This window comes from Erythranthe guttata, chromosome 4, assembly GCF_056151865.1.
Source record: "Erythranthe guttata isolate IM_541 chromosome 4, IM_541, whole genome shotgun sequence".
Classification (NCBI taxonomy): Eukaryota; Viridiplantae; Streptophyta; class Magnoliopsida; order Lamiales; family Phrymaceae; genus Erythranthe; species Erythranthe guttata.
This window is the reverse complement of record NC_142536.1, coordinates 15,306,649-15,377,952: the sequence shown is the minus strand read 5'-3', so window position 1 is coordinate 15,377,952 and position 71,304 is coordinate 15,306,649. Positions and strand designations below refer to the sequence as shown.

Genomic DNA, 71,304 nt, shown 5'->3' with positions numbered 1-71,304 from the left:
TAAACGTAAGTAGGTTAGAAAAGGAAGTAATATTATCAAATTGTTATAGTTAATAAATGTTTAATAAACATCTGTAAATGTTTTTTGCCGGGCACCAAATTCTCGAATCCGTATTGTGGGTAACGGGTTGACTTCGTAGAGTATTTTGAAGGTGGGTTGCTTGGTGCAGAAGACTGTCATTGATTTTATTCCATTTTTTTAATTGTGAAATTTTAAAAAGTTTGAATTTAAAAATATTAATTCTAGTAAGGATTTTATTTCGGCTTTATCCCACTTTGTTCCTTTGAAATGGAGTATTTTGGCACTTTGCACCCTTAAAAAAACAATAATAGCACTTTGCACTCTCAAAACACAATACCTCGTTCACAATGCACTCTTAATTGAATTTTAAAGGATAATTCATTTTTTATTGAGTTTTTTTTTTCTTCCGGGGTGTGGTGCAAAATAAAAAATTAAATTGTTATGTTCTTCAACCTCCAATCTAATTACGAGCGGACAAAGTGCAAAAAAATATAAATAACACCGAATAATTGAAAAAAAATATTTTCTTACAAAATAAAATCAAATAAACTTTCATCACTAAATTATCTGATTGATAGATCTTTTATTCTAATTGGTTGAAATATTAGGTAGAAATATTTGGAAGAAAATATGATTTTCAGATAACTTGACAACGAAATAGCTGAAGGATTTTTGTTTTCATAAAATATTTTTTGTGATAAAAAATATAACTTGTAAATACTACTAAAAATATTAAATTCCTTTTATTTGCTTTAAAAACTCATATGGAGTGCATTATGCATGATATATTGTGTTTCGAGGGTGCAAAATGCTATTAATTTGTTTCGAGGGTGCAAAGTGCCAAAATGGTACATTTAAGGGTGAAAAGTGGAATTAAGCCTTTCATTTCCTTGTGATTGATTTCTTGAGGTTTAAGCTAGGTTTATGAGACTTGTTTCCCTGCCTATATAAGTCAGAAGAATCAAACATGTGTTGCAACCCTGTTTGTACGTTGCAAGTATTGCAACAATTTGAGTTTCTTCTACGAGGCCACATCGGGAGAGGTCAATCCGGGAGTTCATCATTGGATGGAGTCCAAGCGTACGGATGGATGAACTGTTGTGAGAATAACACGTTCGAGTTATGTGCAAGAATGGAATATAATATAAGGAGGGGATCATTAATGTTTTTATGTAGTCCAATTATTGTACATTTAATTCTCAACTAGTGAAATCTTGTCAGCAGGTTCTCGTTGACGCATTATGCCACAATTATGTCCGAACCATATTTGATTCTTGTGTAATTTATTCTGTTTTTAGTAGTTAAATTTTGTAGTCACATACGAATTAACGTTGCAACATCATTAACATCTTAACATTAATATGTCTCAACACGGAAACGAGTAGATTTCTATAGGCATATATATATAAATCGAACAATTTTAAAGCTCATTGATAAAAACTTAAGGGTGTAACCAGAAAAATGAGCATGTAAATTCCATTTAGTCAGATTTTTTGATGCATCATAAAAGCATTGTCAGATTTAATTGCTTTGCAATAATACATTGACAGCAAGCACCCATAGAGCATAGACAACTCATTAATAAAACACACAGCTAAAATTGGGGTAATTTAAATGGCATGTGCCTAATATTTTCTTTTGTACTCTGACTATTCAACTTGAGAAAACTAATTTCTAACGAAAAATATATATTTATTGTTCCCTCTCGCCGTCGTCTGGCCCACTTTCGGTCACTTTTAGAAGCGACTGATACGTTTATCGGGGTAATCCACGCGTTTGATCGATCTAACTGGCTTCAAATTGCTCTTTACTCGTGTCTCATGTAATTCGTATGCGTGGTCGATGTTGAGAGATGTATAGAATCATGTAACGATTCAAAAATAAATGGTACAATAAATTTCATCTTATTGTAAAATATCTTTTTGTTTGTTATATCGAATTGCTAAAAACTCCTTATATTATAAATATTAGCAAGCATTCCCTTGTAAAACATTTTTTTAATCGCACAACTCCCTAAATGGTGATTTTTCAGGGTTTGTTAAAAAAATTTGATTCAGTTCCACTTTTTCGGTCGAAGTATTTTGTGACAATTCGAGTAAACATAGAGATGTTGAATGCAATAAACCCTTGATTGAAAGGACCATAAGAAATTAGTTGCAAATTACATAAATACTGTAGAAATGGTAGGTAGGAACATTGAGTTTTATCAGACAGGCTAAATTTATACATATTACATTGAATATTCTTTTGAGTGTTTAATTTCGTACATAACCACATGCATGTAGAGTGGGTTGGGTAAGAAAAAATTACGCGTATTATTCATACGGTTTGTTCTACGCAGCACCAGGTAAAATTCATTCAGTAAAAAAAAACATTCATACGTATGTGTTGATAACTATCTATTTTGCATATTCGAATGTTTGTACATGTGTGTGATTGTGTGCAATTTTACAATATGTATTTCACCTGCTATAGCGTCTGCAAAGTCATGTTAGTACATATTTAAATTTTATCGAATAAGAAAGGCCGAAACTACAATTCTATTTTGTTTTCCGAATTTTGCTGATTTCAATTCGAAGTTTTTTTTGATTTTGGAACATGATTTTTCATTAGGATTTATGATTCTCTTTTTTTTTTTTTTTTTTTATTGAATTGGAAATTATTTTTTAATACCATTTCTTTTCGAAAGTGCTAATTACGATCCGATAAGACGAATTTCCACGCCTAGACAAAAACATAAATGATGTCTCATATGATAAGTTGTTTGTCTAATCAAGTAACCAACCAACCAAAGGATTTGGCAAAAGAAAATCAGTTATGGTGTTCCCATGTGAGTGGCCTATGTGGACCTGATGTGCATTGCTACTTCTTTTGAGACCACACCCTTTGCTTCTCTGCCGGTCAGGATGACAGCTCTAATTACATTAACCCTATTATATTTCTTTTCATTACAAGTTTTTACTTCTTTTTTTTTAGTTTTTTTTTTTTTTTTTTTTTTACTCACACACGTTTGCTTTATTTTGATACGAATTTTTATTGATAGATTTAATATTTTTAAAAATTATTATCTATTGTTTTGCTAGCATAAGAGAATATGTAACGATATTATATTACATTGCGTAAATCGCGGCCACCTCCTGAGTAAAGTTTAAACTACGAAAAAATCCCTTATATTTGGGTAGTTACAACCACCCTCCTCAACTATGAATCTTCTTACATGTCCACTCTTATGATGTCAAATTCAACAGAATTTTTTAGTTTTCGTGGATTTTTTTCTAATTTGTACTCGTTTTGTAGCAAAATGGAGTTTCGGGTGCACCACAATCTGATATTTACAAGACAAGAAACACATCTTATGGTCATCTTATTTCAAAATGATGAGCTCGAATGGGGTAAAATGGGCAAACTGGAGAATATTTCACATAGTTTAAAAAATTTCACTAAATTTGACACAACAAAAATGGACGTGTAACAATATTCATAGTTGAAGAAACTATTGTAATTACCCAAATATGATCAATTTATTCGTAATCAAATATTACCTTAGGGGTGGCCGTTATTTACCAATTACATTTTAGGACGGAAATAACTTCTGAGATATTACAAGCCTACAGCAAATACATGAACGATTTCAGGATTCAAGAGGCTTTGGACAATATAATAAGAAAACAATGAGATATTTTATATTTTTTTATATAGAGCCAATTGTACAGAATCCCCTGTGTAATTTTAAATTGCTAAAAAGAACCCTGTGTTAAAGAAATTAGCACAAGCCCCCCTATGTTGTTTTATACGAAGCACACTGCCTCTTTCGTTAAATTAGTTGTTGACTTATATACAATGACTAATTTGCCCTTACAAAAAAACATGAAACTGTAAAAGAAAAAAGGAAAAGAAGAAACAAAATAAATTTTGAAAATTATAATTCGATCCAAAAGTTTGTATCATTTGCATTTAAACCCAATTGGATTTATGTTTATGTATAAAAGAGTTTAAGAGGGTATTTTTGACTTTTCACGTCAAAAAAAATACACCCTCAGTTGTACAAGTCGCGCGTACAACACACGACATGTTGTCAGGAGCTTTCTTGCCTTTGAGTAATTTTCATCAAGCTGTTCCTACTAATTGTTTTAACACAAGGGTTTTTCCGCAATTCAAAATCACAGAGAGGTGGTCCTTGCAAAAAAAACCTTTGTATACAATATATAGAACGGGCGGACTTAAGAAGGGGCAAGAAGAGATTGTCAGGCCCCAAGATTAAAAAACAAAAATCTTGAGTAATTTTAGAGATATTTCATATTTAGTAAATTTGATTTTGCCTCCACTTTTTTGTTCTTCCCCGTACCATTTTTTCTAAAATCTACATATTTTTCATAATTATTGTTATAATATAAATAATATGATTAAAATTTATAGTGTTTAAATAAAAAAATTACAATATTTTAATTTTGGGCTTATTTTTTATATTCTCTAGTTGTCTAATAAATTAGGTATAAACCCAAACGGTACTGTCCTTATATATAATTTTCGTCCAAACTACATTCACTATTTATGATCCTCCATTTCGTAATTCTGGTCCTACATTTAGCACTTTCGCTGATTTATTTATTTTTTTTATAAAAAAAACTTGTTTGTTTATGTTATTATTTCTTATATTTTTTTATATATTTTTTTATAGAGTTTTTTAATAGTTTTTTTTTTAAATCGATATGTTTACTGTTATGAAAATGGCTATATGTAACTGTAGTAAACTATAGTCATTCGTAGTCATGTTCTTTCTTTTTACCCATATTTTTAGTCGATCAATTATGTATACACACGAATACTGGCTTATACAAAAGAAATTCATAAACCCCAACAATAAAATTTTACAAATTTCAATATTTATATTATAAAGCACCTCATAACCAACAAATTCAAATCGAAAATACACAAATATATGCATATGTTATTACATGTTACTTATGTAACTAGTAATGTATAATAAGGTATTGTTATGTACGAACTGTAGAACACGATAACTTGAAGGAGATGTAACTTCAACCAAATTTTTTGATACCTTCAAGGAGAGGATCAATGGCTTTCATTAAACTGCAATTGCAAAATCAAAACAAAATATATTACTTTTGTGCAAATTAACAAGAATTCAAGAAACATCAAAACATCCAAAAATCAACAAACACAGAGAGAGAGAGAGAGAGAGAGAGAGAGAGAGAGAGAGAGAGAGAGAGAGAGAGAGAGAGAGAGAGAGAGAGAGAGAGAGAGAGCTGCGAGATGCTACGATTTTTTTAGATCAAACCGCCAACTCTTCATCCCAAGCATCTCCTACAAAAATTCTACCCGTTGTCAACCACCCAAGGTTCCACCCTCGCAATAAAAAAAAATTATAGAAAGAAATCTAACAAGAAAAAATTGAACGAAATTACCATCAAAAAATAGATTTCGACGAGAAGACTCAAACTGTGGATAGCCCGTCAAATTCCGACTGCCGGAAGACAAATTACTTCTCCGGTAAGACCCACCGTCGTTGAAATGTGTGGACTGCAAAATGATTGCAGAAACATATTCAAAGCTCTAAACTTGATGAAATTACCACTAAAAGAAAGAGTTCGAATCCAACGATAATTAATCCAATTATTATACAACAAAAAAAAAGTAGTATATTTAGGATTATTTAGGTTTTAATTGGCTGGATATACAAATTTGAACCAACAATAAAATAAAATTATAACATTTAAAGGCCCTTTAATGACACAATATCTTACATTATTTAGAGAAAAAATGAAAAATAGACTTCAATTTTATGTTGGATTCGCAACAATAAATAAGGGTATCTATTATAGAAAAATACTCAATGAAAGGTGGAAAAAAAATAAAAAACATGAGAGCTTTACAAATTTGAAGACCCCTAAAAATTAAATATTTTTTTAGGCCGAAGGCACAAGTGTCATTAGACTGCTTTGGCCGGTCCAGAACAAATAATATCTAGCGTGACAACATAGATTAACATTATAAATAAATAATTATCACAAAGCTATCATCATACATACATCTAGAATATGATGACAATAAAAAGTACATGTTTTAAATTATCTATCACACTCATGCCTCAGTTTGGTTGGGAAGATCAGTCATGATTAAAAAGATAATTGGATTTTCTTTGGTGATTGGTAAACCCAATAATTTTACGAGTCAACCCATAAATATTATGTTATCATGTTCTATCTTACGTCATCTTTCTATTTAAGGAGCTTTTCTGCTGGACGTCCCGAGATCTGAATTGAGTTTTCATTAGATTATTTAATTTTATTTTATCTAATTATATCTAGCAACCAAACGAAACTTGAAGAATTTGTTATGTTCCAGCTATCTGCCTACTTTAAAATATCAATATTACATTACTGGAAAAGTGTATCAAATAGGGGTGGGCATTCGGGTCGGGTTATTCGGGTATAACCCGACCCGGTCGGGTATTACCCGACCGGATCGGGTAATTTTTTATGAAACCGGGTTTTTTCCGGGTTCGGGTACCCGGTGCTCCCAAACCGGGTCGGGTCCGGGTATTAGAAATCCTACCGGGTTACCCGATCGGGTACCCGGTTGAATATTTTTTTATATATATATATATATATATATATATATATATATATATATATATATATATATATATATATATATATATATATATATATATATCAGTATATGTATGTGTAATGCAGTATATGTATGTATATGTCTATATATATGTATAGTCTGTATCTCTGTATATATATATATATGTATGTCTGTATATATATATATACGTATGTCTGTATATATATACATATATGTCTGTATGTCTGTATGTCTATATATATATATATATATATATATATATATATATATATATATATATATATATATCTTAAGTAAATTTTACTATTTATTTTTCAAAAATGAAAAAAAAAAAAAAAAAAAAAAAAAAAAGGAAAACCCGAACCCGACCCGAACCCGACCCGAAATAACCGGGTACCCGGTTGCCGGGTACCCGGTTATCTCGGGTCGGGTTCGGGTAATATTTTTTTTGAAAAAAACCCGAATAACCCGACCCGAATAACCCGAATAACCCGACCCGACCCGAATGCCCACCCCTAGTATCAAACATCAATACAGTATATATTTATTATCTTAAGGGTAAATTACGGCCACCCCTAGAGGTAAGGCCAAGTTATGAAAAATCCCCTTATGTTTGGGTAATTACAATCATCCCCTCAATTATGAATTTTCTTACACGTCTACCCTAACTTGTGTTATCAAATTTAGTGGAATTTTCTAGATTATATGGAATATTCTCAATCTTGTACCTGTTTTATCTTATTTGAGCTCCACGTTTTGAAGCGAGATGATCATAAGATGTGTTTTTTTGGATTGTATATATCATATTGTAGTGCATCAGAAACTGCATTTTTATACAAAACTAGTAGAAACTAGAGAACATTCAACGAAATTTAGAAGATTATGTTGAATTTGACACTATAAGGATGGACGTGTAAGATGATTCATAATTGAGGGTAGTTATAATTACCCAAACATGAGGGGGTTTTTCGTAATTTGACCTTACCTAAGGGGTGGTTGTAATTTACCCATTATCTTAATGTTTATATATGTCTACTTTTTTTGGTTGTTAATTGTAAAGCACAATATATTGTCACCTGATAGAGGCACTTAATATATTTTTGCTGTTAAAAAAAGGGTATATTTTTGCGTTTATCACCATAGTTATGTCACATTTTTTCAATGAAATACTTGAGCCCGGCCCGGTTAAGGATTAGTCAAAATTAGTGACTTAAGGGACCACATTTGATTAATAAGTGGGATTACTAACGAAAAATGCTTTATTTTCCGGATTAATCCATTATCTGTAGCTCCTTCATTTGGTAATATCATACACAAATTCCGTGGGGCATACTAATATTTAGGCAATGTTTGGATACATTTTGGGGTTATTTTCATTTTATGTTGGAAAAAAATGTTCGAGAGAATAATTGGAGAATGAAAGTAATATATATTTATAATTTGAGATGACACAAAATACATCGTAGCGGTCAAATCATGATTAAAGGTGTTAGGTAAATGTATTGTAGTAGAAGAATTTGAAAAATAAAGTGATGTTTTTTTGTTTTTTGAGTTAAGATAATTTTTATTGTAGCGGTCAAAATTTTTACTGCAATCACATCATATTTGAATGAGATTTTAGAAGTTGTTTTGAATTTTTTTTCTGGAAATTAACGAGAAACATGCATTCGTTCTGCGAAAAGAATTAAGGTGAGATGAAAATGTACCAAACATTGCTAAAATCTAAATTATATATATATATATATATATATATATATATATATATATATATATATATATATATATATATATATATAAAGGGTAAAATAACACCACCACATGAGGTAATGTTATTTACAAAAAAATCTATTATTTTCCATAAATACATCCACCTCTGTAACTTGTACATTTCTTACATTAACACCCTTTTGTTGGATGGTGGATGTAAGAAACTCACAAACTGCAAGGGGCTATATGTATTTATTTTTTTGACAATATTATTTTTTGTAATTACGCTTTACCTTAAAGAGGGGGTGCAATTTACCCAAAAATGTGTAATACAAATTTAGTGGAATCTTCGAGATTATATGGAATATTATCACTTTTGTACCCGTTTTATCCCATTCAAACTCTACATTATGAAGCAAGATGATCATAATATGTGATTTTTAGCTTGTATATATCAGTTTGTTGTGCATCGGAAACTGTATTTTTTACACAAAAAGAGTACAAACTAGAGCACATTTCACGGAATCTAGATGACTATGTTGAATTTGGCACCATAAAGGTGGAGGTCTAAGAAAAAATCATAGTTGAGGGGGTAGATGTAATTATCCAAACAAGAGGGGGGTTTTTGTAATTTGACCATACCTCAGGGGGTGTTTGTAATTTACCCTACAAATATATGTTTTTTATCTTCTTTCTAGGTATTTCTCACAATTTCTGTTACGTTTTATCTGCAAAGAGAAGAAGTATTATTTCACTATCAAGTTATATAAATAATATGGGTAAAAGGCAAATAAGCTATAACAAGAGCACTAAAAAAAAAAAAAAAAAAAAAAAAAAAAAAAAAAAAAAAAAAAGAACATTCAATTTTTTTTGTTTTGCGAATAAATTCATCTCATTCAAACTTATTTGGTAGGGAAAATCATTTTATATAATACCAAAATAATCCCTAACTCCTTGAAACCCTAATTCAACTTCAATTTTATGATTTCCACCCAAATTTAGCCCAATTTCACCAATAATCAATATGGACCCTTATTTCAATTTTGACCCCAATTTTCACAACCACCGCCGAGACCGCCGGAATCTGGCCGGAAAAAAAAAATCATCAAAATATTATATTCTAAAAAATGAAATATTTTTTCAAAAAAATATGAAAATGGGGGTTAATGAGATATATTTGTTCAAATCCTGGATCAATGTGCAATATTGATGAAGTTGGAGCATAATGGATAGAATTGATGAAAATTATATTATGAGGGGTATTTTAGGCAAATAACATAGAATTAATTTATTTGCAAAACTATTTTTTATCAGGATCTATGTGCATTTAAGTCCATTGTCATAGAATTTGTCATTTGCCCAATAATGTATGCCACTGAAATGAGTAAAAGAAAGAAAATAAAAGGATAAAATCATTGGTAATTGAAATACGGCCAAAGTTATTCAAATGACATTTATATAAATAAGGGTAAATTACAACCACCTCCTGCGGTATGGTCAAATTACGAAAATCCTCCTTTTATTTAGCTAATTACAACCGCTCATCAACTATAAATCTTCTTACACGTTAATTCTTGCGGTTTCAAATTTAGTAGAATCTTCGAGATTATATGGAATATTATTATCACTTTGGTACTTGGTTTATCCCATTCGAACTCCACATTATATTTTGAAGTAAGATGATCATAATATGTGTTTTTTGGCTTGTATATATTAGATTGTGGTGTATCAGAAAATGTATTTTTACACAAAACGAGTACAAATTAGAGCACATCCCACGAAGTCGAGATGATTATGTTGAATTTAACACCATAAAAGTGAAAGTGCAAGAAAAAATCATAGTTAAGGGGGAGATATAAATAATAGTGGAGTCGAATTTAAGTCGAAAGGGCCAAATGCAAGAAAAAAAAATCAAGTGAGGTACCAATACCATTATATACGATTTTTCTTTTATATATGAAATAATAAAATGGATTAGAGAAATGTAGGGGGCCATGGCCCCTCGGGTCCTATGTCGGCTCCCTTACTCAATTTAAATATGTAAACAGACAAATAAATACATTTCATACTCTACAATCCATAACCCGCAAGGGTGGCCTAGCGGTTGGAGCAAGAGAGCTTGGGTCAATTGACCCAAGTTCGAATCCCCTTGCCAACGGTCGCTAGGTCGAGCTTGTCACACATGGTTAGCCTAGTGTGGTTTACATCTCTCGTATGGTTTGCAAGCTATTATACGAGAGCTCGACAATGTAAATGTATTTATATATTCATATTTTAATATATATTTATAAGAGAGAGAGAGAGAGAGAGAGAGAAGAAAGAAACATGGATAGTGGAGAAATAATAGATGATGTTGGATGAAGAGTTGAAAAGGGAGACAGTTGGAATCTTTGGGGTTGAGTGGAAGAGAAAGAAGCTGACGTCATGTCAACTACACAACTGTACGTAGCATCAATTATTTGGAGTCACATCAAACAAACCCTCTAATTTCATTTCTCATTTTTTAACAGTTTCAGATTTTACCATAATTATTATATATCCACTTCTAATCCATATATCAAATCCCTATCTTTTGGAACTCCCACCACATCTCTTAGAGCATCTCCCACCCTTAACACCATTTTTTCACCAAATCCTATTTTTGGTGGTGAAAAAATGGTGTTATCTCCCACCCGTAACACGCCATTCTATATTTTTTCTATTTTTAGTGACAAAATAGTGTATTTGGTCTCCCACCAATTCCATCAAATTTTACACCAAATAATAAAATATTAATATCTCTCCATTTTACCATTTATAGAGAATAGGATTTGGTTTGGTCTCCCATAGCATTTCACCAAATATATTACAAAAATTATAATTTTAATGTTAATTGTAAATTTAGTCTATTTTATTACCAAAATATTGATTATGAATTTGATCTTAAACAATGATTTTATTAAGTATATAATTTAAAAATTATGATAAATATCAAAAATTTATTGAAACGTGAATGAAAATCGACTTAGATTATTATACATATAATTAAACCACGAATAAACAATAATTTCATTAATTATTTCCTGAAAACCTTACAACATAAATTAATCACAAAAACATTACAACATAAGTTAATCACAAAGTTAATTAATCACAAAAACATTACAACATAATTTTATAAGTATTTCATTTATTGTATTAGTCTTGTAATTTATAATGTTATGTTCTAATGTTAATTTTTTGTTGTTTTATGATAATAAATGTATTTATTGTTTAAAAATATTATTTATTTTGGCCAAACATTTTTATATTTATTTAAAAGATAAATAATAATAATAATAATAATAATAATAATAATAATAATAATAATAATAATAATAATAATAATAAATATATTTTAAATTTTGAAAACTAATTCACTAATTAACACTAATATATTTACTATAAATATATTTATAAGTTGGTAATCACATGAAATTAGTTAATATAATAATTGTATATGCTAATTATAAAATGGTGTTAATTACACCAAATCCTATTATTACTTCTATATTTGATTGAAAAAATAGGATTTGGTGGAAAAAATGGTAAAATGGTGGACGGGTGGGAGATGAAAATTTCTTCACCAAAAAATTTGCTGAAAATATAGGATTTAGGGATATAGTGATTTAGAGTTTGACCAGGGTGGGAGACTAAACTAAATCACTATAATTTTAGGTGTAATGGTGATTTAGAAATTTAGGTTGGGAGACTAAAAACACCAAAATTAGGTGATAATTATAGGATTTGGTGATGGGTGGGAGATGCTCTTACACACGTTTTACTCTATTATTTTTTTTACTATTACTGCCAGCACGGAATATGGTTTCAAAAGTAAAAAAAAAAAAAAACAAGAAATTATTAATTTAATATATACTCGATGATAAAAATTGTAATAAGAAATATATTACACTATGATATAAATTCAATGGCAGAAAAATTAGTGATAAAAATAATTAAAAAAAATGGTAATTAAAATAAATTGTAAAAATAGGAGATCATGGCCGAAAAATTGGAGCTAGATTTGCGAGAGGAGTCGAATTCATTTGTTGGTTTAGTATTGGATTATGATTGAATAACAATGTGGTTGAATTGCTATGAAAAAATAGGCTGAAAAATATGAGGAAAAAATGGATATAAAAGCAAATTAAAAAATATATTTAAAAAAATGCAAAATAATTACAAAAATGTCATTACTCATTTCAATAGATTCCTTGTGGGCACCAGGTCCGGGTCTGCTACCTTAACGGGCCGTTGAGTTACCATAATTTACATTCCTCCATCAAATACTTATCGGGCCAAGAGATGGGGACCCTGGGGGCGAGGGATTTCGCCTTTTTTTGTGCAAAGGAGATAGAACAGAGATAAAACGTAAATAACTACCTCCATGTAAAATAACCTATTAATTGAGGGTACTCATGTCTACTTATTAATAGTTTTATTTAATTTATATTAATTTTATTGGTCAAATGATATATACTTATATTCATCCATCGCAATAAGGGTGCCCAGCCAATTATCCAATATTTTTGTATGTTTGTGCAATATATCGTATTTTAAATATAAAAAAAATAAAAACTCTCTTGTTTACGATTTAACGATGGCTTAATTTCAATTTGCACCCTTGAAACGTACCATTTTGGCACTTTACACCTTCAAAAATAATTTATGGCACTTTGCACCCTCGGAACAAGTTTAATTGTTCAAATTGCACCCTAGTTTATTTTCCGCCCGAATTTCCATTGTTGACCTATTTTCTGATTGTCAACCGAGTCATTTTGTGCTCGAAAATACATTAGCACTTTGCACCCTGAAGAAAAAAATCAATTGAATAGACAAAAATGACCATCTTGACGATGAAAAAATAAATTAACAACGAAAAATTAGGGCCAAAAAGTATACTAGAATGCACTTTGAACGATTAAACATGTTTTGATGATACAAAATATCATTTATTATTTTGGCGGTACAAAGTGCCAAAATGATGCATTTCAAGGATTGCAAAGTGAAATTAAGCCTTCAACAATTGTTGTCGCATCACATTAAAGAAAGCAAACCGTAGTTGTTACATAATTGATTTTATGTTTGCAGCTTTTGCATCAAATATAATGACTCAATTTAGAATGCCTTTAGTAGTGGGAAAGAAAGACAAGGACAGTTGTGACTTGTGTATGTGTGTTTTTGTCCGAAAATGCTCTACTTTACAAAATTTTAAATATAATTTAATAATAATTTCATTAATTGGCCGTGTATATACAAATGCATTTAGTTGATCCTAGAACGATATTTCTTTAAAGTTAATCTAGTTCTAAATAATGGACTAACTCGATTTTGATCAACAAATTTTCCCCCTTTTTTTGTTTTTTGAGCTTAATTTAGTTACACATAAAAATAAATACCAAAAATTAAATATCAAAAAAACATAATAAATTCAAAAATAAACTTGGAACACATAATTACCAATCTTGATTAAGAGAGTTGGTACTGGAAATTAGATGTTACACATGCTTATTTACACTTTGTGGATTTGAACTGTAGATCTACACATAATCACACACACACCCATGTGTATGTTTGTTTAATGGGTGGATTTAATCAAATCTATACTATAAATCCACCCAGTGTAAGTAACCAGGTATAGCATCTAATTCCACAAATTTACCATTAGGATAGACGTCTAGGGTTCAAATCGTACCCCTCCCCTATTTCCTCAAATTTTGTGACAGAGTTTAAAAAAAAAAAAAAGACTTGAACACATAATTAAAAATTAATATAAAAGAATTCCAAGAATAAACTTGTAGTAATAACATGCATCCCAAAAATGTAAGCAAGAGGCAATTTTCATTCTCATTGCCCATTGGACTAATATAAAATGCTGCCAAAAAAGAGCAATCTGCATCTTATCCTTACAAATTCATACAAGTCCAATCAATATGCAGCACATTATAACAAAGTTAAATGGCCTTGTGACATTATTACAACTACGTATACGAGCGTAAAACAAAATTTTCCAGATTTCTGTCGTTTTCGGTAATTTTCAAAACTTCAATTTTTGATATTTTCTTTAAGAAAACAACCGATTCGATTTCATTTCCAAAATATTTTCAAAAAATTTGATATAATATTAATATTATGTATAGTTTCTATACAAGTACCCTCATTTAACATTTATGCATTAATATCATATAATACGAAAACTGCAAAGCTGAAACACAAAAAAATAGCCTCGATCTTTTTGGCCTTGACTATTTGTTGTTGTTTTTTTCTCTGACAATCTACTGATATTATATTTACTTTATCTTCTGTTGTAAACCCTAAACCCTGTTACGAAACACGATATTTAGCCGCCTCTGATTTTTTTGCAAAAGGGCATAGGAGTAAATAAAAGAACCGAACCTCTTGACAAGATTGTGATCCGTCTTCGCATGAAGATAACATCAGGCAGCGGCATTGTGCATCTGATCTGTATCAGCACTCGCACACATTTTCCACATTCTCGAGAACTTGGATGTCGACAAGGTGTTTGAAGATTCTGAAAGCAGAAACCATACGAAAAGTGTGAGTCAAGTATAGACAAGATCTATTAAACTATGAAATAGACATCAAATATATATATATATATATATATATATATATATATATATATATATATATATATATATATATATATATATATATATATATAATCTTTACCTTGAGAATCTTCTGGAACCGAAGAACAACTTCGGAGATATAACCTATCACCTTGGTATAATGTCAACCCTTCGATCTTGGCAAACTCATCGAGTGCATGACCCACAAATCGATAAGCTACCATAGTTGTGACATCACAAGCTTCTTGCACATCAAGGTATAGATTATCGTAGTTGCTTTGCTGACCGACAGTAATCGTCTCTTCTCGATCACCGACAGTAACCGTCTCTTCTCGTTTAATAACGACGATATTTTTCTCTTCTTGTTTGCCGACAATGTTCGTCTCCACCATGGGGAAATCAGACAGTTCGAATTTCGAGGTAGTTGGACTAATAAGAGAAGTACAGCCGTCGTTTCTTTCACTTGTTGAAACAGGGGAATCCAATTCTACTGGATTACTCGTCTCGCCAAAGCTCTCCTTTTCGTCTCCGTACGAACCATTATAACGAAATTCACAATGCTGAGATAAATCCCATACTTGTACTTGTTCTTCGTCGTCGTCGTCAGAAATACAAGGAGTGCAGTAACCATCGAAATCCTCCATGTACGCTCGAGCAAAGTCTTGGTCGAATTCGTGTCGTATACGCAAGCCCAGTGCAACAACTTCTTTTGCTTGAGCACTGATTGTCAACACATACTCCAACTCCTTTTGCATCGCCTCCTTCGCTAATTCTTGAGGAGACGAAGAATCAACTTTCGAGGAGGATTTTTTCCTTCCCGACCGGAGTTGAGATCTTCTATTGATAATGTCGAGGGTTTCCACTATAAAGTCAGGGATCTTGTCCATATCGCCGCACTCGAAGAGATACTCGGTCAATAAATACCGTACTGCGTAGCGCAGTTTTCTCACAGACAGCTGAGAATTAGGATCGAGCAAATGCTCGACTTTCCTCAGTTCTACTAAGCTCACCCTCTTGTCGTCATTTAGAAAGTGAATAGCTTTTGCGATATCGTTTTGTAATGCTTTGATTTCTGGTGAAAAAACCCTCAAGTCCATTACAGCAGGAATGTTCATTATCGACTTCAGCGTTAAGCTCGCAACTCCCAATGCCTTAGCCAATTTTTCCGAAGGCGCGCCCGTTTCAGTAGGGTTAGCAAGCATCTCCATGCATTTTCTCCTCATCGTATTAATTATTTTACCACGTACCCATCCAGATTTCGACGGTTTAATAGACGGAATATACCCCTTAACACCTTTCAGCTTTCTGTGCATTGCTTTAAGTGCGTCAGAAGGGAAGTCCTCAAGTCCATCGAGTACCTTCACTGCAGCTGCATTATAGGCTTCGTAAGAATTCGAATCCACCATTCGGTTATTCCCGCAACAAGTTTTCGAGTTTTCTACCACTTGCAGAAGCCGTTCCAGTTTTGCTCTGGAAATATCACTCTTGTCGGAAATAACTTTTGGAAGCAACTCTTTGATAGTCCTCTTCATACTCGAACGTGTTTTCTCGAATTTAGTAAACCCCCCCGTGAGTATCTCGACAATGGAACATAAGTCTTTATTGGTCATATTCTCCAGCTGGGAGAATATATGTCGAAAACCATCGGGCGGATTAGATACTCGCACATCCTTTTGAATAAAATGGGCTTCGTTTCCGTTGTTATGAGCTCCAAATCCCTTTTCGATGCATGTTTTCATGTCCTCATAGCTCAACTGTTATCAATGAAGAGTGTATAAATATAAAGTTACAATTTCTCAATATACGATAAAGCAATACAGTTTAGCAATAGTGTGAGTACTCACATCATCTTCCCGAAGTAACGACTCGGGCAATATCCTGCAAATACAAAAGGAGAAGTAAGCAAAACATTGCATCTATTTTTCACTAAGGGGAAAATGTATCAAGAGATATCGAATAATTCATTAGGCACACCAAGTGTAAAGCACATCAAACAAACTCGAAAAACATTTCTTTCATTTAAGTGCTAGAGCTAGAACAAAGCATATACTAGAGCACATCACCACAGGCGAACGTTATTTGGAGCACGAAATCTTGACTTGTAGACAGCAGTTCAATGAAGTTCACTAAAAAACTGCACAATTAACTAATTTTCATGAAATATTATAAACGTATGGATATGTTTCTTTAAGACAATACATATATACTTTGCTATGTAGCTTTGAACTTAAGCAGCAAAAGATCTATCTCAGTATTCGGACTACAAAAAATCGTTCCAAAATCGGAAATCTTCCGATCGGAACCGGCGGAAATCGGAAATTCACTCTCATTGGATTCTTGATTTTTGAAAATTTACGAAGATGTTTTGAAAATCTTTTCTTTGAATCTTTGTTTGTTTTGCAATTTTGGCTTACAATTTTTTTTTTCCGTATCCCCAAATTCTGGAATTTCCACAAAAAAGAAAAATCTGGAAACCTCCCAAAAATTGCCCGGAATTATTTTCGGAAACGGAATGAGTTTTTAGATTCCGAAACTTTCTGACTCGGAATCGGAAGGCATTTTAAAGTTCCGAAAAAAAAAAATCGGAACTTTTCCGAAACACCCAAATCCGATCAGTCCGATTTACACCCCTAGGCACTACCCATACAAATCAAATAATTCACCTGCATTTTAGTGAAATTGTCATTTTGGGAAGAGAGAACAAAAAAAAAAAACATGTACGTACTTATCATTGGCAGGAAGTATATCCTCTAGCCGCTTCTGTTCAACTGGGGACAAGGCTAAATCCATCAACCACCTGCAAAATTATTTTTTAATATTTCTGTACCGAAATTAACAATATAACAATCAAGGAAGAGTAAAAAGAAGAGTTTGAAAAAGGCGAATTTACCTGCGTTTGAGATTGAGGGTAGACTCGTGCGCCTTAATTTGAGAAGTTAGGGCTTTTAAATCTTTCATGTTCCATTCCTTCTTTACTACTTCTTCAAAATTATCCATTAGAGAGAGAGACAGAGAGGGATAAAGAGAGAAAGAAGAAAACAAAAAATCGATGATGGCAGCCGAGGGAGAGCGAGCAAGGAGATGATGACAGTGGCGCGGCTTCTAAGGAGGAAAAGTGGTCCTCGGCGCGGCGGAGAGGAAAAAAATTGGCGGCGCGTCGCAGCTGAGGTAATGGGAGAGGGTGGTGGGCCGGCGGTAGTTGAAGCGCGAACGGTGAAGGGAAGAAAGTGGCGGCGGGCGGCGGAGGGAGGAGGCTGACGGAAAAGAAAAATAAGGAAAGAGAAAATATTAAAGGGCGTCTTTTTTCAAATACCCCTTGTTTTGTTTTAATTTGTAGATGTATATTAATTATTAATTAAACTAAAAACACTATTAAATAATTTTGATTAAAATATTTAACAAATTACCTTTTCTATCATTATTTTTATCCGTTTTTTTTCTTAGTACATTAATCTCTTATTAACATGTTCATTTTCTCAGTTCTGCTAAACAGTTTCATATATTATATTATCATGTTATGTAAAATACATTATAATAAATCATTTAGAAACAATTATCTTAAGCTCATATAGTACTCGTAAAAAAATTTAAAATAATATTAGAAATATTTTTTTTTTTTGAGAGAGAAAACAAAAATTTATTAGGCATGAGCAGCCAGCCAAGCATGGAGGAAGGGGTGGAACCCTTCGGTCAGGGGCGAGTCCACCCAAGAGCTAGGGTGGACTCAAGCCCCCCCTCACTTCAAAATTTTTCTCTACTATATATATATATATATATATATATATATATATTCCTTTTTTTTGTTTTTTTTTGCCTACCCAATTATATTATTTTATCCACTTAGGGCTCGTTCGGTTTCCTATATTGGATTAGATTGGATTACATGAGATTAGATTAACTCTCTATTGACTAATTAATTAATTAGTTAGTAGCATGTTCGATTTCTTAGATTAGATTTTCTATTAAATTGTTAAAATCGGTTATTATATATGAATTGTCTATAAAACCACTTAGTTTACAATAATAAAATATGATTTTAAGGATAAAACTGTCTTTTTCCTTTTTAGTCACCCCCTATTAAATTAATCTCAGGGGGAGGGGTGCTACTAATTTAATGAAATAGTAGCATCTAATAGCGGGCTTTGATTTTAGTAGCGGTTTCGAATAAGTGTGAATCTTGCCAACCGGACATGCTATTAGCCCCTACTATTTAGTCAGTAGAACCTTATAGCGGTAACCGAACGAGCCCTTACTTTTACTCTAGTTAAGTTCACTTATTCAAAGTCGTCTCCCGAACCCCCGATATGTTTAAGCCCCCCCTCACAATTTTTTCTGGCCTCGCCACTACCTTCGGTACAAGAAAAATCGTGAAACTTAGCAATAGCGTTAGCTAGACTGTTGCCACAGCGTTTAATAAAGGCAAAAGAGATAATCAAAAGAACGAGCAATGTCCAGGCAATCTTCAATAAGAGCGCCGTAAGATGCGGAAGTAAATTCTCCTCCATTCAAAGTCTCGATAATTCGTAGATTGTCTCCCTCTATCACAGTGGAATTCCAACCCACTTCTCTAGCCTTCCGAATAGCTTGTAGAGCAGTTTTTGCTTCCCCGTCGGTTGGTTTCAGCCAATCTAAAAATCTTTCAACACACCACCATATATGCATTGCTCTCGCCAATCTCTTGCGACCATAGATGCAATGAAGAAGTCTCTGTCAACTTGGAAAGATGTGTCGAAATTGGTCTTAATTATACCTTGAGTTGGGGGTAACCATGTAGAGAGGTGTTTAGAATTATGTCCAATGCGCAGCTGCATCTTTGCCGCCCGGTGGAAGTGAGAAAGATAATCTACACTCCAATGAATAAAAGTAATTGTTCAAATTTGTTAGGGTAAACTACGGCTAACACCCAAGTTAAGGTTAAAATACGAAAAAAACGGCTTTTGTTTGGTTAATTACAAAAATACAGTTTTTAGTACACCACAATTTGATATTTAAAGGTGAGACACATTTTTTTTCTTTTTTTAAGAAAATCAAGAGATACATCTTATGATTATCTTATTTTTTTAAGAAAATCAAAAGATACATTTTATGATTATCTTATTTCAAAATGTGAAGCTCAAATGAAATAAAACCGATACAAACTAGACATTTCATATTCTCTTAAAGAGTCCACTAAATTTAACACCATAAGAATACACGTGTGAGAAAATTCATAATTAAAGGGTGACTAATTTACCCAATTTGTTGACAATTCGCTAGCAAGATGTTCGTATTTTGCCAAATAAATTGTGAAAATCTTTTAACAATAATCATCGCCAAACAAAAACGGTTCCAAATTTTGGTAGGGCATTGGTAATAAATTCGTCACACCGAAAATACAGTAAATATAATATTACCGAACCAAACCCATCCCTAACTAGTATGTAAGTTAACCTATATTTCCAAAGTCTCACAGCAGAATCAGAAGAAAAAAAAAAAGAGAAAAAAGAAAAAAAAAACATGAAAAATAAAAGAAATTAAATATTGGGCTTAAGGAAGAGAAATTAAGTGCAGAGAGATGGGGAATTAGGGGTTTTAAACTAAAGTCAACAATTTCCAAACTCTCTCTTTCTCCTCTTAGGAAACTATGATATGGAACTTTCTAGAAGGAAAAAACGTCGGAGTAATTAATCTTCGACTTCTTCATCTTCTTCATCTTCTTGATCCTCGTCATCGTCAGAGCCATCCTGCACAAAAGATATCGAAATAAATCAAACATGGCCAATGGAAAATAAATATATAAACCGTCCAAAATATTAACTTCAAAAGCAAAAGTGATGAGTCAGTAAATATTAAGGTCAGTGATCTTATGTACCTCGTCATCATCATCATCCATTTCAAATTCCTCTTCATCGGCATCCTAAACAAAGGTAATAATTCACGACAGTTTAGATATATACATACATTTATATATATATTGTTGCATAGAAATCTACAATCAAACTACAAGGTTATATGATTAATATGCTAATATTTAAAATTTAATAGTAAATGGACTATACAAAAATTTAACGCAATAAAAACAAAAATTTAACACAATAAAAACAAAAAGTTTAATATCAAAAGAATTTCATTTAATTTGTAATATTTGTCAATGCATGGCAATTGACGTGTGTCCGAGTAAATCAAATATAACATTGAAAAAAAAAAGAATAAAACTCTCTTAATATACCTGCTACTTTAAAATGTTATTAGAGTTGTAAAGTACAATAAAAATATTATTAATTTATAAAAAAAATACAATTGCAGATGAACAATATTAAAAGAAGAAAAAATAGTGATTATAAGATGTAAAAGTGTTGGTATTACGAGTAATTATCATATATTATTGTATTTGTACTTAAAATCTAATATTTTAGCACAATTTTTAATTTTATTCTGAAAATATATTTTTTTGCTGAAAATCGTACAAATCGTAAAAATCGTAAAAATCGGATCGTAAATCGTACAAATCGAATTTAAATCGTACGATTTTTTAAGATTTACGATTTATTCAACGATTTGAATCGAGAAGGATTCAAATCGAATCGTACGATTCAAATCGTAAATCGTACGATTTTGATAACAATGTATATATATATAATTAGAGAGAGAGAGAGAGAGAGAGAGAGAGAGAGAGAGACTTACATTGTTAAAATATGTGAGGGGATTAGGCCACAAATCATCCTTGATTATTTCAGCTACCTGCTACAGAAAATAACGGTGGAAAATACATAACAGTGTGTTAATAGTAAGAAAAAAGGATCAATCTCAATTACGGGGTGTTTGCAAAAGCTTTTGAATAAGTAGAAGTTGATGATTGTGAGTAAATTTAAAAAATAAACGCTTATTTCTAAAAGTTAGTGGTGTTTGCAAATCCTTTAAAAAAAACTTTATTTGTTGAGGTGCTTTTAAATTAAAAAAGCTACCTCATACATGCTTTCTCGAAATTACAGCTTAAAACAACTTATTATAAGAGAAGCAAAAGCAGAAATTGGTTTTGCAAAGACTTGCAAACTAATTATGAGCCGGAAAAAAAAATTCATAATCAGTTTGCGAAAGCTTTTGCAAACACCCCTTAGTAATTTGATTAAGTGAGAGAATGTGTACCTCATCTTGAATCTCATCCAAATCACCATTGTGCAGAGAGTCATTAAACCACGAAAAGAAGCTGCATTACAATGTCAGAGTCAAAATCGGGAGACGATATTTTATGAAGTCAAAGCTCAAAGGAAATGTACGCACATTCGCAATGCCTTATTGACGTGAAGCACTAAAGTAGACACATATTTCAGCTAAATAAGATTTTGCATTACATTCTACTCGAAATATCTGTGTGTATATATTAGCTGGTTAAAATATACAGCCCAATTACTAGACTAATAGTTTCTGACAAGAAACAAAGCATATGAAGATGCTTATCGCCATAGACGATCGATAATACAAGAAAAACAACTTGAAGAATAATTCAAATCTATTATGTAAGAAAATAACCCGAGATAAAGGGAGATGGAACCAACCTTTCTTCAGCATGAGTTCTTTTGTTTCCTTTCTTCTCTTCAACGACCCCATTAGGAATTCCCTTCAAATCCCAAACAAGCACAATAAATTAGACGAACAGGAAACTGAAATGCTTATATATTCAATACTTATTATTTATATTTAAGTTCTTCCAAATTAAACTCGGAATTAGGAAGCTTACCATGCCTTCTTTCCACTTAATCGACGTTGCTGTGATTTTTGTTGTTCCCTCCTCGAGAAAGGCAAATGTCTTTGTGAGCTTAGCATCTTCAAAGAAAGGATTCGGCTTGAAGTGCTGAACCAAACACAAAAATAAAAAATTAAATAAAAATCATAACAACTTAAACTAAGTGATGGAAAAAAAACGAAGACTCACAAATGTGATGGAGTAACCAGATTTCACATCTTTGCAATCCTCCACCTCGAGGTTACTCAAATACTTGAAGATCTAACACATGAGAGAAAGGAAAAACCCCTTTAACATTGTAACTACAACATCTCAAATGTTCAAAATAAGCGAATGATAAATTTTCATCGTTTTTTTATATTCGAAAGGAAACTTAAGGGAGAAAAGAGAACAACCTTTTGGTCTTCTTCAGTCAAAAGTTCGCTGAGAGCAGGATGACTCATAAACTGCAAGAACAGAGTATACATTTTAAGGTGGAAGGACATAAATTACTAGGCATACATTTTTCTTAAGAAAAAAAAAATTGATAAAGAGAAATTACTAACCGCAGTTAACCAGAAATCGGGAATGGATTTGATGACTTCATTTCGCCTATCATAAGCTGGCTTGCGTACCTCATTGTATTTTTGTTCCACTTCCAAGACTTTTTCACTTGCTTCTTCATTGATCTGAAAACACATAGGGAAAAGAAAAAAAATCAACTTGTTGTTCTGGTGCTAATTACTTCATCGCTTAACATTTAATCCACTCGGGAATAGACAAATGAACTAATTCACTACAATTTCGATTTTACATAGAACAGGGAAGTCAAAACACCTAAATGACAACAATATATTCAAAGCCATACATAAATAATAAGACAGATTCTTTCAACCAAATAATTCAATTTCTGAAAAACAAACAGAGATCGATAAAGATACGATTTTTTTCTTCTCCAAGTGACTTACTCCACCCAGCCAATTTGATATTGATCATGACAAAAAGGTGTTTCTTCACAAAAGTTTCGATTCTAATTGCTAAAATCACTCTGTAACACAAGGTCAACGAGAATTGTCCTGCATTTATAATCATTTTTTCGACAAAAAGATTACGAAAAATTCGTGGGCCATTGGGCAACAATACACATAAACCAGAAAATCGTAATTCTCTTACAAAATTAACAACATAACGCATCTCCTACCCAAGCTAATCAAATAAAGATCACTTCTAAATGTTCTCACATAAATCAGAAAAAACAATTTTCTGGGTTAAAAATCCCGGAAAAATCATAAAACAAAGACAAATAGCGGATCTTTCCCCAAAATTTCCTATTTTTTTGCAAAAATAATCAACAGAAGAAGGTGGATTTACCTTTTCAAGTTCATCCTGAATTTCCTGAAGCTTCTCGATCGAGAGAACGAGGTCGCCGTCGACGTGGTCGGCGCCGTTTCTCTCCTCCTCGGCCTCTCCAGTTTTCTGCTTCTTCCCTTTGTCTGCCACCATTTTCTCTCTCCGAAAACCCTAGGATTTGCAGAAAAGCGAAAAAAGAAGAGAGGCTTTTTGTGGGGTTCGTCTGATTTGAGAGAGAGAGAGAGAGAGAGCCTTTGCTTAAACCCTAAATAAACCCTCGGGAGAGAGAGTGGTGCGTATTCTTTAAATAAAGGGCTGAGATTGCAGAAATCGTGGTACAAATAGAAAGTCATGGGGGTAGTATGTAATAATGAGGAACAATATGGGCAATTTCGACATTTCAATGGTTGTGAAGAAGAATGTTCAATTACATATAACCCCCATTTGTTTCTGGTATAGTGGCAATGTTTGGATTCGTTTCAGGAGTTATTTTTAATTTATTTTGAGAAAATATGTTCTAAGGAGAATAATTTGTGAATAAATGTAATGTTTATTTATATTTTGAGATGAAAAAATGTATTTTAGAAGAAATTTTTGAGGATTAAAGTGATGCTAGCTTATTTTTTTGTGAAAGCATATTTTATTGTAGCAGTTCGATTTTTTTGTTTGAATAGTTAAATCACGTTTAAAAGAAAAAAAAAATTTTGAAATTATTTTGGAATTTTTTTTAATGTAACAAACACCAATTTGTTACATGGACAAAATAAAAATGAAATGCAAATGTAATAAAATTATATAAATACTAACTCCTCTAGTTTTTCTTTTTTATATAACAAATGAGACCCCAATCAGTTGGTTCACTGGTTAATTTTTTTATAAACTAGAATAACTTGTAAATCATCCGAGAAATGTAAAACATACTAGTCATAAGATATGCGTGACAAACTTAGTTTAGGAAATGTCGACAATGGAATTAGAACTCGAAACATTTGACTTCACGAACTAGGTCATACGGCCCAACTCATCTAATATTTTGTTTGGGAATTTTGTTTTTACAATGCTATTTAATTCAATAATCCACTTTTAATAAGAGAAATTTAGGTGGTATAAATTATTGTTGTAATAAAAAGTTATGGTTGGATTTACGATTTCAATAAGAATCTGTTAAATTCGGTATATTTTTCAATGCACACATCATGTTTAATTTTTTTATTTATTTTTTCTGTCCTAAGATATAAGTTCCGGTGACAAACTTTATTAGAACTAAATGACAAGCTTAACTAAAATTTGCTTCACATCCTTATCAAAATTCATTTCAAAAATGCCCCTCCACTCACATATTCAAAATTACATCAGATTGTAAATATTCTATGATGTACTATGGTATTATTAAACATTTTTAATTTGCATCTATCATTTTTGTTATTTTATTGTTTACGCGGAATACGTTTCTCTTTTGTTTTTTTTTAATTACTATAACAATATTTTTTTTTTCTTTTTTTTCTAGATAATATTGAAAATTATGATTTTTATTTTTATTTTTTTTCGGTCGTAGTCATCTGCTGTCACCCGTAGTTTCGTTTTTATCAAATAATACAGCAAATTTTAAAAATACTATGGTATGATATGGTACACTATGGTATACTACGGCATACTGTGGTGTACTATTTATTCCGAACTATTTCATTCACCAACTCCCCGCCGTCGCCAAACCCTAACTTCCAACATCTTCCAGACACCGTTAAATCATAGCAGCCAATAAATTTCAGCCACCGCCAAACCCTACCTGCAAAAACCTAGTCGTCCACCAACCCTAGCCACCGACCAAATTAAACCCTAGCCTTCGACCAAATTAAAACCTAGCCACAATGCACCGTAAATCTGACCAAATTAAACCTTAGCCATCGACCAAATTAAACCCCAGCCGTCGACCAAATTAAAACCTAGCCACCATCCACCGTAGATCTGACCAAATTAAACCTTAGTCATCGACCAAATTAAACCCTAGCCGCCATAGCCGTCGACCAAATTAAAACCTAGCCGCCATAGCCGCCACCATCCGTCGTAGATCTGACCTCCACCACCATAGTCGTCGTAACCTCGTGCCTCCATAACCATCCCCTTATTAACCCCACCTCCACTACCATAGTTGTGTCATAGTCATCGCCCCCTCAGCAATGGTGAGAAGTGATGGAGAGGGAGAACGAGAGAGACAGACAGAGAACGAGAGAGGAAGATCGAGAGAGAGAGAAGAGAGAAGAGTAAAGAAAATAAGAAAAATAAATTTAGGAGAAACGTGTAGAGTTTATGGATTTAGGTTGAGAGCAAATTTGGGATAAAAAAATAAAAAATATGGGTCATATTTATTTTTGTAAAAAGAATTTAGTTCAGAAAAAAATATTAGAAATGTATCTCATATCTAATTATATTTCAAATTAGGGACCTCTAGCATATGATTTTTTTTTTTTTTTTTTTTGAGATACCCATTCATCTAATTTGGTGGTGATAAATAGTAGTGTCTTGTCCAACGATAGTTAGCCATCTATCTTTTTGGCACATAACAAAAGAACCCTAACTAATTTCCAAAAGTAAAAGTTAGTAAATCAAATTTAATATTCGAATTTCAACAACACTACATGTAATAAGTCTAAGTATAAGAGTTCAATGACATGATTTTTTGTTCAAAATGGAGTAATTAGTTAGAGAGATATTAAATGAGTGGGTGGAGAAGTTAAACAATTATATTGAAAAAGAAATGTCTTGTGTTTATTAAAAGTCGATATGTATTTATTATTTTAAATAATAATACATTTTATTTTTATAATAGTGTAAATGAGGAAATGTTATTAAGACCTATTTCCATTTTCTTTTATGAGAAAATAATTTGATAATGAATAACATTTGTTTATATTTTCGTGAAAACATTTTTTATCGTAGATGTCAAATCATGCAAGTCACGTATTTTAAGTAGTAGGAGCGAAAATTTTCAAAATTGAAGAAGATGAAATGATCATTTGTCTGATATTTGAGGGTTTCTTTTTTTTTTTGAGAGAGAACTTGCAAATCATTTGAAGTACTCTGCGTAAACTGCATCGTACAATAGCTCGTTGATCGATAAGATAAAACAACATTACACTAATCATATGTAACGAGCTCAGCCTAGAAAGTATAGATAATGACTAGACCACTCTTGCAGGGCTTCATTACCAGTGTTATTTGTTATTTGGATGTGTATTTTAAATAAAAAAAATGGACATAATAATAGTTATAGAGGCAAGAATTCAATTTTTCCTCCATAAGACAAATTGGTTCTTACGAGTGCTCTCAATTTATGGTAATTGTCTCAAAGATACAACAAATATTTCAGTTCCAGAGCAATATACAGTGAAAATGCTTGAATGAGAATGAGTGAATTTGCTAGAAGGGCTCATTTTATAGATACGTAGGAGTTGTGTGCAACATACACAACTCTTGGTAAGATGAGTCGATCAAATTGAAAAAAAATTAATAACTTAATTTAATCAAAAAAAAAAATATATTCAATTTATTCAAAACTAAGCCCAATTCCAAATGAAATCAAATCTTCCCCAAAAGCCCACATATCTTTGGGCTTTGAGCATACTTCAGCCCTTCTTAAATGTATTTATTGGTGTAACAAAATTCTCATTTAATCAGTCGGTTAATCTAATTAAAAAAAAAAACCCTATAGTAATTATCAATTTATCATTTCTTCAATTGTTGCTAAATTAATAAATTATATTTTTATTAATTTCTAGAAATTTAAATGCAAAGATTTAATTTCTTGCACATGATCGATGAAGACATGATTCGGATGAGCTGGAATAAAGATTGATTAATTAATTCAAAGTGGACCACAAAAATTTTGTAATACCTTGAAAACCTACACACTTGACTTTGATACTGATATCCAACCTATATAAATTGGTCCCCTTGAGAAACATTCCCATTCAGGGACCTCTTTATTTAATTTTATTACAACAACTATTAATTATCATTATTTAGTTTTTATCTACTTATAATATATATATCCATGAGTACAAGAAGAATAATATTAAAATACAATACCTATCAATTATCTCTTCAATGAAAGACATTCCATTTTTTGAATATTTGTCATGTTCATGCCTTAATTGCCTTGCCTAGAGAAAAATAGTTAATTTTTTTGATGATAAACTATATCCATATATAGAATATATAAATTGATAAATGTCGTTTCTGTTTTAATGATATCGTTTTGACTTCAAGTATGATTTTGAAAGTATTTGAGGCTGAATTTAATAAAATTTGGAACTTTTGTAGTTCTATGAGTTAGCTTTCTGATCCAAAGTAGTATTTGGATGTTGGATTACAAAGATATGAATGGATGAATCAATGAACCATGCCAACAACTCTAATATTTCGAGTTATCTAAAATTCAAAACTTAACTCATCCGTGCATATTTTTGCCATTCGACACCCAGTCCAGCCGATTCAAGTTGGGTTTTTTTCTTTTCTTTTTTGAAATTGGCCTTATAATATAGCCTATAACGCGCGCGCACACACACAAAGGGATTCGAACCCCCGACCTCTCATCAAAGACCACTATAGAAGAAGTTTCTGGTACAACCAAAATGAAAGGTTAGTTAGTATTAGAAAGCTAACTCAAAGAACTATAGTTTCTAGGTTCTGAATATTGCAAAAATCAGACTATAAATCAGTCGAAATCACATTCGAAGTCAAACCGATATTAGTAAAATTGAAACGACATTTAACATTTTGTATTCAGTAATTATATTTGGACATTATATATCTACTTGTAAATTTGTGTTATTTTTTTATGAATAGTTAAGAAAAAGAATGGGGGGAGTTGTCTCATAATTTCTGCAAATTTTTAGTCCACTTTCATATCAAATCATGGTCCCACCATTGAATAATATCTTTAGCTATAGAAAAGATGTTTTATTTATGAGCTTTTGCAAATTAAATATAACGAACTTAGATCTCACTTGAGAATGGCCACAAAAATTGTCCCATTTTTTGTAATTAAATTTTGATGAGTGATTATGCTTTTCATTTCCTTGTCAATATAGTTGGGGAATTCAATGGTGCAAACCAACTCTTTATATATATAATACATATATTAGTCTATATAATATATTAATGTTATAATAGAACATTCATATGTATCGATAACATTCAATAAAAAATTTAAATTGATCAATCCACCTATATTTTATAGAGAAGCACAACCAAATTGTTGGAACTATGTAGACCCTAAAGCTAGATACTCAAGCCTGACTTATGAGCTAGATGAGACGACCTGACCGACAAGCTTTTTTTTTTATTTAAAAATAAAAATAAAAATAAAGAGCCTCGAGCTCGAGCTCACCAAATTTGGCAAACTCGGGCTTGTCTACCTAAAGCTTACAAGCATAATGTACATAAAATATATTCAACTTTCTCAGACATAGATACAAGGCAACATGGGAAAAAAACACAATTGTTGGTTCTTACTTGAACAATATATAATGTTGTCTTTGCCCCCAAAAAAAAAAAAAGCAACATTATTTGCAAATAGTTGTTCTAGTGACCCCAACTAAAGGAATCTTCTGCCTAATGAAAACTACTATTACCACAACAAGATGGTCACCCTCAAACAAATTCATTAATGCATACAAAATATCAAACATAAATTCTATGCTACATCCTGTTATTAACACTGGGTGATTGTCAGCAGTAGATAAGCTGTTAAATAACCATCCAATAAGCATACGTGCACATGGGTAGATTTACACATAATCACACGCCTTAGCGGCAAATAACTTCCCAATATCAAACATGTAAATATTTTTTTTTTTTCAGACAAGAATGGCCGGTACTACTTCATATGGAGATCAACTAACATATTCTTGTTAGGGTTTTGATTGACATTTGAGATAGATATATACTATTTATGCATTCATCTTGTTGTGCCTTTTGATGACATATATAAAAGATCATGCATACATGTAAGAAAAGCCTTATATTATTACATAGTAGTAGGATAAGCATGCATCAAACCTCAACAATTAAGTACAATCAAAACATCATTAACAACACACTAAAAAAACAACAACAACAAATTGCATCACCATATCGAACCGCGCACGCTAAATGACCATCGGTAAAGATCTCGGCGACTTTAGGGCATGATCCATATCTTTAACCCTACCCGACTTTCCAAACGACACGTTCGAATCCGGGCCCACATTCTTCATGACCTTCTCATTCACCTTATGGCATAATACATTCTCCGCAACATCCACCGATTTATCGCTCTTGCAACCCAAAAGCCCGCCAGCTGGCCGGCTCTTCTGCCCCTCCGATTTCCCCCCTTGACCGCCGCCTTTCGTCTTGACCGCCCTTGTCACCAAATCGCCCGCAACACTCACACTCATTTCATCATTATTAATATTATTATTATAATCGGAAAGAATCGAGTAATCGGCTGCGCTAGCTGTGACTACGCTCCACTGAATACTCGCCTCACTAGGGGCATAATGGGAAATTCTCGGACTCATTTGATCCTCTCTCGGCAATAACTCCGACGAGGAGGAAGTCAAGACGAGCGGAAAAACGGACGATCCGGATATGTTCTCGATCTCGAATAAATCTGAGCTGGCATCGCTCGCCATGTCAGCGTTATCGCATATAATAGTGCTGCTGCCAAGAGTGGTAGTACTTTTAGCTGGAGGTGGTGTTAATAGTTGTCCTTTGTTGTTAATGGGGAATGCATCCCACGTCAGCATGGACAGTTTTCTCTCCATGTTTGTAGCTACCTCTCCCTTCGTGCTCTGCGTGCTCGATCCGAACACTTCGATCGAGTTTCTCGATAACTCATCCAAATCATCTTGAACAACTTTGATGGTACTATTATTCTTATTAACGTTGGCTGTCGGATTTTTATCGACCGTTTTTATGGCGGGAATCGTTATCCTTTCCGACCCGTTTCGAGCGGGTTTCGGCCCGTATAACGACGACGGCCCGTCCGGAACAGCTTCGTTGATGATGTGGATGGATTTCTTGTCGAAACACGGGCCTTTGCATCCGAACCCATTGAAAATCCTCCTCCCAATTGCCCTCTTATTGTTGTGCTTCGCCGCCTGATCAGAAGATCCGTACCTATGGAGATCACGACCGCCGACGCCAGCTGGCAAAAGGGCTGTTTGGTAATTATACGCACTACTCGCTTCGGAAGACAGGCTCGGAGTTCTTGGCCCAATCACGGGAACGCTGGATCCAACACGGGCCGGGTTTTCGGGCCCACGGGTATTATTATTCTTCTTAACGGGCTCGGTTTTGTACTCCAGCTTCATGTTGAAGTACCTGTCGGCGCCGAAAACGCCGATCTCGCCGTCTTTATTGTTCGGCTGCGAGAATGCGAACGATGACGTGGGATCTTTCACCGGGCCCGGATTTTCGAACACGAAGTTCTTGTTGTCCGCTGACGTGTTCCGATAGGAAAACGAGTCGGTGCGGAGATTGTTACTTGCGGTGTGATCCAACTGGCTAATTTCTTTCGGTTTCGAAAACTTGATGGTAAAAGGTGGTTTGATCATAGTAGGGTTTGATGATGAGGTCATTAATATTGGATTAGTAGTAGTTTCTTGAGAAGAAACTGATCTGTGTAGTAAGCTGTGATCTTTCGCCGTATCGAGGTAGTACGAAAATGAAGCAACTCGAAGGCTCAAGTTGTCTGCTGTTTCCATTGGTAAAATGCAGATGCAATTACAGAAAGAAAGAAATTTACTACAAGTAGTGTATGTGTGTGTGTGTGTGTATATATATTTATGTAAGAATGTTTGAAGATGTATGTAGGAATTAAGGAGATATTTTTGAGACAAAAGTGTTTGTAGTAAAGGAAAAGAAGTGTGGAAGTGGAAGTATATGTATTGGTTTGGACAAGAGGTTTTTGTTTTGATTTGGGTGTTCATCAAAATTTAAAAGCTGCTGCCCCCTTAAGTAGGCATATGGAAAAGAAGTTACATACATATAAATTTTATAATAATATAATGAATGTGGGTCCTACTTGCTTATGGGCCTTGGCTTCCACATTAATATGGTTTTCATTTTTTCATATAAATTTTTTAATGAATCAGTAATTGATATGTTTAATTGACCGACCTAATGGGCCTATAATTTATTTACCTACTAGGTTACGACTCTGATTTAAAAGACCACAACTATGAAAGTCTAAAAACACTTTCAAATAAGGCTTGAGCCCAATAAAATAATTTCAATTCAATTAACGAAGTATAAATTAATGTTTTAATTCATTTGTTAATGTACGTTCTAGAATTCAAACAATTCAACTGCTCATATTCTCTCCACAATTTTACTATCCGCATGTTTGACTTGGGCGTCGGGAGGGGTATACGTTGGATCAACCCCTAGCCTAGTTTACGTGTTCTCTGTTCGCATGTATCTCAGGATCATCTAGCTCGTGAGCGAGTGATTCACTTTGCTCTCCAACTCATCCTAACTTAATTACTTAAGGTGGTCTAATTATAGCATCATCAAGAATGAAATTTCTGAATTCACAGATCGAAATCGAGTTTTATTAAATTTCAAACTATTTTTTTTTTTCATTTTCAATTATTATTTTTTGATTTTTTTTTTTTTTGGATTGAACATTTTTTCTTATCTCGACAATTTGCATTGTTAACGAGAAACTCAGATTGACAATAATCTTTCACCGCGCAATGCATATCAACTTGTGACAAAATGGTGCTAGGGGTCGTCATTCGATATATTATCTAAAAAAATGAAGTTCTTTCTCAATTTAATCTCATATTTTAGAGTATTTAGTTCTTCATTTTTTTTATCATAATCAATTCCTAACGAATCAATGATCAAATAGGATTGAATTTTGACTCAAAATAAATTTGAAGGGATGTTTGTGTAATTCTTTAAACTTGATAGGGTTTAAATGTCACTTAATATATGGAAGTCAATGTAATTTTTCCTATAACATAAATGTTTTAGTAAGGGTAGATTTTTTTATTTATTGAGCTTGGATTGATTTTATTTTATATAAATTGAACCTTAAGGGAGGTTTGTGGAATTCGTCAATTCGTCTAGGATAGGCGTAATGTATCCTATACTTCATCCGTTTCATAAAATCTGGCGTTTAAGGTTTGTTCTCACACACGTATTAAGAAATTTATTAAATATGGTTGAATTTTAAGAAGAGAAAAAAAAATATATAGCATTTGATCATTTGATCTATTTTGATTGCCATTTGAGACACATGAATTATTTATGCATTGAGCTTGTTCCTTTTGATGACATAAAAAATCATTCATACCCTCATGTAAAAAGCCTTGCATTATTACATAGTAGTAGGATAAGCATCAAACCTCAACAAGTACAATAAAAACATCATTAACAACACACGAAAAAGATAGATTATTAGTAAGAGCATCTTCCAACTTTAACACCATTTTTTCACCAAATCCTATTTTTTGTGGTGAAAAAATGGTGTTATCTCCCACCCGCAGTACACCATTCTATAATTTCTCTATTTTTTGTGACAAAATAGTGTATTTGGTCTCCCACCAATTCCATCAAATTTTACACAAAATAATAAAATATTAATATTTCACCATTTTACCATTTATAGAGAATATGATTTGGTTTGGTCTCCCATGGCATTTCACCAAATATATTACAAAATTATAATTTTAATGTGAATTGTAAATTTAGTCTATTTTATTACTAAAATATTGATTATGAATAATGATTAATTTTATTAAGTATATAATTTAGAAATTATGATAAATATCAAAAATTTATTGAAACATGAATGAAAATCGACTTAGATTATTATACATATAATAAAACCACGAATAAACAATAATTTCATTAATTATTTCCTAATAACCTTACAACATACATTAATCATAAAAACATTACAACATTTTTTTTGCCCAAAAATATTATTTCATTGATAACAGGGGCCTCGTTAAAACCTTGTTTCGCCTAACAATGAAAGAGTACCCCTTATTAGGAGATGAGTCTCATTCACCATTATTATCGTCATCATCTTCAACATAAGAGTACCCATTTTTGTTGTTTTATGATAATAAATGTATTTATTGTTTAAAAATATTATTTATTTTGGCCATACATTTTTATATTTATTTAAAAGTTAAATAATAATAATAATAATAATAATAATAATAATAATAATAATAATAATAATAATAATAATAATAATAATAATAATAATAATAATAATAATAATAATATATTTTAAATTTTGAAAACTAATTCACTAATTAACACTAATATATTTATTATAAATATATTTATAAGTTGGTAATCACATGAAATTAGTTAATATAATAATTGTATATGTTAATTATAAAATGATGTTAATTACACCAAATCCTATTTTCACTTCTACATATGATAGAAAAAATAGGATTTGGTGGAAAAATGGTAAAATGGTGGGACGGGTGGGAGATGAAAATTTCTTCACCAAAAAATTTGGTGAAAATATAGGATTTAGAGATATAGTGATATAGAGTTTGACCAGGGTGGAAGACTAAACTAAATCACTATAATTTTAGGTGTAATGGTGATTTGGAGATTTAGGTTGGGAGACTAAAAACACCTAAATTATGTGATAATTATAGGATTTGGTGATGGGTGGGAGATGCTCTAACACACCATACAAAAATAACAAAAGTAAAATTCATCACCATCGAAAACCGCACTAATTGACCATTGGCAAAGATCTTCGAGACTTCCGAGCATGAACGGTATATTTTACTCTACCGCGCTAAGTGTTTAAAGCATTATTGGAATTCTAAAGTAACATATAATATATGTATAACAAAAAAAATCTTCTGAATTGACAAAAAAACTTGAAGCGCGAAGAGAATCATATTCAAAAATTTCGGATATCGTTGATTTGTATCGTAATAAGTTTGACTTTTGAATATATTTTTTAGTTCTAGCTTCTCATTTTTGGAAGTTTTTTGAGAAAAGAATCATAATTAGTTTGTTATATGTATATATAACAAAGCTATAGTATTCAAGAAAACGCAATAGGCGGCTAAGATAGTAATTAATATTGTAGTCGCTAAAGAATAATGGTGATAATGTACGTTTGTTACATTTAATGGGGAGAAGATGAATTGGTGGCTGAAAAACAAGGTTAATTGGCCTCCATTCATTCATTTTTCATTGGTGGGGGCCCACAAGAGTTGTCCACGTCATAATAAATTTGCTGATGTGGATCTCAAAAATACATTATTATATTATATGATCTGAGTATTACTTCACATAGCTTTGGTTGTCGGTTTGGTAACAGTGATTGGAGAAAAAAATGACCATTCAGCTCTGGAAATGGATAAAATTGTGGATGTACAACTCTATCACAATCTTAGCAATTTAATTATTAGAATATTTTTTTTAACATAATTTGGGATATGTCAAAAGTTATTGAACTATTTAATGTGCTGATAAATTTTTTTTTTTTTTTCTAAATATTTTGTGAATATGAGTATGTATTTCGAAATGAAAATCTGGACAAAATTTCAATTGAGATTTGAGACCGAAAAAAAGTAAGAGATGCAAGAACTCGGTTATTTCTCCTCAAGGCAAATTTGCCCTTAAAAGTGCTCTCGATTATGACAAGTGTTTCTAAGATGCAACGACTAACAAATCCTAAACAGTAGCGCACTAAATCTAAGGGATTACGACTAACAATACAAATAGAAAAAAAAAAAAAAATGGTACACTACTATTTTGTGTTGATTGAACGAGTTACACCAAGTATATTCGTGCCACTTAAAACGAAACATAAGATTTCCAAAAAAAATTCGTGTTGATCTACACTAAACACCTAAATTTTTTTCAAAAAAGTTTACAAATAAGATTTTTACCTCAAAACCGGAGTACAATTAGGCCACTCGGATGAATGTTATTGTCCGTCGAATATTATTGAATCAAACTTCACGATTTACAAAATGTACAAATTTAAGGGTAAATTACAACCCATTCCACGAGGTATGGTTATATTACGAAAACCCCCATAATGTTTGAATAATTACAACTTCCCCTCAATTAGGAATCTTCTTACACGTCCGTCCATATGGTATCAAATTCAACATAATATTCTAAATTGTGTGAAATGTTCTCTAGTTTGTACTCGTTTTGTGCAAAGATGCAGTTTCTGATGCACCGTAGTTTGATACATACAAGTCTAGAGACACATCTTATGATCATCTTGTTTCAAAATGTGGAGCTCGAATGGGATAAAACGGGTAGAAAATTGAGAATAGTTCATATAATCTAGAAGATTCCACCAAATTTGACACCGTAAGGGTGGACGTGTAAAAAGATTTATAGTTGTGGGGTGGTTCAAATTACGCAAACAAGAGGGGTTTTTTCATAATTTGATCATAATTCAGGGGTTTGGTTGTAATTTACCCCAAATTTAATGACAACGTCCACAGGGCCGTTCCTGAGAATTCGGGGGCCCTAGGCGAGGTTTAAAGAACAACTGAAAACGGGGGCCCCTATTTGATAAATTATTTTTTTTATTAAAAGGTGTTAGAAATTGAATGTGCTAAAAAAATATAAATAATATTTTCTAAAAATGATGAAATAAAAGATTATGGGGGTTCGGGGGCAGTGCCCCCGAAATATTTTTTGAAATGTATGAATATAAAATAACTAAAAATATGGAAAAAAAAATTCAAAATAAACAATATGATTTGCTGGTTCACTTCCTCCCGTGACATATAATCTTCATATCAAATAGACTTCATAAATATTTATAAATTTGAATACACTAATGAATATTGATTCTTATTTTAGAATAAAAATAAGTAATTAAGACATTATAAATTTAATATTTAGGGGCCCCCAAGGTTATGAAAATTGCAAAAATATCTATTGATCATTTAGTTTAAATTTATCTTAGAATTGATGTTCCAAAATATTATATATAATAAATTTATAAAAATAAATACTAATATATAAAGTGTATATAAAATAATTTGGGGGCCCTAAATTTTCGTAAAAAATCGGGGGCCCTAGGCGACCGCCTACTTTGCCTCCCCTGAGAACCGGCCCCGAACGTCCACCAAATGCTTCTAGATGACTAGATGCTCCTATTTTGTTTTTTTTTTTAATTTCAATTTTGGAGGGAAAATAACTGTTTCTGCTGCAAACACAAAAACCCCGTTATATAATTGCACTACTTCACAAATCCATTTTTTTTCCCAATTCATTTCTTCCAACAATCGCAAATCTCCATTTCTTAAATCGCAAAATCTCTGTTCACGAGTGCGCAGTTTTCGTTCTGCTTGATCGGAAACCCAGAAGAATTGGGAAATTCTGGAATTATCAGCCGTTGAAGATCTAAATACACAGCTCACAGGTCGGAAATTGATTTCTAGTTTATTGTGTTTCAATTTATACATGATTTTGATTTTGATTTTCTTGAATCGTAATTGAGTAGCATGGGCAGTGTGTTGACGATTTGAAAGAGTTAATTGCATAGACCCCCCTGTGTTATTTCTCGGAAGCAAAAAACCCCCCCGGAAAAAAAAATTAGCTTATAACCCCCTCTGTTGTGTTTTAGTCAGCCCACCGCCCCTTTGTGTGCATTGACTCGTTGACTTAAGTGAAATGACAGAATTACCCTTAATAAAAAATAAAGCGAAAAATAAAAAATAATGTCCCAACAATTTTTAATAAATTTTCAATTTTAAACAAACAAATATAAATAAAATATGTGTTAAATATAATAACAATTAAAAAAGGAAAAGAAAAAAGAAAATAGTGTTCTTCTTCATCCCGTCTGCCACCACACCCCACACCCACCACCACAACTTCATCCACCATTTTCCCCAAGCCCCAGCCCTCCGCACCGCCGCCGTCCCAAGGAATATTGGGGAACCAGCTCAGCAAAACCCTAACCATCAAAACCCCACTGTAAAGGTCTCGGCAAGAATCGCATCAGGGCTTCGGGTTTCAAGAATCCGGGTTGCCGCCGCCGCTGGAGCAGCAGCCGCCGCCTTGTACGAGCGGAAGAGATGTAGCATTGGGTGGGGCGAAGATGGTGCCATAACACCGAAAATAGACTGCCGATTTGGGTAGATTGGAAAGGAAAAAGAATTTCACCTCTTCCTTCCCCAGGTTACTGGACTGGGATTTATCATAGCGGTGCTGTAGACCTTGCTATGGGGGTTCGTAGTTATGGCTTCCAAAAGAAAAGAGCCATAGCCACGGACTTGTAAAGGTGAAGCTTTCTGAGTTCTATTTCCAGTCTGTAATAACAACAGACTGAACACAAAGCAGCCAATCGAAACCAACCTTCGAAGAGACACGAATCACATACCTTTCTGACAAACCGGATTAATTAGGAAGGGTTAGATCAACATCTCCGCTGGGGCAGGGCATTCATGGATGGGCCGACAAAACAGCTTTTCCATGGGGGGGGGGGGGTCAAGAAGAGCGGAGGAGACATGTTGTAGAAGGAAAGGGGTGGGTCCGGCGGGAAGAGGTGGTGATGTGCCGGTGGTGGTGGTGGTGGTGGTGGGAATTTGGTGGTGGTGATTTCAATGGCGAAGAAGAAATTTGGATTTTGGGGAAGACGATATTTTTTCCAAAGTAGTGATTTCAGCCCACAATTTTGATAATTACAATTTAGTCCTATAACTTTAGATTATTTATAATTGAATCAGTCTGGGTTTTTTTCCTCTTACAAAGGGTTTTTATGTCTTTTCCTGTCCTAAAATATCCTAAAACGCACGCCCAGCTGCATGAACCGCGAGTGTATCCCACGATTCGCTCGTAGGGTCCTTATTGTCATTGACTTCCTTTCATAGGGGGGTATTTGCTAATTTATTTATCCGAGGGGTTTTTTTGCCAATTAGAGATTTCACAGGGGAGCCGAGTGCAAATACCCCCGATTTGAAATTACGAGCTCCAGAATGTTTCTCATTTTAGGTATTTCAGATTTGGGGACGAATTGTTTTAATTGGATTTGTAACTTGTTATCTTATTCCGTTCTCTCTCGTGCTTATTACGAGTTCCGAAATGTTAGTGATTTTAGGTATTTTGGATTTTGGGGAGGAATTGTTTTCTTGGATTTTGGGGACGAATTATTGATTGCCCTAACAAATCAGCTTATGCATTTTGGTTCATTTATTCTGTACGGGATTGTATCGTAATTCCTCGAAGATAAGATTCAGCCCGTTAATCGAAGGCTACTTTTCGTGGGCAGGTGTTTGTGGATTGTACAAGATTCAGTTCATCCATGGATTTGCCCTCTACATCATCTCAAGGGGGTGATGATGAAATTGTTCGTTCGACGGGGGGTCTTAAAAAAAATAAACTCATTCGAGATATAACCGTGTTTTCCTCGCTCGGCTATGACAGGTCAGAGAAGAGTCTAGAGAAATCAACTGAAATAAATGATGGTGATGATAGTAGTAACTCTGTTGACGATACATCCTTGCTTATATTGGAGCACAAATTTTACGAACTATTATCTCGAGGGAAATTCGTAGAAGCTTCGAAGACTCTCAGGCACGAGATCGCTCCACTTGGTATCAGCGAAGAAATAGTTCGTAAGCTCTCTACATTGGTTGTATCTCCACCGCAGAATTTATGCGGTCAAGAATTGGGAATCAGGTCTCGTAAGAGATTATTAGAGGATCTGCAAAATTTGCTTCCCCCAAAAAAATCGTTGAAGCCAAATCATCAACATGGAAAAGACGAGCCTCGTTTTAAACCCATAAAGGTGATTTTATATACATGTATTATGTCCTTTTCCGTATAAAGCTATAATTATCTCATCACTCATGTATTGATCTCTCTCTCTCTCTCTCTCTCTCTCTCTCTCTCTCTCTCTCTCTCTCTCTCTCTCTCTCCTTCTTTTTTTCGTAAAGTACTATTACAGAAATTAAAGTGTCCCGACGATGAAGTGTGGTTTATGCAATTTTCTCACAATGGGAAGTATTTGGCCGCCGCGGGGGGTACTGTGGTGGGTATATGGAAGGTAATGCTGCTTCTCGTCTCAAACTTATCTGTTATATATATGTTATTTAAGATTGAGTAAAAAAAGGTAACCCTTTTTTTTTTTACGGTAGTTTCTGGATTCTGGTGAGTGTTTACTCCATTGTAAATTAGTGGGTCACACGCAACCCGTCTCGTATATTACATGGAAACGCAACTATCTTCAACTTCTGAGCTGCGGTGTAGAGGAGAGCGTAAAGCGATGGAACATAGCTCCCTTCGTCGAGATAGAGTATGTTCTTCTCCGCACATACGGAAAACAGAATCTAGGTACAGTCTCGTGCGTGTGGGCCCCAGACGGGAAGCATATATTCACCGGTTTTAACGACGGCAGTATTAGCATGTGGAATCTCCAAGGAGAAGAGGTCCTTTCTTGGCAAGGGGGGTACACCACGAGGATTGCTGACCTGGCGATCAGTCCTGATGGAGAGGAGCTCATATCCACTTACAGATACAATAGGATACTCTTGTTCAAATGGAGAACTGAGGCCCGCAGATACATCGACGAGTTCGAACATATAATTTCGTTCACACTGTCGAAAGACGGTAGGTTTTTGCTGGTTAGCATGTCGTACGAACAAATTGATCTGTGGAACATAAAAGACCAAGTTCCGTATATGGTGATGACTTACGAGTGGCATATACGTAAAAGTTACGTTTTGAGGGCTTGTTTTGTTGGACGGGATGAAGATTTTATTGCCAGTGGAAGCGAGGACTCTAAGGTACATTATTACCACTCATTAAAAATACAAAATAAAATCGTTTGATTTATAGTGATAAAGGGTTTGTATTTTTATACACAAAATTGAGTAACGGGTTCTCTGGTGTATATATATATATATATATATATATATATATATATATATATATATATATATATATAGGTATACTTATGGCATACGGAGACGGGGGAGCTGATGTGTACTTTTGATGATCATTCGGCTGTTGTGAACTGTGTGTGCTCGAATCCTGCTCGTCCTGATGTGATAGCTTCTGGAAGTGATGATCGTTCAATAATTGTGCAGCTAATTGTGCGGCGTTAAATGTATTATACGTATTCGTTCTACATATGCTTGTTACTACTAGTTGAGATAGTTTTTCACTTTCGACTGCATTTGCAATATATGAATATATGACTGTGTTTGGCATGAGCAAATGGCTCACTCAGTTTTGCCAAAGTCTAATAACTACACCAGCACGAAATTTGCTTGTTAGTCTTCTGTATCTTTGTCATTATATATATATATATATATATATATATATATATATATACACATATATACACTATATGTATATAAAATGAAGAATGTTACTGAAGTTTCATGTAGAAACAATAAAGTAATTTAATTATTGTTTAACTTAAGATAAATTGTATAAGTAACTTTTTCATTTAGGTGGTGTTTGCAAAAACTTTTCAAATGTGTTTTTTTCACATAATCTGTTTTTATGTTTTTGTAAAATCAGCTTTTGCTTTTTAATTCTCTTAAGATAAGCTACTTTAAGATTTTTTTTTAACAACAGCCCTAGACCTGCTTATTTAAAAAAATGAAGGGTTCAAAACCTATATTTACAAAACAATGGGGGTCAAAACTCCAAATAAACAAAATATTAATCAAAATCCAAATTTTTAATCTTGCGGGTTCCGCCGCCGTAGGTTGTATTCCTCCGGCGAAACCAAACCACCCAAAATAAACACTTTCATGAATAGCCCTCTTCAAATTCGATTAACCCAATTCCTTCTCCAACAAACCCTATCCCCAAATCCCCTCTTCCAAATCCACTCTCTCCTCATAACCACAGGCCTACAATCTCACCACCCATCAGCTCTCTTCTCTCTCTACAAACTTTCTCTCTCTAACCCATCAACACTCTCCCACGCAGCCAAACTTCTCCCCCAAGTCCAAGACCCCAACAAATGGAGCCTCATGATCCGGCACGCGTCGGCCGCCGCCCCTTTAAAGGCGCTGTCTTTGTTCCGAGAAATGCGGGCCGCCGCCGGAGACGACCCTTTCGTTTACGCTTCTCTGATTAAGGCTTGTAATAAATCCCATGCTTTCCTCGAAGGTAAGTCGGTGCACTCCCGTGTTATTCGGCTCGGATTGGATTCCAATGTGAATGTTTCGAACGGCCTCGTTAGTTTCTACATGGGTTCGGCGAATTTGATTGGTTATGCTGACGTCATGTTTGATGCTGTTTTGGAGAAGAGTGTTGTTAGTGTTAACTGTATGATATCTGGGAATGTTGATAGGGGTAAATTTGATGTGGGTCTGAGTTTGTTTGTTCGAATGTTGGCCGGTTGTTTCGGGTCGAATGTGAGGCCCGATTATGTTACTTTCGTGATTTTAGTATCCGGTTGCGTCAAATTCGGCGGGTATAGAGATGGGAATGCGCTTCGTTGCTGCTGTTTTAAAATGGGGTTGGGAAATAATATCGAAATACGCAACGCGCTTATTGATATGTACGCGAAATTCGGACGTATATCCGATGCGGAAAGTGTATTTAGTGATGTGGCGGCGCGAAAGGATTTGGTTTCTTGGAATTCTTTGATGTGGGGTTATGCTAGTAGTGGCGATTTCAAGCGTGCGTTTTCGTTGTTCGGACGAATGAGGATCGAGGATGTGGGTCCCGATAGAGTGTCTTTTAGTTGCTTGTTGTCTTCTTGTGTAGATCTTCGGTTGGGTGCGATGATACATGCTCTTGTAAAATCGAATGGGCTTGAGTTCGATGTTTCTGTCGGCACTGCGTTGATTAGCATGTATGCAAATTGCAGAAAAATCGAGTCGGCGAGGAAATTTTTCGATGAAACACCGAAGGAAAATATTGAATATTGGAACACTATGATACACGCGTATGTCAATAACGGGCTTGCTAACGAGGGTTTGAAGCTATTTGATCAAATCAAGCCCGGAAAATTAGAGCCCGATGAAGTAACCCTCTTGGGATTAATTACGGCTTGTCGTGATATAGGGGAATTAAATAAAGGTATTATTTTGCATTCTATGGTGGAGAGTGACGAGCGTTTCAAACGAAGTTTAATTTTGGGAAATGCTCTTATTGATATGTACGCAAAATGCGGGACCACCGCGAAGGCTAGAGATGTTTTCGATAGTATGCGTAAGAAAGACGTCGTTTCTTGGACTTCGATGGTAGTGGCGTACGCACTAAACGGGGAAGGAGAAAAATCCGTCGCTATTTTCAAACAAATGCGCGACGAGAATTTCGTTCCTAATTCCATCACTTTCGTCGGAGTTCTGTCGGCGTGCAGCCATTCCGGTCTTGTCGACGAAGGGAGGAGATTGTACGAAATGATGTGCGATGTGTACAATATCGAACCGGAGATTGAGCATTGTGGGTGCATGGTGGACATGTTTGCTAGAGCCGGGAAAATCGAAGATGCTCGGGTATTTATAGGGAATATGCCGATGGACCCTAGTGCGCGTTTTTGGAGGATGTTGGTCAACGGTTGTAGGGTTAATGGGGAGATCGGTTTAGGGTTGAGGTTTGTTAGTGGGGTGAAAGAACTAGAAGGTTCTAATGAGAGTGAAGATTTTGTCATTTCGTCGAATGTGTATGCCGAAGCTGGGAGATGGGGCGACGTGGTTTCTCGTCGAGAGTTTATGGTTGTCGAGAAATGTTCGAAAGTGGCGGGAAAAAGTTGTCTCTAATTAGCTGACAAAGTGAATATGATTCTAATAGAAGGATCTTACTAAGTGATCTGTTCTTGTTTTGTCGATAATCGAACATAGATTTAATAAATGACGATTTTACCCTCGCTAGGATATAAATTTGATTAGTGTTTGTATAAATTTACTTGTTCACCAATAATCTCTACAGGAGCAACTCCCATTCTTGAATGAGTGGAATCTGCTCCTATCTCTCAGCACAATCTCCAATCCGTAAACATCGGATATCAGTTTCATTACATTGTGACAATCTTTGCAAACCCTCAAATTCTTCACAACTCGGACGATTTTACCCTTGGTCAACCTCCCCATACCGAAAGCAACAGCCAGCTTCTCACTGTGCACCATCACAGAACCTTCCTTCTCTTCCTCTTCGATATCGTGCAGAACATTAACAACTTCCGGAACATACCCTCCTTCAACCCTAATCCTCAGCATCACCTCCTTCAACTTCTCGTAAGCCTCTTTTATTACAGCATCGTCTTCCTTAAAACCCGCTACAAAGGTATACATCGCCTTGTCAACTTCAATCATGCTCCAACCGGGAGTCTTGACCAACTTAAGCTCGGCCATTGATCTTCTCACAGTTGCAACATCCTTCCATTTTCCAGCAAAGGCGTAAATATTCGACAGCAAAACGTGGTCACCCGAGTTTTTCGGGTCCAACTCGGATAGCTTTCTCTTGACTCGCTCCGCCAGTTGCAGGTCGCCATGAAAGCTGCAAGCTCCGAGGAGCGTCCGCCAGATAACCGCGTTAGGCGACATTGTCATTTTGGTCACGAAATCGTACGCCTTCGCCAGCTGTCCCGCCCGGCCGTACAAGTCAACCATGCATCCGTAGTGTTCGATTTCAGGGGTAATCCCGTAAATTTTGGTCATTCTGTTGAAAATTTCGTCACCCTTTTCGACCAAGCCCGAGTGGCTGCATGCGTAGAGGATTGTGACGAACAAAATCCCGTCCGGTTTGATTCCGGAATATTCCATCTTGTGGAAAAGAGATAGTGCCTCTTCGCCATAGCCTTGAATTGCTAGGCCTGCGATTATAGAAGTCCAAGAAACGATGCTCTTTTCACCCGGCATTCTCTGAAATACCAGAAGAGCCATATCTATGCTCCCGCACTTGGAATAAGTATCTGTTAGTGCGTTATTTACTGGGATCATCCAAACGAACCCTACTTTTTCGATATAACCGTGTAGTATCTTGGCAAACTCTAGCGCACCAGCTTGCGCACAAGCTGATAGAGCACCTGTCAAGCTCACCTCATTCGGTGTCATCCCTAATTTATGTAATTCCCTAAAGTATTCAAACGCCTCGTTGAAACACCCGTGCTGCGCAAACCCGACAATCATTGTGCTCCAAGATACTTCGTCTCTTATTGGCATTTCGTCGAACACCCTCCTAGCGAACTCGAATTCCCCTAATTTCGTATACCCAGCGAGCATTAGATTGTAAGACGCCAAGTTCTTGGCGGGCATCAGATTGAAGACTCGCTCCGCACCTTTTACATCGACACACCTAAAGAATGCCGTCACCAGGGCGTTCCACGTGACGATGTTTGGTTCGGGAATTTCGTCGAACATGTTCTGGGCAAACTGAACACAGCCGCACTCCGCGTACATACTGATCAATGTGGTGCCAACAAAGAGGTGGGTATGAAGCCCACGCTTCAGAGACTGGCAATGGAGCTGGGTCCCGGTGCGCAAACACCGCATGTTGGCGGCGGATTTCAGCGTGAAGGCCAGAGAGAAGCTGTCGACAGGGGAATCCAAATTCTGGAGCATGAGTGAGAATGTGGATACTGAATTCTGGGGGGATGCGGAATCGGAGAAGCCGCGAATGAGGGTGTTGTACATGAAGGTGTCGGGACATGGGTTATGAAGAAGGAGGCGGCGAGCGTAGTCGAGGGCGCCGGAGAGGTGAACGGCGGAGTGGAGGAGAAGCTTTCCGGCGACAAGGGGGTCGGAATCGAGGCCGGTTACGGCGGCGCGGGCATGGAAATGTTGGAGGGATCTGAGTGTTCTGCAGTTGTTCAAGAGTGAGACGCAGAACTGCTCTGCGCTGTTCATCAAAAGATTGCAAACTTTCTTGCCCCACTTTAAATTCATTTCATCCGTAATTTTATGGATAAATTTCACTTTCCCCCCTTGTACTTTGGCTCGATATTACTTTACCTCATTGTACTCTAGATTGCATCAATTTGCCCCCTGCACTTGGAAAATTGTCTTCATGTGACCCTTCCCGTTAGTTTTCAGACCTTTGACCAACACCGTTTGGTCTAAGGTCTGAAAATTACAAAAATGCCAATCCTCTCAATTTAAATAATTATAAAAAAAATAAAAAAAATAAAAATAAATTTTCGTTGCCGTGGTGGAATATGCTTTCTCGTTATCTTGATTTTTTTTCTTTTGTTTTTTTCTTTTGTTTTTTTCTTTTTTTTTTTATAATAATTATTTAAACTGGGAGGTGTGTTATTTTTGTAATTTCAGAGTTTAGTCCAAACGTTGTTAAGGTCAAATGTCTTGCAACTAACAACGAGGGCCATATTGAGACAATTTTTCAAGTGCAAGGAAGCAAATCGATGCAATCGAGAGTAGAAGGGATAAAGGGAAACCGAACCAAAGTACAAAGGGAAAATGGAATTCGCCCTAATTTTAATAAAGGGTTAAATACACTTTGTACCCGTAAAGTATTGCCTTATGTATCACTTACTCATTAAAGTATTATTTGCAACATGTTACCCATCAACATTAATTATTTTATTATTTTAAAATTTTAAACACAATAAACATAACAATCTTATTATTATTGGAGCATATAAAAAATTAAAAAAGTAACTAAGATTAACTTATTGGAAAATAATTATAAAGTAATATATATTGTATAATAATGAATAAAAATATATTTTAAGAAATTAATGAGCTAAACTAAATTTAAATACTGAAGATTACTATTAGTTATGTACTGATTTCTTATCATTTGTCGATATGAATATATTCGATTCATTGATCCAACAACGATGTTATTTATTAAATATGTGCCCCACGCAAGATAATATTTTAAATTTTAAAGTATTGCATTTATATATTTTTAGTTGTATAATTTAATTGTTCTTTTGGTTAATTCTTTTAATAAAAGATAAAATTTTTAGGTGTTATAATTTAAAATACAAATTAAACTATGCTTGAGGGGGTAAATGTTACACATGCTACTTTAAGGGTTAAGTGTTACATAGAATATACTTTAAGGATGTAATATGTACCCCATTTTTTAAGGTCATTTTGCTTTTTTTGGGTTAAATACACTTTACACCCCTAAATTGTACCATATGTAACACTTACCCCCTTAAAGTATTATTTGTAAAATTAACCTCCTTAAGAACTGATGTACATGGGCCAAAAATATAATGAAGCCCAAAGATTATAATTATAACATTTGGCCCCAATTATCAATTAAAACCCCAAGATCACATTTCAGGCCCATAGTAAAATTCCGTATATAAATGCTTCACGTTTATTAAGAAAAGGTAATTATTATTCGATATAGGCATTATAATATTTTCTGCTCGTATTCATCTGATATTCTTCTCTTGGAATTCGGACTGACTTAAGCATCGGAGGGTTTCGCCGGAACCAAGCTCCGACACCCTAACGTGTATTTTTCTTACGCAAGAAACGCCTAATTCCATCAAATTGAAGAAGATCATCACAAGATCATATTGGCTCTTGAATATTCGTTGTAGGTTCAATTTGAGGTGATTCGAGTTAGCTTATTGTTGACCGCATCATTTTTGGCGCCGTCTGTGGGAAACCGCGGTGTTACTGCATTAAGAAATGCAAACTCGATCGAAGAACATCCTCGGTGCTAGCGGTGAGGAAGAACAATCCACCCATGACCAACCACGAGTTGTAGAGCTCAAAGGCCACCACTTCCAATCCCTCCCGCTGATGTTGTACCGTTCACAATTACACCGGAGTCGCTTTGCATAATGATGGAAAAATTTACAAAGAAGGCGGCTGAGGAAGCAGTAGCAAAATTTATGACTGCCCATAATAGCGTAGAATATACATCTCCGAGTCGCGCTTCACAGTCACATAGTCGAACTGGGTCACCTAAGAAAGCAGCACTATCCGTATCCAGAAGACACGCTAGGCACCCGACAAATTCGCATGAAGAGGCTGGAAGTCAAGCTTCTCAGCCAGAAGAGGAAGAGGAAATTCTTCCTAAGCGAAAAATGCCCAAGCCGCCAAATACTCAGCGACCAACTGGACAACAAGTATTCTAATTGCAACCGCATTGCTTTATGTTGCTTCCTCCATCGCTGAAGGAAGCCTCCAAGAAATTTTGCCAGCTCGGAAAAGTCCTTTTTCTACAGCTATTTTGGCTGAGGTGCTACCTGCAGGTGTGAAGATTCCACAACTTCCAGACTATGAGGTAACTGGCGTTCCTCACGACCACTTGGACAAGTTCATAGCTAAAGCAGACCTATACGGTCTAAGTGATGCTGCATATTGCAAAATTTTCCGAACAACCCTATCGGGAAATGCTTTGAAGTGGTTCAATCAACTTCCTGCAGGTACTGTTGAAAGTATGGAGCAACTAACTCATAAGTTCCTTGATCAATTCTCCATCAACAGAAAATATCCAAGAACGCCAGCTTATTTATTCACTATTATTCAACAAGAGCATGAATCGTTAAGAGAATATGTTCAACGTTTCTCTCAAACTGTACAGGAAATCCCGGCTATTGACCATGCTGTTTTGGCGGGTATAATTCAACAAAATTTACTGCACCGGCGGTTCAGAGAATCTATTGCAGGAAGACCGCCACGCAATCTTGTCGAGTTACTAGACATGGCGGATAAATATATTTGCATTGAAGAGACGATGAGCTTGACTCAAAAGAAGCGTAAACGTGAAGAAGGGCGACGTGAGATGCCCAAGAAAGAGGAACGACGTGTTACTCATCATAGAACTCAACAATTCACACCTCTTAACGCGCGGCTCAGTGAGGTGCTTCTTATAGTGCAACAAAAAGGTTTGGTCCAACCTCCAAGGCCCATGAAGGAGAGTGCGAAAATGGAGAAATCGAATAAATTTTGTCGTTTTCATCGCGACAAAGGGCACGATACGGAGGACTGTTTCAATTTGAAACAAAAAATTGAAAGATTAATACAACGAGGTTATTTAAGAGAATTTGTAACTAAGCAACGCGATCGTCAACAGGAAGAAAGATGACGAGATGGTCGAAATCGCGAGCAACTAAGAGGTCGCCAGGAAGGAGAGCGTCAACATGGACATCGTGAAGATAATTTACCCACAGCTGGAACCATAAACGTGATTTCAGGAGGTTCTTCTTGTGGCGATCTTTGAAATGCCAGACGAGCTTTGTTGCGAAAGGCTAAGAATACTCATCTTATCCCAAACGGTTCATCTCCCCCGAGTTGGCCTGAATCAGTTTTTCAAGTGCAATCAGGTGGCCAAGGTTTGACATTTGGCGATTTGGATTTAGAAAGAAGCCAACGAGAGGAACATAATGATGCACTTGTGATTTCAGCATCCTTATCCAACTTTTGGGTGTGCAAATTATTGGTTGATGGTGGTAGCTCTGCTGATATTATCCTCTATGATGTTTTCCAGCAGTTGGGAATCGCTGACGCCCAACTTGCACCGGTCAAAACCCCTTTGATCGGATTCACAGGTGAAGTTGTGGAAGCGCTCGAACAAATCACACTACCTCTTTCCCTTGGGACATATTCCAGAAGAGTAACTCGAATGGTGAAATTTTTGGTAGTCAAGTCGTCGTCAACCTACAACGTGATTTTAGGGAGACCAAGCATTCATCAATTTAAAGCAGTGGATTCAACGTATCATATGAAGTTGAAATTCCCGACTCCCCAAGGAATCAGTGAGGAAGTTGGAGAGCACCGCATCTCGAGAGAATGCTATGCTAATATAATTCAAAGAACGATGGGACCTTTGAAACGACATGGTGGACGAGGCGACGTATCTTTGAAAAGTCGAGGTAAAGAGAAGTTGGCCCGTTCATCAACAGATGAAGAAATGCATGTTATTGAAAATCAACCTGACAAAGACATGCGACTGGCGGCAGTTGAAATGCTAAAAACAGTTGAAGTGGTACCAGGAGATCCATCTAAAATGACCAAAATTGGAGCTGACTTAGAGCCTGAGGTGGAAGAGGCAATTATTGCTTTCCTACGAAGCAATTCCGATGTTTTTGCCTGGAGCGGAGAAGATCTACCGAGAATACCTTAAGAAAAGAGCTTTTGGGCCAGTTAGGAGTCAACATATCAAGGAGGAAGTTAACAAATTGCAGGATTCCAAATATATCCGACCTGTCCGATATCCAGAGTGGCTCGCTAATGTTGTCCTGGTAGAGAAAAAAAGAGGCAAGTGGAGGTTATGCGTGGATTTTACAGATTTGAATAAAGCTTGTCCAAAAGATCCATATCCTTTACCAATAATTGATTTATTGATAGATTCAACATCAGGATGCGAGTTGCTGAGTTTCCTTGATGCTTATCAAGGATATAACCAAATAAGGTTCGCCCCGAAAGACCAGAAAAAAGCAAGTTTTGTAACCGACCAAGGAATCTTTTACTATGAGGTAATGCCCTTCGGACTGAAGAACGCTGGAGCCACCTACCAACGTCTTGTCAACTCAATGTTTGATGGCATGCTGGGACGCAACATGGAAGCCTATATAGATGACATGTTAGTTAAGAGCGTTATCTCTTCAAATCATACTAAGGATCTAGAGGAGTGTTTTACTATTTTGAGAAAGTATCGAATGAAGCTCAGCCCTGAGAAGTGTACATTCAGAGTCAAAGGAGGAAAGTTTTTGGGTTATTTAATTTCGAAACGAGAAATAGAAGCTATCATGAAAATGTCGCCTCCTCAGACTTTAAAACAAGTGTAGGAACTGACAGGACGGATGGCTGCTCTTAATCGGTTTTTATCTCGATCAACCGAAAAAGGGCTACCGTTTTTCAAAATTCTCCGTCAAGGAAAGCACTTCCGTTGGTCCGATGAATGTCAACAAGCATTTGAAGATTTGAAGAAATATTTGAGTTCGCCACCCTTATTGATTAAGCCATAAACGGGAGATATATTGTACATTTATCTAGCTGTAGCGCCAAAAGCAGTAAGTGTTGTTCTTGTAAAGCAAGTAAACCGTGAACACCATCCAGTATACTACATTAGCCGAGCGCTACAAGGAGCTGAGCAACGCTATAACAATATGGAGAAGCTGGTTTTTGCTTTAGTAACGGCTGCTCGAAAGTTACGCCCGTACTTCCATTCTCATCATGTAGTAGTTTTATCCAACCACCCTTTGAAGCATATATTGTCAAGTCCCGAAGCGTCGGGAAGAATGGTCAAGTGGGCTGTTGAATTAAACCAATATGGATTGGAGTATAACCCTCGTCCAGCGATAAAAGCTCAAGTGTTGACAGATTTCCTCGTTGAGATGGTAGGATTTGAAGAAAACAATTCAACTCCAACCTGGCTAGCTTATGTGGACGGCTCTTCTACCATCGGTGGAAGTGGAATTGGCATAGTGTTGGAGAGTCCACAGGGAGATAAAATTGAATATGCAATCAAGCTCGATTTCCACGCTTCAAATAACGAGGCGGAATACGAAGCTTTTATAACAGGGATCTGTTTATCCCTAGCTGCTGGAGTTTGAAAGCTTGTTATACATAGTGATTCGCAACTTGTAGTGAATCAAGTCTCGAGAGTTTATGATGCAAAATAAGAAAAGATGGCGAAATACCTTGCTATAGTCAAAAAGTTACTAATGCGGCTTGAAGATTTTGAAGTCAAGCAAATTCTGCGAACCGCCAATGAAGGAGCAGACGGTTTATCTAAACTGGCCAGTTCAATGTCTAATATTAATAGCCGACGGATTACTTTTTTAGTTTTTGCCAGATCGAAAATTGACACTTTAGATGTAGTGATGTGTAATGAGGTTGCTGAATCGACATGGAAAGATAAGTTGGTGCGATACCTAACATTAAGAGAACTCCCATCCGACCAGTCTCAAGCACGTAAAATATGTACCCGAGCCGCTCATTTCACCATGGTGGATGATGAATTATATAAAAGAGGTTTCACTCAACCATTTCTGAAGTGTTTGACGCCACAAGCAGCGGACTACGTACTTCAAGAAATTCATGAAGGTATTTGGGCTAATCATCTCGGGGGGAAAACGTTGGCAGGAAAGGCACTTCGTCAAGGGTACTTTTGGCCTACCATGCTCCAAGACGCAAAGGAGTTGGTTAAAAAGTGCACTGCACGTCAGTTACACGCCAATATAGCCCATCAACCGGCCGCATTGCTTCAACCAATGGAGTGTCCCATACGTTTTGCACAATGGGGTATTGATTTGATAGGCCCATTTCCAGTGGCTACAGGTCAAAGGAAGTTTCTCATCGTTGCAGTTGACTATTTTAGAAAGTGGGTAGAGGCTGAACCACTCGCCAAAATTTCTGAAAAAAAAGTTATCAGTTTTTTATGGAAAAATATTGTTTGCAGATTCGGTGTACCACGTGCATTAATATCAGATAACAGAACGCAATTTGCCGGTTCAAAGTTGAAAGATTGGTGTGAAGGCTTGAACATCAAGCATTTTTTACCTCATTATACAATCCACATGCTAATGGACAAACTGAGGTGACCAATCGTACTATACTGCAACATTTGAAGACTCGACTTGGAAATGCAAAAGGGAGGTGGGTAGAAGAACTTCATAATGTACTTTGGGCATACCGTACCACTCACATATCTGTAACTGGTGAATCACCTTTTTCTTTAGCGTATGGAACGGAGGCATTCGCCCCAGTCGAGATTGGAGAGCTTTCTTGAAGAGCAAGATACTATGAAGTGCAGAATAACGAGGTGGCTATGCGAATCAATTTAGACCTTCTTGGTGAATAAGAGAGGGTGCAACAGCTCGAATTCAGAAGTATAAGATTTGTATGGCTCGTGCATACAACGCCAAGGTACGATCACGTACTTTTCAAGTTGGTCACTTAGTAGTGCGTAAAGCTGACCTGTCAGCCTATTGGCAAGTTAGATGTAAAATGGGAAGGGCCCTACAAAATAGTGGAAATAGTCAATCCTAGTGCATATCGTCTACAACATCTTGACAGACGGACGATTCCTCGCACTTGGAACATTATCAATTTGAAGCGTTTCTTTCAGTAGATTTGGAAGTTTTTACTATGTACAGTTTTTATGTTGAAGACGTATTTTTTTTTATGCATTTTCCTTTCGCTTGATGTAAGAAGGGGTACTATGTTCCTTGTTTTCCCCAACAAGGTTTTTAATGAGGCCCCTATGTTCTCCTCATGTCTTAATGCAACAGACATTTTTTTTTTCGGCCAAAGATTTTGTGTGAGCTGTTTCTTTTGAGTTGTCTCGACACTGAAGGTGACATGTCTACATCACCTTACAACGTTTCGAAATCATGATTTGTTCGCCACCTAAAAGGTTATCCTAGGTGGTTCAAGAACATTAACAAGGAATTCAAAAACTCACCCTACTATAATGAGTGACACTTCACTCGATAATGGGTGGGTTCAAGAGTTTTCATTGATTAGAAAGACTGATCACCTCTCTAATAAACATAAAAGTACAAACAAACAATTTTCGAGAGTTAAAGAATTCCAAAATGTGATACAACTGGGAGTCAACAAAACTTTCGTAAAGAGAAATAAAGTATTAACAATCAGCAAAGAAAAATGGCAATTCAAAGAAATCAAGATGTTCAACTGGAAGTAAATTTAAAATGCAACTGCGTATTTCCTAATGATAAAAAGCAATCTAAAATAAAGGAAAAATAAAAGCTACGCTACAGTCTTCTTTTTTCCAACATCCGCGTCCTCAGGAGGCGAGCTATCCTTCAGAACCATTGTAGCATCAACTAGTGGTTCTACCACAGTCGTCTCCTCAAAACGGATCATCTTAGTACTTGGTACTACACTCGGCTCTGAAATGTCTTGCCCGAGTAGCTTAATGACATCTTCGGACACTTGACCGCTCTCCCTCAACTGGCGTTGGCACATAAGAACCACCTCATCGTACAAGTCAACAGAAGCTAGAGTGGCATCTCGTGCAAACTCCTCCTTATGGTACCTCTCCAGCTCTTGTTTTCTCATTTCTTCCAGGAACTTCTTACCTTTATTAGATGCCAAGAAAAAGGCGCCGGTTTGCCTCTCTTCAAAATACATCTCCGTTATACTCTTTAAAGCCGTCATTGTTTTGTCTTGTGCTTCCTTGACGATCTTTATCTCAGCAGCAACCATCTCTGCACGAGCATCACTCTCGACCTTTGCTTTTACGGCCTTTTCTTCTGAATCTTTTATAACATCAATCGCCCTCCTGTAGTCTTCAAGACGCTTGCGAAGACCTGTCCAACCAGTGACAACCTGCGAATTCATAATGATGCGGTCAACAATAAGCTAACTCGAATCACGTCAAATTGAACCTACAACGAATATTCAAGAGCCGATATGATCTTCTTCAATTTGATGGAATTAGGCGTTTTCTGCGTAAGAAAAATACACGTTGGGGTGCCGGAGCTTGGTTCCGGGGAAAACCCTCTGATGCTTAATTCAGTCCGGATTCCATGAGAAGAATATCAGAGGAATACGAGAAGAAAATATTCTAATGCCTATATCGAATAATAATTACATTTTCTTATAAACGTGAAGCATTTATATACGGAATTTTACTATGGGCCTGAAATGTGATCTTGGGCTTTTAATTGATAATTAGGCCCAAATATTATAATTATAATCTTTGGGCTACATCATATTTTTGGCCCATGTACATCAAGGATCATTTAATTGGTATTTTAAATTTAATACCTTAAAACTTTATCGTTTATTGAAAGGAATAACTAAATTATATTATTCAAAATATCTTCTAAAAAATGCAATGCTGTAAATTTTGAAAATATTATCTTCCGTTGGGTATAATATTTAATAAATAACATCTAATTATTGTTGAACCCACTCTTTTGGGATATTACTCAATATTTCAATGTGTATGTATGCTGGCGTATATCTTAATTTTTTCTTGACGATAGCTGCAACCCAATTTGCATCAGCTTTAGGATAACTTCTTGAACGAAGACTATCCATTTCACATTTTAGGATGCAAAATAACGAAATTGCCGCATGCACGGATGCACAAACTTGCCATTTGAATCCCGCATCAATGCAAATAACTATGATTTTTTGCCGATCATTTTTGTTATACTTAAATGATCGCAAATCGGCAATACAATAGTTCTTTAGCATCACTTTAAACTCATCAGCACCTCTGAAACTTTGGCCCTCTCCTTTAAAACAATGTCTTCATATAGTCGTTCGAATCCTCTTGTTCAACTAATGTCAACATTTCAGATGAAAAAATAAATACATTAATCACTGCAGCTTATGCAATAATCAACGACTATATTATATTTATTGTGAAACGATACGTTGTCAAGATCCATTATCTACAATATGTGTCATGAGTGGATACTAAAGTATATCGTCAAGTATATAATACTACATTCACTTACATATATATATTTACCACATGTTTATACGTGTTATATGTACAATAAATACATTAAACTACACATTAATAAGCGAATACTTACCTTCTATTGTCTTGACCGTTGTCACGCAAATAAACCTCGTCGTCTCTATCGTTTCTATTCATAAATAGGTCAATGATATTCATCTTCATAATCGAATGCATCGACAGATTGTGCGCACGTCCTCGTTGGTGTTCAACCTCTAGTGAATTCTTTCACTGTGGGCTAGGTAATCAAGTACTATCTTACTTTAATTTACATCAGACCACTTCTGTCCTACAGTCAAATAAAGGTCCGCTATAGTCGCATTATTCTTGTTTACGAAGATATGAAGTTGTCCCTTTGATCGGTAACTTGCTAGCATTTCGACGTGGGGCTGTTGGCCATCACCCTTTGCTTTCACTGTTCCCGTAGATAGCAGAGAACAGGGGACCGCGAGGGACAGAGTTCAAATAGAGAGAAGACGACGAAAAACAGTGGCATAAAGAAAAATGGGCTGGCCGACGAAGACGACGGCGACTAGAGGCAGAGAGAGCAATGGGTCGACGAAAAACAGTGGCATAAAGAAAAATGGGCTGGACGACGATGACGACGGCGACCAGAGGCGGAGAGAACAATGGGTCGGCGGCGAAGACGACGGCGACCAGAGGTTGAGAGTTTGGTTGTATGAAATGTAGAAGGAAAAAAAATAAAAAAATCAATTACTAAGGGGTATTCCAGACATTTCAGGTGGGGGAGTGAACTGTACGCAAATTAAAAAAGTAGGGAGTGCAGAGTTAAAAAAAAACATGCATGTATAGAGACTGACCCACAAACGATTTTTGGCTATATGTATTTAGTAGCAAAAACCTCATTCCTTTACCTCTTCTTTAATGTTTTCATCAATTTTCTCTTCAAAGTTCAACTTAAATTCATTTACATTTTTTTTAATATTTTCACCAATTTTCTCTCCCAATCTTTCGAAAATTTTCCCAAAATTTAGAAACAATCTTTTTAAATTTTATTTTTCTAACATAATTGTATTGTTTTATATGTTTATAATTAATAAAAGAATTGGGGGCGCTGCCCAGGATTCGAGAGCAACCCCTTTAAACCTATTTTCCAATATTTGTATTAAGTATTACTTATATATATTCAATTTTGATCACAATTAAATAGAATCATCGATTTGCCACTGATTATAGAGGCAATTATAGGCGGTTAGAAACTAATGAAATATTGTAATTGTTATAATAATAAAATTTCAAAAATTGGTAACTTGTAAACAAAAAATCTTCTCTCTTTCAAAAATAATAAAAAAGAAATAAAACATTCTCACTAAAGTAAGTATATATATATGGATCGTTAAATATAGTATAATTACAATTTTGTCAATCGATGTCAAGATGGCCGAGCGGTCTAAGGCGCCAGTTTCAGGTACTGGTCCGAAAGGGCGTGGGTTCAAATCCCACTCTTGACATTTATGTTTTTCTCCTTTTTTTTTTCTTCCTTTTTTTTTCCTTCCATTTTTTGGTGAAATAAAATGAATTCTATTGTTTTTTTCAATATTAGCATTTTTTCTCCCGTGCGATGCACGTGATATTATTTTAAAAGTGAAAAAAAAAATCAATTTAATAATGTAGTATTATTCATATTTTATATCACATTATTTAAAAAAAAAATCTTATATATTTGATATGCCTATTGGCCCAGCCCAATAGCCCACATTTACTGGACCACAGGCCCAACTTAATAGTTATTTCTACAGAGGCCCAATCAAACCCAAATAAGGTTGGGCCCGATAAATTGTCTCGACCCAATCAATAAAGTATAAATAGAACTTAAATTCATCGAATGAAGGTACGTTATTATTATTCAATCAATTCTTCTTGAGAAATTCTCTCTACAATTACCAACTATCTTCACGTCTGACTTGAGCGTCGGAGGGGTTTCCGCCGGATCAACCCCCGGCTTAGATTACGTGTTTTCTGTTCGCAGGATCCTAGAGCAAATTAAAGTTCTCAGGACTATCTAGCTCGTGAGCACGTGACCTACTTTGCTCTCCCAGCTTCAACACATTAGGTGATTTATTTTTTACATCATCATTTTGGCGCCGTCTGTGGGAATGCAGACCAGATCACGTAGCCAGCAAGATCCTCCTGAGTCCACTCGGAGAGAGAATGACACAGCTAACAACCTCCCAGTTCGAGGAGGCTCTGGCTTGCCACCTCCTCCACGTGCTCCGGATCCACCACGTGAGGTTCAGGTGATTCCCCCTCGGGATCCACCACTCGCCGATCCTCCACTACAGGCTCCACCTCTACCTGCTTCTCGAACGGTTCAAATAACCGAGGAGGCACTCCAACGAATGATAACAGAAGTTTCTACTCGCGCCGCCATTGATGCGGTGGCGCAATATATCGCCACGATGGCAGCAAATGCTCCCCCCGCGATCCCAGCTAACGCTCCCCCCGTGATCCCAGCTAATGCTCCACCCGCAATGCCACCCAGGGTACAGCAACCGGCCCAGAACAATGACGATCGGATAAGTGTATCCTCATCCACCTCAGATCCAAGATCCCGGATGCAGCTATCTACCAATCACATGGAGCCACAACCCAGACAACAACGCCACCATTCGCTCCAACGGGGTGATGCGTCTCTACGAAGAGCTCATCTCTTTAATGAAGGGGAAGACGAGATAAATAGTAGAGTATCTCGCCAAAACCAGTTCCCCAGATTGAACAATCCAATTGACGGAAGAGCGCCAGTCCCAACAAGGCGCAGTCCTTTCACCCTAAACATCCTCAACGAGGTATTGCCTCAAGGAGTGAAAGTATCGGGCTTACCTCAGTTCGAAGGAACTACCGACCCGCAGGAACACATAGAGAAGTTCCACGCTATGGCGGACCTATATGGCCCGACAGATGCAGCAATGTGCAAGATGTTTCGCACCACTCTATCCAAGAGAGCCATGAATTGGTTCAACGCTCTGCCCACAGGATCAATTGACACTTTCGCTCAGTTGTCATTGCGTTTCACCAACCAATTCGCCATAAATAAGCAATATGCTAAAACTCCAGCACATCTCTTCTCTATCGTACAGAGAGACAATGAAACACTCCGCAACTACATCAGGCGTTTTGTGGAGGCTGTTCATGAAGTTCCCAGTGTAGGACAAGATATGCTCTCAGGGATTATGCAGCAAAACCTGAAGTCGGGTAGGTTCAAAGAATCTATCGCAGGAAGACCTCCTGGCAACTTAGATGAGTTGTTAAATCGAGCTGAAAAATATATACGCATAGAAGAAGCTTCTGCCAATGCTCCTCCCAAGAGGAAGAGAGAAGATGACCGCCCTGACATTAGGAGACGAGATGATCGACGTCCTCCACCCCCACCTCAAGGCCAATCATCTTCAACTTATAATCGATTCACTCCACTCAATACTCGCCTCACCGAAATACTTCATGTGATTGAACAAAAAGGTCTGGCAGAGCCTCCACGCCCAATGCAACCCAATGCGAAACGAGAAAAATCGGATCGCTATTGTCGATTCCACAGAGATAAAGGGCATACTACTGAGGAATGTGCGCAACTCAAATTGGCGATTGAGAGGTTGATCAAGCAAGGCCACTTAAGCGAATATATTGATAAGCCTCGAAATAAGCGTCGTGATGATCTTCCACGCCGAGATAACAATCGAGATCAACAACAACGACGAGAGGATGGGGGTCATCGGCGCGACCCAGATAACAATGATAACCAACCCACCCGAGGAATCATCTCTTTTATCTCCGGAGGACCGGCAGGTGGCGACTCACAAAATGCGAGACGCACCCTCGCTCGATCAGCACGCATGAATCAAGAACATGCTTCTCCATCCGCATCCGTCTATCAAATACGAAGACCTGATCATGGCATAGTCTTCAACTCCTCAGACCTTGAAGGACCAGATGAAGATCATGTCGATGCGTTGGTGATAACTGCAACGGTGGCCAACTTCATAGTTAAAAAGATACTAGTGGACGGTGGGAGCTCAGCCGACATTATGTATCTCCACACATTCAAGCAGCTAGGCATAGACAACGCACGGTTCAATCCCATCACTACACCACTGAAAGGATTCACGGGAGAAGGTGTTTTATCCATGGGGGAAGTAGAGTTACCCATCTCCTTAGGGGAAGATCCTTGTCGAGTAACGAAAATGATAAAATTCCTTATCGTCGACAAGCCATCCCCTTATAACATCATCGTGGGAAGGCCCGCGATCCATACATTCAAGTCCGTGCCTTCATCTTACCACCAAAAGTGGAAATTCCCCACTCCTTACGGGATGGGAGAGGTACTTGGAGATAGGCGTCTCGCTCGAGAATGTTATGCAAGAGCTCTACGTGAACCCTCTAAGAGACCTAATCCTTTAGGGAAAGGAGACGACACCCCGAGACAAGATAAGCGAAAATGGGTCAACGCGGTCATCGAAGCTGATAAAGAAATCCTAATCAGCGTACCCGACGACACCGCCAAGCTAGCCGCAGTTGAAGAACTAAAATCAATAGAACTCATACCCGGAGATAATTCTAAGCTTCTCCGCATCGGCTCTGATCTAGATCAAGAAGTGGAGAATCAGCTAGTTAACTTCCTTAGGCAAAATGGAGACGTATTTGCTTGGAAAGCTCAAGATCTAACGGGAATTCCTCCGAAAGTAGCATTGCATCGACTAAACGTTGACAAAAGATTGAAACCGGTCAAGCAACGTAAAAGGACTTTCGGTCCTGAGCGCAACAAACATATCAAAGAGGAAGTGGCAAAACTCTTAGATGCAGGCCACATTAGATCGGTTCAGTATCCCGAGTGGTTATCCAATGTGGTATTAGTACCTAAACCCGGAGGCAAGTGGAGGCTATGTGTAGACTTCACCGACCTCAACAAGGCATGCCCGAAGGATCCATTTCCCTTACCAAGGATCGACCAGCTCATAGACTCAACCTCAGGGTGCGAACTTCTCAGCTTCCTTGATGCATATCAAGGATACAACCAAATATTGCTCGCCCCAGAAGATCAAGAGAGAGCTAGTTTCATTACTGACCAAGGCATCTATTGCTATCGAGTTATGCCGTTCGGTCTCAAGAATGCAGGAGCTACTTACCAACGCCTGGTGAACACGATGTTCGCGGACTTGATTGGTAAGAACATGGAAGTGTACATTGATGACATGCTTGTCAAAAGTATTAAAGTCGCGGATCACCTAACCGATTTAAGTCAATGCTTCTCCATCTTACGTAAATACAAGATGAAGCTCAATCCCCTAAAATGTTCTTTTGGAGTTCGAGGCGGAAAATTCTTAGGGTATATGATATCACAACGGGGAATTGAAGCCAACCCAGCAAAGATTGAAGCTATCACCTCCATGGCCCCTCCCACATCGATTAAGAAGGTCCAACAACTTAATGGTTGTTTGGCAGCCTTAAACCGATTTATATCCCGATCGGCTGATAAGGGTCTTCCTTTCTTCAAGATACTAAGAGGTGGGAAAAAGTTTGAGTGGAATGAAGACTGTCAAAGAGCTTTCACAGAATTGAAAGCATATCTCACTTCCCCACCCCTACTAACGAAGCCCCAGCCGGGAGACACTCTTTTCCTATACTTGGCCATTTCTGCTGATGCCATTAGCGCAGTGCTCATTCGGGATGGTGAAAAAGGTCACCAACCGATATATTACATAAGCCGAGCTCTCCAAGGCCCAGAGCACCGCTACACTAATATGGAGAAACTTGCTCTCGCGCTCATCAATGCAGCCAGAAAGTTACGTCCGTACTTCCAGTCGCACCAGGTGATAGTTCTCACCAACTATCCCCTTAAACAAATATTGAGAAGTCCCGAGACTTCCGGACGATTAGCTAAATGGGCTATAGAGCTAAGTGAATATGGGGTTGAGTTCAAACCACGCCCAGCCATCAAAGCTCAAATCCTAGCAGACTTTGTAGTAGAGATGACTACATCGGAAGAGAGCACATCCATACCCACTTGGGCCATCAATGTTGATGGATCATCTACCGCTACAGGAGGAGGCGCGGGTATTGTACTAACAAGCCAGATGGCGATGAATTCGAGTATGCTAAACGGTTTGATTTCAAAGCCTCCAATAACGAAGCCGAATATGAAGCTTTGATCGCTGGTATCCGCCTCGCTTTAGCAGCTGGAGCTCGCAAACTCATAGTACACAGCGACTCCCAGTTGGTGGTCAACCAAGTCCTTGGGAACTATGAAGCCAAAGAAGAATCCATGGCAAAGTACATTGCTCTTGCACTTACCCTCCTCTCAAAATTGGATAGCTACGAGATAAAACAAGTACCACGAGCCAACAATATTGATGCAGACAAGTTGGCTAGACTTGGTAGTTCCATGGCAAGCATTGGAAGCCGGAAAATCACCCTTCTCACGGCTTCCCAACCAGAAATAGTCTCCACCGACGGAGTGAATTGCGCTGAAGAGAGCGAACCCTGTTGGATCACCCCCATTACAAACTATCTCAAAAGCGGGGAACTTCCGACTGACATCGCCCAAGCGAAGAAAATAAAGGTAAGGGCGGCCCGTTTCCTAATGATAGGTGAAGATCTCTACAAGCGAGGGTTCTCCTCCCCCTATCTTAAATGCCTTAACCCATCAGCAGCAGACTATGTGCTTCGGGAAGTACATGAAGGCATTTGTGGTAATCATTTAAGTGGAAGAAACTTAGCTCTCAAAATATTGAGACAAGGTTACTATTGGCCCACCATGCATGAAGATGCGAAAAAACTAGTGCAGAGATGCAAGCCTTGCCAAGAACACGCTAACATCCTTCATCTCCCCGCAGCATTGATGCAACCGATTGACAGTCCCATACCTTTCGCTCAATGGGGAGTTGACTTGGTCGGTCCTTTTCCACCAGCAACAGGAGGACGCAAGTTCCTCATTGTAGCTGTAGATTACTTCACCAAGTGGGTAGAAGCAGAACCTTTAGCTCGCATTCGAGAAGAAGATGTCATCCAATTCCTTTGGAAAAACATTGTGTGCCGCTTCGGCATTCCCCGTTCCATTATTTCGGACAATGGAACACAATTTTGTGGAGACAAAGTCAAGAGTTGGTGCCTTGGCTTATCTATTAAGCAATTCTTCACTTCGGTGGCAAACCCCCAAGCAAATGGTCAAACTGAAGTAACCAATCGCACGATACTTCAACATCTCAAGACAAGGCTTGGAAGTGCCAAGGGAAAGTGGGTTGAAGAATTACCCAATGCTCTGTGGGCATATCGAACAACCCCACGAACAGCAACAGGAGAATCTCCATTTAACCTAGCTTTTGGAACAGAGGCTGTAGCACCCGTAGAGATTGGCGAACCCTCTTGGAGAGTCATCAATTATTCACCAGAGGAGAATGAAGAAGCAATGAGGGCTAACCTCGATCTCGTCGACGAGCTAAGAGAGATTGCATCCATCAGACAGCAAATGTACAAGAGTCGCATGGCGAAAGTTTATAACTCCAAAGTCCGCCCTCGCTCTTTCCAAGTAGGAGATTTAGTTCTCCGCAAAGCCGAAGCCTCACGCCCAATCGGTAAACTCGACCCGAAGTGGGAAGGACCATATAAAATCACACAAGTGATTAACAATGGAGCATATCGTCTCGAGAACCTCGACGGACACCCTATACCCAGAACCTGGAATATAGGGAATCTCAAAAGGTTCTACGCTTGAGGTATACATCCATCTTAAATCAAATTTGTTTAAGTTTACATCTACATCTTCCTCATACGAAAGTCGCCTTGCAGGCTTCACAACCTTCCACGTCTCTCTTCATGCAAAAATGTCTCTAAAAGCTCGAGAAGGGACTCCATAACGAGGTGTGTAAACATCCCTCCCAAACTGGGGGGCTAGTGATATTATCTACATCAACCTTCCATAACACGTCTCATCATCTTCTTACAGATTAAGAGCCAATTACGAGAGGATGCTTACCGACCACCATTCACCCAAAGAGAGAAGATACTCTGTACTATCTCACTAAGGGTAACACCACTTTTACTAAGTCATATCACAAGCACATTAGTGGGTCTCTATACTAAACAATAACGCCATCTCCTTTGACAGGCAGGGTCGCGCAGCAATCCACCGCAACTCATGAGTTGTTATCATATCTCGGAATGCGAGGAACAGAAAAAGTCCCAATATTGAGTACGTGATCCCAAATACGCATCACTCCAACTTATGAAACTATTAAGTCTTCAATACAAGTACTTGAATTTTTTTTTACCCCGATACTTTTCAGGCAAAGAGACACCAAAAGACAGTAGACATACTACCCTACACCAAGCACGGATGAGCACAAGGAAGACGTGGAAGAAGAATAAAATCTCTTATAGTCACATAGATTACTTTTCAATAGTTCGATTTATTTGTTTTTTACGAGTTATTTCCCTTCGCCTCACGGAAGCTTATGACAATTCGCATTTCTTATTAATGATTAAATCAAGTTTTTACTTTACTCTCAAAGTTATTGTTAATATACTACTTAACCGTTACGACGGGTTCATCTCACTTCAACCCTAAAAACACTTAGAGAAATTAAGATAGTCCATATAGCCTGGCCAGCTGGATTATCTGCGTCTCTCTATTTTGATTTTCAGGGTCCTCATGCTTAAAACGTGGCCATGGACTAAATAATACTCCGACCTACGAGGTCCAAAATAAAGGGCACGATCCCAAAAAATTATAAAAAAATCTTGAGAGACTGATCCCCTCATCAAGAATATCTCGAACAATGCTATATGCAAAACATTAGTGCGAAATCAATGAATAAAAAGAAACAATAACTTTGATAGCAAAATCAACGTCTCAAGGTGCAAACAAATACCAAGTCATGAAGCATGCAAAAATACTAGTGGACATACCCACTTAATAAAAATAAAAATAAAAAACCAAGTCTTCTTCTAAGGAAAATAAAAACAACATCACACCAAACTACACTTTACGAGCAGAAGTAGCTTCGGTAGTTCGATCATCTGCTTCCGCATCCGAGGCAATTTCAGTACACTCGACATCAATATCCTCCCCATCATCAGGAATGTCCTCCTCCATACCTCGAATAATCTTCTCGTCAATTCCTCCAACCTTGCGTAAGTACTGACGACACGTCCTAACCAAAGGAGCATAAACCCCAGCTATTGCTCGATCTTCGATCATAGCTCGACAGATATCACTCTTCTGAAAGCGACGTTCCCCTTCTAACATAACCGATTCCTTATAAGCTGCTCCAGCCGAAGAAGCCAAAAACCTCTTCCCCGTAAACTTCTCGGCATCATACTTCTCCTTCAGCTCGTCATAGCACCGATCTAATTTCATCAGTTCAATTTTACTCGCCTCGGTCTCGCTTCTACTAATCTCCAATTCATCGGTCCTCTGAATAAACAGAGTCTCGGCCACCTCTAGTTTGGTTTCCGCAGCCTCCAATTGAGCCTTTAGCTCTTTCTCCCTTGCCTCCCAACCAGCACGCTCCTCATCATGGGTCTTTTCGACTTGCTCCTCCTGCTCCACTAGATACCTCCACGTAGCTATAAGCTATATCAAAATTCAAACAGAAAATATTAGAGTATGGAGACTTATAATCTAAAACGAAAACATATTAAATTAAACAAATATTTACCCGACACATGTCTCCGCCAGCCAACGAAAGCATATGAGCACGACCTTTACCCGACATCCGACTTCGGTCATACTCCCCAACGAAACCCTCAGTCTTCTTCAGCGCGATAGTATGATCGGTCGTATCCCAAAAAGAATCCTTCCCCTCTCGGTTCACCCCATACGTGAACAAGCATTTGCCTGCACCCCCTGGAGGCACATGAGAAACCTCAGGATCCACTCGAGGCCGTTTCGGTGCAGGCACATACTCGATCTCAACCATCTCATCCTTCCCATTATTAACCAATCGATCCAACTCATCCCCCTCAACATTATGATCACGATCATCTCCGCTTGCATGCGGAGCCTCCACGCGGGTCACTTCGCGCGATTTGCTACTACTTGATTTCGCTTGCTTCAAAGGATCCCTCTTCGCTTGCTTTTTCGCACCTCCAGTAGCTTTCTTCCGAAGAGCCGCAAAATCAATACACCCATCTAAAAAAAAAAAAAAAAAAAAAAAAAAAAAAAAAAAATTATTAGAACAGCAGAGACAACACAAAATAAGGCACAAATGCATAAAACATGTAGACTACACGCAACGGTGTAGGCGCCCGACCCTTTGGAATAAGACAACTCGGATCGAACTCCAAAGCACACAACCCCGACTCCTTAATACGTTTCTTCATATTCTTCATTATCTTAAAAGATTCGCATACCGGATTCCAAACAAGCGGAACATCAGACGTCGGAGCCCTTACATAAAAAAATAAAGTACTCCATTTATCCCACTTCAAGCCAATACTCTTCAAAAATCTGAAAGGAACCCGAGGATGTGTGCAGAAGAAGGGTAAATCACTTGAACGATGTAGGGTAAACAAGGCCTTGAACATCTCAACACTAATCGGTAATCCTACTTCGATCATTCTTTGTCGAAAAGCTTCGAACGTGAGAATCACGTTCGGAGTTAATTGACTATATCCTATCCGAAATTCCTCACATACATTCAAAAGAGTGGAGTGAGGCACAATCTGCGAGGAACATGTCAAATATGCGACGTATTGGGTGTGGAACCCTACGGGGGGTGCATACAATCGTTCACCTTTTTTAGGTAAGAGCATCTCAATATTCCTCGGAGCCCCAACTAGCTGACGGAGAATACCGAATTGAGATTCGGTTAACGAAGTATCATAATCCACCAAACTCAAATTAAGTGGTTTTATTTTCTTCCCTTTATTTTTATCTATAATGAAATCTTCTCGTGGAATATCATCACCATCTCCCGCATCTCCATCCGGATTTACATCACTCTCGGATCCCTCGGATCCCTCCGACTCCTTAGAAGAACTCGACTTAAGGGATTCTTCACTATCACTCCCAAAGTCCACAAATTGAGACCTAAGACGTCTCCTACTAGTACCAACATCATCACTAATATTAGGAATATCAACATTTGATGCCAAAAAATCACCCGGAGAAGACACGAGTTGACGCTCCTCGAAAACGGCCGAAAAAGACCCCTCCACGCGCCCGCACGCACCCGCAGACGCGCCCCCACGCGCAGCGGACGCGCCGGACGCGCGTCCACGCGCCCCAGACCCCACCCCCTCCCGCGCGTCGCGCGGGTACCCCCCCTCCCGCGCGTCGCGCGGGTACCCCCCACCCCCCCGCGCGACGCGCCCAGCACCACCCCCCCTACCCCTCTCCTTCTCTCTCTCTCTCTCCTCCCTACCCCTACCCCTACCAACCCCACCTACCCTCTCCTTCTCTCTCTCTCTCTCCTCCCTACCCCCACCAACCCCACTACCACCCACCCCAGCCCAATTAACCACTCTCTCTCCACTCCGGGCTCCGTGTCCGGCTTCACCTCCACACACAGATCGCGCGGCTCCACTTCGCGCGGAGCCGAGTCGCGCGGCTCCCCTCACATCTTCGAGCCGTGCGGCTTCGTCTACTGGTTCTGCAGCAATTTCTCCGGATAAACCTAATCGCGTGCAATCGGTACGCGCGATTTCTTTCTCCGGTGCAATTTTTTTACCAGAACTCGACCCAATTACCTTCCCTACGGTTCCAAAGGTCATCTCGGTTTCTACAATCGACTTTCGCAGGATAATTTTCAACTGTTTCGCCTTCACCGTTTGGGACATATAAATCCTTCTATCTGAGGATCTTCTCACCCCAGAGAATATATTATTTTCTACAACGGAGTATATGGAGCAAAATATGTTACGGAGATATATAAAATAAAAAATAGTATTACTCACCCATATTTATTCGACGTGGTTCTTGATACTCCTCTCTCCTGCTTTCACAAGGAATTACCTACTCCTACGCACAAATTTATATTTAAAGCACTTTAAATATGAATCCGCTCACCGATGGGACAACAAAAATAATAATAAAATTTTATTATTATCCTCACCTCAACGACACAAACAAGTATTTGAAATCCAATTCTACTCTCGACACGATCCGGCACCTCTCTCCAATTCGCTCCCACATCGATTCGAGAGTGGGGGGCTTAATGATATGCCTATTGGCCCAGCCCAATAGCCCACATTTACTGGACCACATGCCCAACTTAATAGTTATTTCTACAGAGGCCCAATCAAACCCAAATAAGGTTGGGCCCGATAAATTGTCTCGACCCAATCAATAAAGTATAAATAGAACTTAAATTCATCGAATGAAGGTACGTTATTATTATTCAATCAATTCTTCTTGAGAAATTCTCTCTACAATTACCAACTATCTTCACGTCTAACTTGAGCGTCGGAGGGGTTTCCGCCGGATCAACCCCCGGCTTAGATTACGTGTTTTCTGTTCGCAGGATCCTAGAGCAAATTAAAGTTCTCAGGACTATCTAGCTCGTGAGCACGTGACCTACTTTGCTCTCCCAGCTTCAACACATTAGGTGATTTATTTTTTACATCATCAATATTAATATTTATAATCGAAATATATAGATTAACATTTGACAAATCGTATTTCTATCTCTATCTCTTAAGATTTGAGATATATTGATGAAAAATAGAAGATTGATAATTGTTGAAAATAAATAGTTACAAATTAGTAGAGAAAAATATTAAAAATAAATAATTACAGAAATAACATTATGATTTTTTAGGGTTGCCCAGCGTTTCTTTCTTTTATATATAAGATGAACCTAATAATAAATTTGCAAATCAACCTTTTATAAATTCTAGTAATAACACGAAATCAAGAGAAAAAATTTGCTTTCTATTTCGGGGAAAACAAGTTTGTGTACAAAAGTTTGGAAGCTTGATAATGAATAACAAGTTTCATCAAAATTTCGTATATAACATAAATTGTATCATTAAAAAAATTTTCCTTTTTTTTTTCTTCCATTTTTTGGTGAAATAAAATGAATTCTATTGTTTTTTACAATATGAACCTAATAATAAATTTGCAATTCAATTTCAACCTTTTATAAATTCTAGTAATAACACCCAATCAAGAGAAAAAAATTGCTTTGTATTTTGGGGAAAAAAAAGTTTGTGTACAAAGTTTGGAAGTTTGATAATGAATAACAAGTTTCATCAAAATTTCGTATATAACATAAATTGTATCATTAAAATAAATAATGTGAGTAGCAATTTTGATCATTGACGTCAAGATGGCCGAGCGGTCTAAGGCGCCAGTTTCAGGTACTGGTCCGAAAGGGCGTGGGTTCAAATCCCACTCTTGACATTTTTTTTTCTTATTTTTTTTTCCTTATTTTTTTTTATTTTTCTTATTTTTTTTAGTGAAATAAAATGAATTCCATTGTTTTTTTTCAAATTATCTTCTTTTTTATTTTTTTTAGTGAAATAAAATTTCAACATGAACCTTATTATTATTATTATTATTATTATTATTATTATTATTATTATTATTATTATTATTATTATTATTATTATTATTATTATTATTATTATTATTATTATTATTATTATTATTATTATTATTATTATTATTATTATTATTATTATTATTATTATTATTATTATTATTATTATTATTATTTATTATTATTTTTTTTATGGCATCTTTGTAATTATTATTATTATTATTATTATTATTATTATTATTATTTAAAAAAGATGCATTTACAAACATAAAAAAATTGATTTCAAAAAGTTTTTGTAATAAATATAATTACTAATTATAAAAAAGGGAAACTTTGATAAAAAAATCCCGAGTTACACAAGGGTCATTATATAATTAATCCACTTGTTTTTACTTTTGTTATTAAGATATATAATATCTTTTCCTTAAACATCTTAAATATTACGTCTCTCTTTCTCACTTGCTTTCTCTCAATATTAAAAAAATTAGATTTTTTTTAAAGGGGTAATGGCAAATAGGCCCATGACAAGGGCACTTAATTAAAAAAAGGGACATCCAACTTTTTTGTTTGGGTAAATTACACACACCCCCCTGAGGTAAGCTTAAATAACTGTAAGGTCCCTGTGGTATCGATAATTACATTCACCCCCCTGAAAGGTAGATAAAAACTCTAACGGGATAATGCATTGGATACATTATTCCGATAGGGTTCTAATGGACTATTACTTTTAGCTAGTTGTGGAGATAACATAGAGTTATGGGGAGTTATGGGGTGACATGGCTCCCCCAATATTTTTTAAATCACCCATAACTCTTAGTTGTCTTCACCACTTCCTGAAACCAATAGTCCATTAGAACCCTATCGGAATAATGTATCCAATGCATTATCCCGTTAGAGTTTTTAACTACCTTTCAGGGGGGTGAATGTAATTATCGATACTGCACAGGGACCTTACAGTTATTTAAGCTTACCTCAGGGGGTGTGTGTAATTTACCCTTTTTGTTTTTCAAATAAACCCACCCCATTCAAACTTATTTGCAAATAAGGAAAATCCCTTTATATATACCAAAATTACCCCCAATTCATTGAAACCCAATTCAACTCCAATTTCATGATTTACACCCCAATTTAGCCCAATTTCATCAATTAACCAATTTTAACCCTAATTTCAATTTTGACCCCAATTTTAACCCTAATTCTTATCAATTCCACCCATTATGCTCTAACTTCTTAAATATTACACATTGACCCCGGATTTAAACAAATATATCACATTAACCCCCAAAATTTTTTTTTTTTTCAGAAAATAAATTTTTTTTCTGAAATATTTTTTTTCCGGCCAGATTCCGGCGTTGACCGCCGGAGACCGCCGGTCTCCGGCGTTTGACTTTTTTTTTTTTTTTGAATTTTCGTTTTCCTGAAATTTTTTTCCGGCCGGTCAACGGCCGTTGACGGCCGGGTTTCCGACGTTGACTTTTTTTTTTTTTTTTTAATAATTTTGTTTTTTCTTAAAAAAAATATTTTAATTAATTTTACTGTCTTGGCTGCTAAATTACTGTCTCCGGCAGCTATTTAACTGTCGGAGACTGTAATTTAACTGTTAATTGACTGTTTTTTTTTACTTCAAAAATATTTTTAATTAATATTACTGTATTCGTTGCTAAATTACTGTCTCCAGCAGTTATTTAACTGTCGGAGACAGTAATTTAACTGTTAATTGACTTTTTTATTCTTAACAAAAAATATTTTTAATTAATATTACTGTATTCGTTGCTAAATTACTGTCTTCAGCAGTTATTTAACTGTCGGAGACAGTAATTTAACTGTTAATTGACTTTTTTATTCTTAAAAAAAAATATTTTTAATTAATATTACTGTATTCGTTGCTAAATTACTGTCTCCAGCAGCTATTTAACTGTCGGAGACAGTAATTTAACTGTTAATTGACTTTTTTATTCTTAAAAAAAATATTTTTAATTAATATTACTGTATTCGTTGCTAAATTACTGTCTCCAGCAGTTATTTAACTGTCGGAGACAGTAATTTAACAGTTAATTGACTTTTTTATTCTTAAAAATTTTTTTAATTAATATTACTGTATTCGTTGCTAAATTACTGTCTCCAGCAGTTATTTAACTATCGGAGACAGTAATCTAACTATTAATTGACTTTTTTATTCTTAAAAAAAATATTTTTAATTAATATTACTGTATTCGTTGCTAAATTACTGTCTCCAGCAGTTATTTAACTGTCGGAGACAGTAATTTAACTGTTAATCGACTTTTTTTTTTTTTAATTTTTTTCCTTACCAAAAAATTTGTTTTAATTAATATTACTGTCTTGGATGTTAAATTACTGTCTCCAACAGTAATTTAACTGTCTTAGACAATAATATTAATAATATTACTGTTCGGAAAAATAATATTCATAATATTACTGTCCCAAA

General features: G+C 36.2%; 7 protein-coding genes and 2 non-coding genes across 10 annotated transcripts; 5 read left to right on the top strand and 4 right to left on the bottom strand.

Moving 5' to 3' along the window:
* Positions 1-14,518: 14,518 nt before the first annotated feature.
* LOC105972511 (DNA double-strand break repair protein) lies at positions 14,519-18,316 on the bottom strand. The gene is made up of 5 exons (XM_088816988.1): positions 17,845-18,316; positions 17,680-17,751; positions 16,799-16,832; positions 15,055-16,708; positions 14,519-14,893 (listed from the first exon to the last, which is right to left on the bottom strand). The coding sequence occupies exons 1-5, from the start codon at positions 17,949-17,951 to the stop codon at positions 14,799-14,801; spliced, it is 1,962 nt and encodes a 653-aa protein (XP_088673114.1). The 5' UTR covers positions 17,952-18,316; the 3' UTR covers positions 14,519-14,798.
* A 1,949-nt stretch (positions 18,317-20,265) lies between these two features.
* On the bottom strand, positions 20,266-24,340 carry NRP1 (NAP1-related protein 1). Of its 2 annotated transcripts, none has more exons than XM_012997562.2 (10): positions 24,028-24,340; positions 23,223-23,345; positions 23,073-23,123; positions 22,867-22,938; positions 22,672-22,785; positions 22,490-22,551; positions 22,080-22,140; positions 21,618-21,677; positions 20,806-20,850; positions 20,266-20,677 (listed from the first exon to the last, which is right to left on the bottom strand). In XM_012997562.2, exons 1-10 carry the CDS (start codon positions 24,157-24,159, stop codon positions 20,618-20,620), a joined length of 780 nt encoding a protein of 259 aa, XP_012853016.2. In that variant the 5' UTR covers positions 24,160-24,340; the 3' UTR covers positions 20,266-20,617. The 2 variants fall into 2 exon arrangements, with proteins under 2 accessions (XP_012853016.2, XP_012853017.2); XM_012997563.2 differs by having other exon boundaries at positions 21,618-21,674; positions 24,028-24,318.
* Positions 24,341-30,013: 5,673 nt separating this feature from the next.
* Positions 30,014-32,016, bottom strand: LOC105972617 (protein PHYTOCHROME KINASE SUBSTRATE 2). The gene has a single exon (XM_012997587.2). The coding sequence runs from the start codon at positions 31,977-31,979 to the stop codon at positions 30,156-30,158; it is 1,824 nt and encodes a 607-aa protein (XP_012853041.2). The 5' UTR covers positions 31,980-32,016; the 3' UTR covers positions 30,014-30,155.
* Positions 32,017-37,139: 5,123 nt separating this feature from the next.
* LOC105972510 (WD repeat-containing protein 26 homolog) lies at positions 37,140-41,297 on the top strand. The gene is made up of 5 exons (XM_088816987.1): positions 37,140-37,441; positions 39,293-39,811; positions 39,971-40,069; positions 40,161-40,808; positions 40,971-41,297. Exons 2-5 carry the CDS (start codon positions 39,326-39,328, stop codon positions 41,127-41,129), a joined length of 1,392 nt encoding a protein of 463 aa, XP_088673113.1. The 5' UTR covers positions 37,140-37,441; positions 39,293-39,325; the 3' UTR covers positions 41,130-41,297.
* Positions 41,298-41,786: 489 nt separating this feature from the next.
* LOC105972568 (pentatricopeptide repeat-containing protein At1g06140, mitochondrial) lies at positions 41,787-43,858 on the top strand. Its single transcript, XM_088816983.1, has one exon. The coding sequence runs from the start codon at positions 41,787-41,789 to the stop codon at positions 43,749-43,751; it is 1,965 nt and encodes a 654-aa protein (XP_088673109.1). The 3' UTR covers positions 43,752-43,858.
* LOC105972569 (Tetratricopeptide repeat (TPR)-like superfamily protein) lies at positions 43,793-46,117 on the bottom strand. The gene has a single exon (XM_012997532.2). The coding sequence runs from the start codon at positions 45,873-45,875 to the stop codon at positions 43,902-43,904; it is 1,974 nt and encodes a 657-aa protein (XP_012852986.2). The 5' UTR covers positions 45,876-46,117; the 3' UTR covers positions 43,793-43,901.
* Positions 46,118-51,550: 5,433 nt separating this feature from the next.
* On the top strand, positions 51,551-52,465 carry LOC148771243 (uncharacterized). Its single transcript, XM_088817556.1, has 2 exons — positions 51,551-52,245; positions 52,324-52,465. Exons 1-2 carry the CDS (start codon positions 51,551-51,553, stop codon positions 52,463-52,465), a joined length of 837 nt encoding a protein of 278 aa, XP_088673682.1.
* A 4,292-nt stretch (positions 52,466-56,757) lies between these two features.
* On the top strand, positions 56,758-56,837 carry TRNAL-CAG (transfer RNA leucine (anticodon CAG)). Its single transcript has one exon. It is a non-coding gene; the product is annotated as a tRNA-Leu (tRNA).
* An 11,802-nt stretch (positions 56,838-68,639) lies between these two features.
* Positions 68,640-68,719, top strand: TRNAL-CAG (transfer RNA leucine (anticodon CAG)). The gene has a single exon. It is a non-coding gene; the product is annotated as a tRNA-Leu (tRNA).
* The last annotated feature ends 2,585 nt before the right edge of the window (positions 68,720-71,304 follow it).

What these genes read in the sequence shown, in the direction of transcription:
- LOC105972511 (XM_088816988.1), bottom strand. Translation starts at nt 17,951, where the DNA reads ATGGATAATTTTGAAGAAGTAGTAAAGAAGGAATGGAACATGAAAGAT. An exon ending in ACCCTCAATCTCAAACGCAG is followed by an intron (nt 17,752 to 17,844) that starts GTAAATTCGCCT and finishes ATAATTTTGCAG; the next exon opens with GTGGTTGATGGATTTAGCCT. An exon ending in GGTTCCAGAAGATTCTCAAG is followed by an intron (nt 14,894 to 15,054) that starts GTAAAGATTATA and finishes TTCTGCTTTCAG; the next exon opens with AATCTTCAAACACCTTGTCG.
- NRP1 (XM_012997562.2), bottom strand. Translation starts at nt 24,159, where the DNA reads ATGGTGGCAGACAAAGGGAAGAAGCAGAAAACTGGAGAGGCCGAGGAG. An exon ending in CTGGTTACTCCATCACATTT is followed by an intron (nt 22,786 to 22,866) that starts GTGAGTCTTCGT and finishes TGTTTGGTTCAG; the next exon opens with CACTTCAAGCCGAATCCTTT. An exon ending in TGGATGATGATGATGACGAG is followed by an intron (nt 20,678 to 20,805) that starts GTACATAAGATC and finishes TCTTTTGTGCAG; the next exon opens with GATGGCTCTGACGATGACGA.
- LOC105972617 (XM_012997587.2), bottom strand. Translation starts at nt 31,979, where the DNA reads ATGAACACCCAAATCAAAACAAAAACCTCTTGTCCAAACCAATACATA.
- LOC105972510 (XM_088816987.1), top strand. Translation starts at nt 39,326, where the DNA reads ATGGATTTGCCCTCTACATCATCTCAAGGGGGTGATGATGAAATTGTT. An exon ending in CTCGTTTTAAACCCATAAAG is followed by an intron (nt 39,812 to 39,970) that starts GTGATTTTATAT and finishes GTACTATTACAG; the next exon opens with AAATTAAAGTGTCCCGACGA. An exon ending in CTGTGGTGGGTATATGGAAG is followed by an intron (nt 40,070 to 40,160) that starts GTAATGCTGCTT and finishes TTTTTACGGTAG; the next exon opens with TTTCTGGATTCTGGTGAGTG.
- LOC105972568 (XM_088816983.1), top strand. Translation starts at nt 41,787, where the DNA reads ATGAATAGCCCTCTTCAAATTCGATTAACCCAATTCCTTCTCCAACAA.
- LOC105972569 (XM_012997532.2), bottom strand. Translation starts at nt 45,875, where the DNA reads ATGAATTTAAAGTGGGGCAAGAAAGTTTGCAATCTTTTGATGAACAGC.
- LOC148771243 (XM_088817556.1), top strand. Translation starts at nt 51,551, where the DNA reads ATGGCGAAATACCTTGCTATAGTCAAAAAGTTACTAATGCGGCTTGAA. An exon ending in GCAGTTGACTATTTTAGAAA is followed by an intron (nt 52,246 to 52,323) that starts GTGGGTAGAGGC and finishes TATTGTTTGCAG; the next exon opens with ATTCGGTGTACCACGTGCAT.